Source organism: Notolabrus celidotus, chromosome 2 (genome assembly GCF_009762535.1).
Source record: "Notolabrus celidotus isolate fNotCel1 chromosome 2, fNotCel1.pri, whole genome shotgun sequence".
Lineage (NCBI taxonomy): Eukaryota > Metazoa > Chordata > Actinopteri > Labriformes > Labridae > Notolabrus > Notolabrus celidotus.
In genome coordinates, this window is record NC_048273.1 from 3,234,988 (window position 1) to 3,307,076 (window position 72,089).

At 41.5% G+C, this 72,089-nt stretch overlaps 1 protein-coding gene and 2 long non-coding RNA genes across 3 annotated transcripts in view; 1 reads left to right on the forward strand and 2 right to left on the reverse strand.

Moving 5' to 3' along the window:
• Positions 1-25,057: 25,057 nt before the first annotated feature.
• LOC117825349 lies at positions 25,058-53,306 on the forward strand. The gene is made up of 5 exons (XM_034701158.1): positions 25,058-25,385; positions 28,906-29,232; positions 34,896-35,045; positions 47,661-47,707; positions 50,045-53,306. Exons 1-5 carry the CDS (start codon positions 25,316-25,318, stop codon positions 50,180-50,182), a joined length of 732 nt encoding a protein of 243 aa, XP_034557049.1. The 5' UTR covers positions 25,058-25,315; the 3' UTR covers positions 50,183-53,306.
• A 6,405-nt stretch (positions 53,307-59,711) lies between these two features.
• On the reverse strand, positions 59,712-65,729 carry LOC117805194. Its single transcript, XR_004629365.1, has 6 exons — positions 65,632-65,729; positions 63,412-63,569; positions 63,063-63,217; positions 62,906-62,974; positions 62,722-62,793; positions 59,712-60,258 (listed from the first exon to the last, which is right to left on the reverse strand). It is a non-coding gene; the product is annotated as an uncharacterized LOC117805194 (long non-coding RNA).
• A 2,183-nt stretch (positions 65,730-67,912) lies between these two features.
• The window catches only part of LOC117806930, a 4,871-nt gene continuing 694 nt past the window's right edge, over positions 67,913-72,089 (reverse strand). Inside the window, exons 4-6 of the long non-coding RNA XR_004629838.1 lie at positions 71,945-72,078; positions 71,777-71,816; positions 67,913-68,059 (exon numbers count right to left, since the gene is read on the reverse strand). This is a non-coding gene — a long non-coding RNA (uncharacterized LOC117806930). The remainder of the gene's footprint in view (positions 68,060-71,776; positions 71,817-71,944; positions 72,079-72,089) is intronic.

Below are 72,089 nucleotides of genomic sequence, written 5' to 3' on the forward strand. Positions count from 1 at the left end.
GCATGTGGGCGACAAACTGTAAGGAAAGACATGTTGGCATGGATTAGATAACTGACTCGGCACATGAGTGGACGGCGCACATCGGCGTCTGTAATCAGTCAGCAGCAGAGCTTTGGGCGAGGGCTGCCTCTGATTGGCTTACGTCACCGGCCGATGGTGACAGACATTCAATAGATGACTGCAGGGCGGTGCTGCTGCTGTTAGCATCGTTTGGTACAGGGTGGGTGTGGGCAAAACTTGATGCACAAAAACTGGCTTTAAATCTCTTTAATGAGCTTTTGCACGAGACAGAGTTTACAGCCGGGGGTCAACACCCTACAGAGGGAGTGTCATCATCCTTCACATGTTTGTGGAAAGTCAAATGTCTCCCTTTAGATAATAAATGATGATGATGTAGACTGTTTCAACAGCATTTTATTTCCCAACACTGGTTCTGATACCCTGACTTGAGTCATGATTGATACCAAGTACCTCCTCTCCATCAGCAGAATGTTTAAGAGAGGTAAACAAAACATGCACTTTATTAATCCCCATGCATTCATTCACTCTGCTGGTTCTTATTTTTTGATCATGCTACATGCTACACACATAGTTTGATATACACACTCATGCACAAACATGCTAATGCAGGCAAACAAACCAACGCCTCTCTAGCCACCAGTCCAATTTCCAAACTTGACCCATACCGGAGATTGAATTGGTGACCCTCCAGTTCCCAAGCCAAGTCCCTATGGACTAAGTCAGGGGTTCCTAAACTTCTTTGGCTTGTGTACCCCCTTTTGGAAACAATTTCTGCCAAGTACCCCCTTGTATGGCCGGGAAAGGTTTTCAGGATATAACACGGGTAAATAACATGAATAAATGTATGCATGTGGTTTCACAGTGTCATAATAACATTGAAATGAAAGATGACACAAATTCTAGTAGTGGAATATTTTTCAGAAGTAATTAAAGATTGAGGCAGCTAGTACCTTTGATGGCCCAAGGAGCACACTGATTTATTTCTGTCAAACAAGTTGTCCATTCTTATCCTCCTGGCCGCACTTTATATTTTATGAATGAATATGCTCAATTTGGAAATAGTGCCCTATTTGTTGTTGCATTGAAATAACAATTAAATGCTGTTGATAAAGTTGTTTTTAATCAGATTTATTTTTTTAATTTTTATTTATTAGTTTATTTGACAGGGGCCATGCAAAACAAAAACTGTCAAGCCAGAGTTAGCTATAAGCTAATTTTCATCTGTGGTCCCTGGGCAGGAAGATGTTAACAAACGTACAATACACATGATAAAAAACATACTAGACTACTCAACACAGTCCATCACTAATAACAACACATTTTAAATTACATTTCATTGTCTCTAATTTGATGCATTCAGATGAGCACATGATTGTTTTTCCTTGAGCCATAATTTTAGTTTACTTTTAAAAACACTGAGGCTTGCACAGTCTCTAATGTGAGTTGGGATTGAGTTCCATTTTTGGAATTGTTGTGAAGCAACTTCTTTTTTTCTTACATTTGTCATATACCCCTTGCAGTACTCCCACATACCCCTAGGGGTACGCATACCCCCATTTGAGAATCCCTGGACTAAGCTAGCACTCAGCTAGCACTTACAAACATTAAACTCTCTGCTAAAGCTAACTGTTATTGTTTGGTATTGTTACATCATTTAAAGGTGACATATCATGCAAAATGGACTTTTTAATGGTTCTCTACCTGAAATATGTGTCCCTGTCTACAAACCCCCCGAGAATGAAAAAAATCCATTCTGCCCCTGTTCTGATTTCTCCACCTTTCTGTAAATGTGTGCTGAAACCAGCCGTTTCAGACTTCCGTGTTTTTGTTACGTAACAACAATATCCGGTCTGTCACGGAGTCAGAGCTCGGAGCTTGTTCAGCCCATAGACTGTATAAAATAATACTGAATCCCTCCCCCGTTTTTCATTCCCTGCACACATGTGTGCTAACAAGGAGCTTAGGAGGGAGGCATGCTAGTTGTAGGCTGTCTTAATAAACACAAAGGTCGGTTTTACTCCCCACGTCTGCAGATTTGAAGATATAGTGGATGATTTTTATTTGTCATGGATAAGTGCTAGTGCTAGTTAGCATAGCCACATAGCTACATGTTCGTAGCTGTGTACCAAGACACACGTCTACATACTGATAAATAAAACAACAAGAAACACTAAATCTGTGACCAATCGTTCAGAAAGGTCCTGCTACAGGCGCCTCTCCGTCAGGATCAGATTCAGAGGGTTGAAGTAACGCGATCTCTGAGCAGCCGTGTATATTCAGCCAACATGTAAACATTAGATCAACGTGCTGGAGAGCCGAGGCACATCCACTTCCGGAGGGGGCGTGGTCAGAGGGAAAACAGACTGTTCTGATGAGGAATGAAGAAGAGGACTTTTCAGGCATGCCAAAATCTGATTTCAAAGTGTTTTTTTGAGCATAAACTTTAAAGACATGTTTTGGGGACCTCTTAGACCAATATATGTTGATGAAAAAAGCATGATATGTCCCCTTTAACAACATTTCTTTAATTTACTTGAAACCAGTTGATCTGTTTTTTTGGGAGGAGACTTGTTATGGTATCAGATCACTGGATTACCATACAGGTAGAATCAAAGGCTAACATTAACGTCAACCAGTACTGATATTGGAGCAACTCCAACAGAGACAGTATTGGAGGCAGGTAGTTATACTAGTATTGTGGATGGGACTTGACTAACACCTGAAATCTGGTCATAAATGGCGCTTTGACCTCCCGAGTCTCCTACCTAGACATAATAATATTTGCTATTACCTATAGCCAAGCTAGCATCACATTGTTGACTCTGTTGTTGGTTGTTTTCCTCCTTGGTATTTCGTGTCTACTAAACCCATTTGGGGCATTTTGGGACTACATGGTTACGGTATCAGATCAGTCTACTGACTGGTGTAATCCCTTATATCAAATCTTTTTTGGACCCCATTGAAGGCCTAAAATCCTCAGAACATTGGACTTTGGGTTTCTGTCCAGCTAACACACACAAACAATCCTCAGACGGTTTGTTCCACAGTAAATATGATCCACTGTTTCACTCTCCACGTACTGCTCTGTGTCAGAATCTGCACGCTCAGCCTTCCTCACGATGCTGACCCAGCATCCAAGCTGCTTTTATTATTGATTTCCCCGCTCTGATGTAGGCTCTGCCTTGTGGGCTCGGCACCGCTCACACTATTGTCTCAGCACTGCAGAGGCTTCTCGGAGCGTAACACAAATCGGCTACCAAGGCACTAATGAACGTGTTGTCATAGTAATGCAGGGAGGATGGTTGGAAAAACAAGTCCTTGCACAAAGACTCCACATCCTGTAGAGTCCGATATAATTAAACAACACATGAAACTCATTAGGCTGTGTTTCATCCCCACACGTTTCCTCCTTCAGACCTCTGAACTGAAGCACTCAGAGGGGCTTGATGGGGTGATCAGCCTTCATTTCCATTACCTCTTTGCATTGTGACAACACTTTCCTGAAGTGAGAGTAAGCCGAGGAGAAAACTCAGACTGACTCATCGCTGACATTTATACTGAACGTCTGATTTGGCATCAGGCAACAGCCGGACAGCTTTTACAACAACAACAAGAATCATGGAGATTACATTTGTTTTCTACAGAAGCCATAAAACGACATTATTAAACATGTTTTATTTTCTCTGTTTTCTCAAGATCTCAACTTATTTTTCTCGTTTTCTCAAGATAAGAAAAATAAGTAGAGATCTCAAGAAAACTGAAAATAAAATATGTTTAATAATGTCCTTTTAGGGCTTCTGTACTACAAATAAAAGGAGCATATTTAGTCAGCCCTCCGTCCACAATAACATCACACACATCTGTGATTCTCTCGATTTCTCTTTCTTTCATTAGTTTTTATTTGTTCTATCTTTTTTGTATGTGTGTGTACTTTTCCAAAGAAGAAGCTGTGATTCTCTTGATTTAGCAGCTTGTAACAGTAGTCTTCTCTCAGCCCACCGTGAATGCGTCTCTCCTCCCGGTGTTCCGCTTTTAAAAGTGACCCTGTAAACTGGAGACCTTCAGCTGAACGCGTCAGTGTTTGTGGAGTTTACACAGCTGTTGAAACACAGAGGGAGTTCCTGGGAATGCAAACTACTTTAGTTTTTATTAAGATTTCAAAATATCCTCATCAGATATTTAATGATGGTCTAAAGACGTTTATGAGGGATGCATCCGGCTGAGAGTCTCCAGTTAACAGGGTCGCTGTTTAAACCAAAACACCGTCCGATCTCTGCCACAGCTTTTTGAGTTGAAAAGGATTTTAAAGCCGTGTTGAAACGTCTTTGCTACTCACGCTTATCTCCTCTCACGTGTTGATTCATTCATTGCTTTTTACATGTTTTTAATAGCAGACGTGAAATTTTACCTTTTTCTTCATGTTTTTCTGCTTTTGGAGCACAATTTCAAATTTGAGGAAAATTATTTTTTTCGACAGGCTCCGGGTCAAAATTTTTGTCCAATTTTTTTTGTCAAAATTTTTTTTAGTCAAAATTTTTTTTGTCAAAATTTTTTTTGTCAAAATTTTTTTTAGTCAAAATTTTTTTTGTCAAAATTTTTTTTGTCAACATTTTCTTTTTTCAAAAACTTTTTTTCATGTTTTTTTCAAAAAAAAAAATTTAATTTTTTTTTTCAAAATTTCTTTTTTCAAAATTTTCCAAAAACCATTCAGTCATTGTTTTTTTCCATCTGTGATGAATGGCATTCGTCTTTGCTACTCACGCTTATCTCCTCTCACGTGTTGATTCAGTGAATCCATCTGTGATGAAATATAGCACCATCTAAAACAGCGCCAGCCGAGTCTCTTCATGCTAACAGGCTAACTTTTGTATTGTTCATAATGATACCTGCCTGTCCGTCTGCTTCTATGGTGTCATCTGTGATGAATGGCATTCCTCTTTGTGTTACTGCCCTGTACTGGTCTGGTGGTGTAGTGCATTTACTTTTTTTTTCCTCCATACGTCACTGGCCTGATTTATACAATCTACCCGGGACTTCAGCCCGCGGTCGAATGGGGGCACAGGAACCTTTTAGTTCAGGGGAAAGTAGTTCTGGGGGCTAAAAGACCCCGGAAATGCTCCTTAAGACTCTCAGTGGGCGACTGTAAAAAGACAGGGATGAGTTTTCTTTTTTTTTGTAATAACACATGTATGAGATAAAATCAGCAAAGACTGCTTTGTCCACAGGGGGGCGCAAAAATCCACACAAACAGAAAGTTCCTTACAGGAGCTTTGAGTTATTTTTCTTTTTCACACCTCACGTAAAGCGACTTTGAGTACTTACACAAGCGCTAAATAAGTCTTATTAATTATTGCTATTGATAAAGATCTTAAATCTTGAGGTAGGAATGTTTTTGTACTAAATGATCATCGTGTTGTGCAAAAAGTGTTGTTTCTACACAGCTGTGTGTTTGTTAAATGCAGTCGTGTGCAACGAATGAATGAAAGCCTGAATACAAACATGCCATGCTTTGTTGTTTTGTACTCTCAGTCATGAAATCTATGTCACTGATTGTTGTCAAAGTAAACGCTTGTCTGGTCTGATCGTCCGTCAGCAGCATCCACTAAAGCCCTGAACCCCTCCCTGCATGTGAGCAAAGCCTCCTCTGTATCTCTGCGCGGGAGCAGCTTCAGCGAGAGCCTAAAAATGAAACACAAACAGCACATGCTCTGCTGAGATGATGCACGGAGGAGGCAGATGGATGGATCAGAGAATGTGTGCATGTGTGTGCAGGGAGCTCCTACGCCTTATGGATGGATCAGCATCTAATGGGCAGCAGGTAGCCCCCTTACCCCCCTCCTCCTCCCCATGAGAAAGAAGAGTCTGCAATCAGTGGAGGAAGAGTGGGCGGATGTAAGACTGCAGCCATGTCCTTTAGATGGAAGCAGGATTCACAGGTTGAGGATTAGAGGAGAATAAAATTGATCTTCTGCTTAAAAGTGAAAACCTCTTGGGTTGCTTGGCGCTGCGAGGGGGAAGCGTGTGATTCATGCAGGAAACGAGGAGTGAAGACTGCATGTGAGCTTAAAAAAAAAAAGAAGACAAAGGAGCTGGAAACAACAAAACACCATGAAGACAGAAGTAAACTCACTGATATTAAAAGTGCAAAAAGCTTCCTCATCATTAGATGTTTATTTTGTTTGAATACTTTGAACATGCATAGAATTCTGCACAGAAAGCTGCATGAGGTAATCCTTTCAAATCCAACACACAGACAGGAAACTGGCAGTCATCAGCCTCATGAGTTCTTCTGTATTTAATAAGAACTGCGCACCTTGATGAGACACCTGTAACCTCTCTGCTCTGTGCAGCTCTGACTTCAAAACACAATCAGAAGCTGAAAACTTGAAGCTCTAAACAAGTTTAAAAAGAACAGCCTGGAGCTCATGTCATCACCCTGGGAGCAAACATGAGGGATTATCAGCATCTCTCCATCAGACTCTGCTGGCTGCCTTTCGGTCTCACAGCTTTCAACAACACATGCAAAAAGTCTGTGTTTACACTGGAGGAGCCTCCAACAACAACAACACGTTACAGTTCAACTCTTCCACTCTCTGAACAACTTTAAAGACGACAGCAGCACATGGAGGGAAGTAAACAAACAAAGACTTACTCCAGAGTCAGAGAGGGGATCTTCAGTTTGTCTCTTCGGGACTTCATGCTTGCAGAGCACCAGGCTGGGGCTTCATGTACTCGGTGTCAGATCCGGCTTGCAGACACTCATCGCTGCAGTTGGGGACTAAAAATAACCCGGTTCACAGAGGATCGTTTACCGGCAGCTTCAGAGGAATCTGTGGAGAGCTTCACTTCCTGTTCCTCGATGAAATGATGAAATGATTCTGAACACCAAATACACGCGCAGAGAGGGGTTGATGCGCGCTGCGCTTCCAGTCTGTCTCCAAGGCGCACCAGAGAGCGAGTGGCACACAACGGAGGGAGCGATGGGTCACTGCTAACCTCCATGTGACTGGTGGGGAAGGAGGGAGGGAGGGAGGGAGAGAGAGAGGGAGGAAAGGGGAGAGTCTATTGGAGAAGGAGGGGGGGCTAAATCAATCCGGGTGGTTTGTGACAGTCAGGGGCGTCGCCAGGAATTCTGGGCCCCTGAAAAGATATCTCAGTGAACCCCATCACCACAGACAACCCTACAAAATATAACACTGCTGATATAATACTGCTTTGTTTGCATTAAACAGAAATATATGCTTAAAACTATCCTGGTTAACTGACTCAAATAAGATAAGATGAGATATACTTTATTGGTCACCCATTGGGGGAAATTATTTTTTTTGGGACAGGGAATACAACCATGTACTAACATAGTTATAAATATAATAACAATAATGATAGCAATGACAAGGATAAAATATAATATAATGAAATAATAAAATAAAATAGAATCAAATAGAATAGAGTAAAATAGAATAAAATATAATAGAATATAATAGAATAAGATGTAATAAAATAGAATCAAATAAAATACAATAGAATAGAATAAAATATAATAAAATATAATAAATTATAATAAAATAAAATAAGACAACTATAATAAATGTATACACACTATGTGCACTTCTATCTGATAAATAGATAGGTAAGTTATTGCATGGATACAATTGCACCAGGTTATTTTAAATAAAAATTACACAGTATGAAGAACAGTGAAGAACAGAAATCTAAGCTACATATCAATATATATATATATATATTTTAGCATTTCTCCAAATGTAACTGCACAGTATTGACCTTAGGACTGTCCACCTCTTTAAACAAGATTATTTGAAGCCAAGTGACTTGTTGAATAACAACAAGGGGGCATTATTTGGCATAATCTAACCTCATGAAGTCAAATAAAACTCTAAAAAACTACAGTTTACTATCAATCACATTCAGCCCATAGACTGTATCAAATATGGACGCAGTATCCGTGATGTCACCCGTCTGTTTCTGAAGAGCTGTTTTGAGGCCAATCGTCGGCGGCAGCCATATTGCTGTTGTCGAGCGATCGTGATGTAAAGAGGCGGGCTTTGAGTCTCCTCGCCAACAGCTGCAGTGTACCCGCCTGTCAAGTCAGCTGTGCCTCTCATTGGAAGACTGGTAATCTCAATATGTTCGAAAAAAATTCACCTCCCCGTACAGTGTGTGCTGATCAAGAAATGAGCTATCCAGACTACACTCGTCTTTTGAGCCAGGCTGTAAACATGTTTATTTCTGCTGTAAAGATCGGCTTCTTTGAATTGGTGTGTATGTGGTTTCTGGTACCTCCAGAGCCAGCCTCAAGTGGATCCTTGATGAACTGCAGTTTGTAACACTTCTGCATTGGACTCATATTTTTAGACTGGAGGTTGCCGCTTGATTCAGCCACACCATGCTATGAAAATATGGCAACGACAAGCATTTTTATGCATAGACAGCTCTCTAAATCACACAAATAGCCCATTTTTTATGCGTTTTTAACTTATTAATCATGCATCCACATTGACTGATCAAGGCTCACGGTCTGTTCCGCAGCCGCTGTCCACTCAGGACCTGCCTGCTGCTGACAGACTGCTGTGGTCCAAACGTAAACCGTAGACTCCCCTTTTTTTTTTCCAGTAAGGAATTCTGAATGTTTGTTTATTTATTCAGACCATTTTAGTTTTTCTTATTGCAGTTATAACAAAACAAGGGCCCCCCTCCCCACTTGGGCCCTAGGTAGTCAGTCACACTTTTCCCCCCTCTATGACGCCCCTGGTGACTGTCAACAGAGGTTAGATTGAGAGAGTATGAAGGGAAAGTGAAAATAAAGGAGCTCAGATTTAATCCTACAACATGATCATTCTCATAAATAAGAGGACATTTGACTTATTCGATTCAAAGAGCAGAACACTCCTCAGCTGGGATGTGGTTCTTCCTGTGATGCTCATTTAAAACCACAATAACAAGACTCTGATGCAAAAGTTTGCTGTATTGTTGTTTGATTGTGCGTCACATGATGTATAAACCTCTCTGCTCCTTGGTGCATTGAAACGAAGCGAGGCTGCTGGTGGTGATGAGCCTGGGGAATACCTCCTCTAAACTGTGACAGCTGCCACACAGGAACCGTTTCTCACCATCTGCAGCGCGCTGGGTGTGTGTGCGTGTGTGCATGCGTGTGTATGTGTGTGTATATGCCTTCTGTATGTGTGTGTGTGTGTGTGCGTGTGTGTGTGTGTGCTGCTCTGCCTTTATTCTCTGACTGTGATGTAGGAAGCCATTAATTGCATGGACAGAGTCGATTTCCCCAAGAGGAGGCAGTGTGTGTGCGTGTGTTTGTTTGTGTGTGTAAGTGTGTACACACGTGCAGCCACCGCGCACGCGCATGACTAAATCACATCACTGTAGTTTTTTTTTTTTTTTGCAGCTCCTCGGGTCTGTCAGGGCGCGCACGTGCGGATATGAGGTCTTTACACGTTTTTTTGCAGTGCGCTTCAAAGTAGATTTCCCACAGTCTGTGTGGGAGTGTGTTTATGTGCACGCTCATGTGTGTGCGCGTGTGTGTGTATGCGTGTTAATGGATGTGTGTTTAAAAGCCCATGCTGGATAGTCAATTCTTCTGCACTGATAGAGCAGGTGGGTGTGTGTGTGCTTGTGTGTGTTGTCCAGTAATTGCATACTTGAAAGTCAATTTGTGAGAATCCAATTTATGGTCCGTGTGTGTGTGTGTGTGTGTGTGTGTGTGTGTGTGTGTGTTATCACTTGTTGCAGCTCAGCTTGGTTTCTATGGAATTCCTGCATCTCCAACAGCAACAGGCGACTGCGACGACACCAGTGTCTTCTTTGTTGCTATGGGAGCTGGTGATAGTTTTCCTGCTCGCCAGGACATGAGATGATTCAAACACTGAATCAGCGCTCAACAAAAAAAAGAGATTTAGGGTTCTCTTCCTCCAGCATGGATCATGTGTCCTTTCAAAACACACCAAATAACTTAAAGTACAGACTGTTATGGCCACTAGGGGGCACCACTTATTATTACGACGTCTAGCAGTAACAGAGGAAAGGTAAATGGACTCTTACTTATATGGCGCTTTTCTAGCCTGTCTGACTCCTCAAAGCGCTTTTACACACTACTCATTGCATTCACCCATTCATACTATTTCACTCACTGATGGTACAGGCTGCTATGTAAGGAATCATCAGTGTTAGCTGATCTCATTCGTACACATTCACACACCGCTGAACAACAGAGGGAGCAATTTGGGGTTCAGTGTCTTGCTCAAGGACACTTCGGCATGTGACTGCCAGAGCTGGGATCAAACCGCCAACCTGATAGACGACCGACTCTATGGAGTCCTGAGGAAATGCTACATTCAAATTCATGCTAGTTTTCCGCGGCTACCAACCCTAGCTTTAAAGTACAAACCTTTACGGCCACTAGGTGGCAGCACTTGTTATTACTACATCTAGCAGTAACAGAAGAACATTAATATTTGTCCACAGTTAGGCATTTATCCACCTGGTGTCCTAAAGTCTATTCTCACTGAGCTCTGTTTTTGGTCTCCACCATAGACTGTATAAAATATGGACGTAGTATCCGTGACGTCACCCATCTGTTCCTGAGAGCTGTTTTGAAGCAAATCGACGGCAGCAGCCATATTGGTAATGCGGAACTCAACTAGGCAGAGTGTGACGTAGTGTGAGCCTCTTAGCCAATGGCTGTGTGTTCCCGACCGGGAGTCACGTCAGTCATGTCCTTATTTGGGCAAAACTCCTAATCTTAATATCTTCGTAACCATCACGTTAGAAAAAAATTCACCCCCCGTACAGTGTGTGCCATTAGAGAGATTAGCTTTGTAGGGCCAAGACGTTTTTTGAACCAGGCTGTAAACATGTTTATTAATGCTGCAAAGATCGTCTTTTTCCCATTCATGTCTATGTGGTTTCCGGTGTTTCTGCAGCCAGCCTCAAGCGGATTTTCGATGTATTGCAGTTTATTTCACTTCCGCATTGGCTTCATCGTTTGAGACCAGAGTTTGCCGCTTTGGTCTCCACCAGCTCCCATGAAAATTATCTTTCCCTTATAAGCTAATTGTTCCGATGTGTTCTCATGTGAGCAGGCTGTGCACCACATGGGTCTTATCTGATAACTCATCTTCACAAAACCATGACTTGGCTCATAAGAGTGAACTAAAACAAAAAAAATTGTAAGCCAGAGAGCTTAAAGGATATTTCAGGTCGCCTTTCATCAAATATGTAAAGGAGCTGAGTCCATCATGGTAATGTAAATATTTATGTTCTATTATGTCCATGTCAGTTATTCTTAATTAATTTATTTATTTATTTATTTTGCACAATTTTCATCATGAGTACTTTCTTGTATATTTATATATTTATTTTCTTCTTGATTCCAGCTGTTATTATACTAGCTTTACTTTTATCAATATTACCATTTTCATTCTTATTTTTTTTCATTCCTATCTATAAGATTAGCGTAATAAATGTTCTTGTTTGTAAAACAATCGGCCCCTCTAATGAGAAACTCCTGGAGAAACAGCGCTCAAGCTAGGCTGCAGTTCTCTGCAGACGGGGCCAAGTCCACCTCGTAGTTTAGATATATCTGAGAGACTCCGGCCCGAGCTCTCATCTCGGTTCATGTGTACGCTCTACTGAGACATTTTCCAGCACTTTGCTCTGCCAACAGAAAGCCCATTTGTTGTTGCACTATTTGCAGGCGCGTCACAGACGTGATGAGTGCTCGGGTCAGAGTCTCTCAAAATGAGCTAAACTACGTGGCAGACTTGGCCCAGTCTGCAGAGAACTGTAGCCTAGCTTGCGTACTGTTTCCCACAAGGACACACTCTGACAGTCAGACTTGAAAACAATGAAAACTGGAGTAAAACAGAGAAATATCTGCGTAGATTTAGAGATTTCACAAAGAGTGCTCCAATTAACCAAACACAGGGAACCATGAACGTAGACATGCCTGCAAAACTCAGTCTCCTGCCTTTTAAAGCACCTTAAACACAGGAAGTAAACAAAGCACAGCCTCTGGGGGATTATTGCATTATCTTGAAAATGAATGTATTGATTTTACAAACTGATAATAAGCCGTCTTGCATTTGAACATAAAGAGAGTACAGTCCATGCATGTCTGCAGTCATGTCTGAAAACAGTCATCATCAGTCGCCTCTCGAGCGGTGAAACATGAAATCTGTCTCCTGCATGATGCTCGAAAACAACAAGAAAACGTGACTTTGTTTTGCATCTGAAGAATCCACCTGTTGAAGCTTAATACCAGGAAAGGATCCTGGTGTGTGTGTGTGTGTGTGTGTGTGTGTGTGTGTGTGTGTGTGTGTGTGTAATGTTATCTGGTAGCGGGTGGTGTAAGACGGTGTGGAGGGGGCTTCCCAACCCTGATTGCTCTGCGATTGTTTTTTTTTTTAAAGCAGCAGCATTCAATAGGTGAGTCCAATTCTCAGTTACCATGGCAATATGGGCTTCCCTCCTCCTCCTCTTCCTCATCCTCCTCTTCCCCCTATTCCATCAGTGTGTTAGTGTCCTCCTCTCTCTGCTGTGTGAGATGAAGCTCAGTTAAATGATGTTTGAGCTAACGAGCAGCTCAGTCAGGTTCTATAGAGCTGAGGATGCTTTAGTTCCCCTCAGTGAGCCGGACTGTTTGGTCCTCTTTCATTCACCACTGTTGTAAAAAAATAAATGTATTATAGTGAGCATCTTTGGCCCTGTATTGACCGAATTTCCCTCCCTGGGATAAATGAAGTATGTCTGATTCTTATTCTGATAGCCTCTTTCTTTTAAGGCATTCGTGGATCTACTTGTGCATTTGCAGACTCCAGCTGCTACAACTACTACTATCCATCTCCCCACTATCATCTCTCTCTCTCTTCATCTCCCTCTATCCCTCTCTCCAACACGGTCTCAGCAGATGTTTGTCTAACATGAGTCTGGTCCTGCTGGAGGTTTCTGCCTGTTAAAGGAAGTTTGTCCTTGCCACTGTAACTTGCTAAATGCTGCAAAGTGCTCTGCTCATGGTGGATTAAGATGAGATCAGACTGAGTCCTGACTGTAAGATAAGATCCAGTCCCATCTAACAGACATCCCATCTTCCATCAACCCCTCATGAGACAACTAAAAAGACTTGTTGTACCTAAAGTCTCTAAAAGTAGTATGGGAGGTCGAACCTCCAACCATCAGGCACCTCTCCTTTGGAATCATCTACCAGTCAGGGTCCGGGAGGCAGACACCCTCTCTACTTTTAAGAGTAGGCTTCAAACTTTACTTTTTGATAAAGCTTATAGTTACAGCTGGATCAGGCTTGGACCAGCTCTTAGTTATGCTGCTATAGGCTTAGACTGACACACTGGGATCCTGTCTTTCCCTCTCTCTCCTCTCTCTGCCTGTCTCTTACTTTAACTCTTCCTGTCCCATTAAAGTTACTAACCATAGACCTTTCTGGAGTCCCTGAGCTCCCTTGTCTCGTAGGTTCCTCTGGATCTCTGCTGCTGTGGACGTGCCAGACTCCAGCTGCTACAACTACTACTATCAATCTCCCCACTATCATCTCTCTCTCTCTTCATCTCCCTCTATCCCTCTCTCCTACACAGTCTCAGCAGATGTGTGTCTAACATGAGTCTGGTCCTGCTGGAGGTTTCTGCCTGTTAAAGGAAGTTTGTCCTTGCCACTGTAACTTGCTAAATGCTGCAAAGTGCTCTGCTCATGGTGGATTAAGATGAGATCAGACTGAGTCCTGTCTGTAAGATGGGACTGGATCTGATCCGGTCTTGATGTTGGGTCTTTGTTTATAATAGAACATAGAGTACGGTCTAGACTTGCTCTGTTTGGAGAGAGCCTGAGGATGATGTTTGTCGTGATTTGGAGCTTTATAAATAAAGATTGATTGATTGATTGACCTCATAGTCTTGGGTGTGACTTCAAAAGATAACAACACATGCAGCCTGTAGTAAGGTCACAAAAACACAAAATCTGTTTCTGCATACGGCACAAAAAAAACATTAGTAAAGAGCTGCTCTCTTTCTGAACAGTGTTTCCAGAGTGACTCACACAAGAAGAGAAATAGCACACAGATTGTGGCTCACACACATCTCAAACTCACCCACAGATACAGAAGGCTTCAATAACAAAGGAGAGCTCGGGCAGGCGGGGATGGCTGTGCACCAAAAACCCAGGGAAACATGAGGTGAGGCATTGTTTGCTTCACAAGAGGAGAGGAAGAGAGCTGCAGATGGATGCTGAGAAGTCCTGCACACATTACATGATTACTGTTAAGATGCAAACCTTTCAATCCACAAATCAATCTCCATAAGCCTTTTTTTCAGTGCTATTAAACTGAGGCTTTGAACTCAACCTGAACAAACAGCTCCACAGACTCACACTGAAGTGAAGATGCTTCCCTTGATGACATTAAAACATTTGCAGCCTGCAGCAGAGGCTCGGGAAGCACATAACCTGAGGCCTTGATTTATTCCTTCACTCACTCTGTTACTGAACCGCTGAAGAATGGTCTGTTGTGTATTCACAGAGAGAGCTCCTATGTTTAATTTACTCGCAACTAAATAGATCCTGCAGACGTGAATGCTGCAGTGATGCAATGATGGAGCTCTGCAGGGCGTAGTATTCTAAGAGAGAGGCTGTGCTCCTGTTGCACGTAACGCCGTGCAAGAGATACACAAAGAAAGCAATCTCATTAAAGTGTGATGCAGGAAATGAGAGAGTAACATCACAGGGGAAGGAAGCAGCAATAAGTGAGCATGTGAGCCGGTGTGGGTGTGTGAGTGTGTGTGTGTGTGTGTGTGTCATCACGTGTCTGGGGTTGTTTAACTGACTTGCATTGTACGATCTAGTCCACAAGATGGCATCAGAACAATAATCTTAAAATATGAATCATCAGTTTTTGGTGTCTTGCACAGAAATTGAAGACCTGCTGCTGCAACATTAGTTCTTTAAGGTGATTTTATTCTGCATGTATTTGTCATAAAATGTAACGGCCTTATTTGCTGCAGAAGTGCCCTTTATTAAAGTATAATGCAGCCTTAACAATTCCACTGTGAGGCAGCAGTGCCAACCATTAATCTAACATGCCACCTTGCAGATTCACTCGCAGCAGTCATTGTAGATCTGTGTCAAACCGCCTGCTACATCCTACCTACAAATTTGAAGGTAGTATGTGGTCTGTCTGTTCTGGTGGATCTGATCTGCAGGATCCTGGGTCAGGTGTCACTGGATTTTCTGTTTCAGAAAGTGGAAGTAAACAACGGACAAACTGATAGAGAAACTGCTTCTGTAGCATCACTTATGATTTACCCTATGAGCATGTGTCTGTGTTTCCTGTGCTGTTATGAATTAACCTGCTGCTACTGATGCTTTTTATAATTAACTGTTCACTAACCCTAAACTGAGGAGTCATCTGGAAACAAAGAAAAGGAAGAAAACTCATTACATTTTAAATTTTCAAGGTTTTTATTTCAAGTTTAGCTACTACTTCTGTTGATATTTTTTTACTATAAATGTGTAAAATGTACTATTTTTAGATAACTTGTCATTCAACTTTTTTGTTGCATTTTTTCTGTATTTTTTGTTCACCACAAGTTAACAAATCATATATAAGTAATACTAAACCAACAAGGAGAATAATTTGTTTTTACAAAAAATACATAAAAGATAATAATAATAATAATAATAATAATAATAATAATAATACAAACAAAAAGAAAGGTAAACATAAGAAAACAAGGTAAATAAACAAAAATAAGTAAAAATAAATATTTTTAGATAACTTAAAAAAAAAACATTCTGTAAGACACCTCATGACCCCCCATTTGTGTCCCTTAACCCTCCAGGGGGTCCCGACCTTAGACTGTATAAATATGGATGTAGTATCCGTGACGTCACCCATCTGTTCCTGAGCGCTGTTTTGAAGCCAATCGGCTGTGGCAGCCATATTGGAAATGCTGAACTCAACGGCTGTTTCCGAAACGGCCTGCTACATACTACTTACTAATGTAGTAGGCAGTAGGTATTGCCTACTACATACTGCGTTTGAATTTAGTCTGTAGTATGAGTGTTCTGTTCGATCTGTCATGCAGCATGCTGAGCCAGACGTCGCTGGATTTCCGGTTTCGGAAAGCGGAAATAAACAACGGCGAAGCCGATAAATAAAAAGCTTATTTAGCATCCATTTATGATTGAAAAAGTTAGGAAGTGGTTTATATGTAATTTGATAACTTTCACAGCACCCAAAAACGGATTTCCTCTGGTCAAAAAAGAAGGAAAAAGAAAAAGCAGAGCGCTGTGCATTATGGGAAACAGTACGCGAGGCAGACTGGTCCGATGCATGCTGAGATATTTTCCTGAATCAGTAGACATCCGGGGAATTTGGCTTACTGCAGATTTTGCTCTTGTTCACATACTACATACTACATACTGAATGTTGGACATATCAGTACGTACTGCTAGTATAGTAGGCGATTTCGGAAACAGCCAACTAGTCAAAGTGTGATGTAAAGAGGCGGAGTTTGAGCCTCCTAGCCAACAGCTATGTGTTCCCGCCTGTCAGTTAAGTCAGTCATGTCCGGGGCGCTGGTGGTCTACCGGTCTAAGCGCCCCACATACAGAAGCTACAGTCCTCGTCGCATGGGTTACCGGTTCGATTCCCGACCGGTTGACCATTTCCTGCATGTCTTCCCCCGCTCCTTACTCCCCATGTTTCCTGTCTCTCTTCAAATAAAGGCAAAAAAGCCCAAAAATATAACTTAAAAAAAAAAAAAAGTCAGTCATGTCCTTATTTGGGCAACAAGTCGTAATCTTAATACCTTCTAATCCGTCGCGTTAGAATAAAATTCACCCTCGTACAGTGTGTGCCGAAAGAGAAATTAGCTACGTAGACTGAAGCTGTTTTTTGAACCAGACTGTTTATTTCTGCTGTAAACATCGTCCTCTTTGAATGGGTGTGTATGTGGTTTCTGTTGTTTCTGCAGGCAGCCTCTAGTGGATTCTTTGCTGGTTTGATTGGAATGGCTCCTCAAATCCCTCAAATAAGAGTCTGGTGACGCTGTGTGGACAAGGAGTAAATCATATCACTCCAAACAGAAGAAGATGAATGATGTAGGGTGTGTGACAGAAATGCATGCTACTAAATGTACATGTTATACCAGGGGTTCCCAAAGTGTGGGTTGGGACCAAGCGGCAACATTCAGTCTCAAAATATGAAGCCCATGCGGAAGTGTTAGAAACTGCAATTCATCGAGCGTCCACTAGAGGCTGGCTGCAGAAACACCGGAAACCACATACACATCCGTTCAAAGAGCCGATCTTTACAGCAGAAATAAACATGTTTACAGCCTGGTGCTACGTAGCTAATTTCTCTATCGGCACACACTGTACCGGGGGTGAACTTTTTCTTACGCAATGGTTCAGAAGATATTAAGATTACGAGTTTTTGCCCAAATAAGGACATGACTGACTTGACTGACAGGCGGGAACACATAGCTGTTCAAGATCCACAGCTCATGACCATAGGTGAGGGTTGGAGCGTAGGCCGACTACTAGTAAATTGAAAGCTTTGCCTTCTTGCTCAGCTCCCTCTTCACCACGACAGTCTGGGACTGCTGAGGCTGCACAAATCCACCTGTTGATCTCACGCTCCATTTGACCCCCACTCAAGACCCAGAGATACTTAAACTCCCCCACTCTCTGTAAATGTGACAGACCGTTGAACATCTCCTCAACTCCAACACAGTAGGTGGCGCTAATGCAGCTTAAAACTGAGAAGCAGAGCGTTAGCGCTTTGCATTATGGGAAATAGTGCGTGAGGGAGACTGGTCCGCTGCAGACTGAGACATTTTCACTTATGATATCTGGGTAGTTTTTAGCATACTGCAGATTTCCTCTTGTTCACACACTACATACTGACTTTTTTTCCCAAATCAGTCGTACTGCTCGTACTGTAGGTGGTTTCAGAAACAGCCAGTGTCTCCATGCCACCCCCTACAGAAGTCTGTGCCCCAGTTTGGTCACCCTAAGTCTGCCTCTGAGATTGAGTCACTACTCTACTACAGTGTCACAAGTTTCCACAAGAGAAGCTGCATCTGAAAACACAGTGAGCACTTTACAGACAGGAGGTTGATTATGTCGTCCCAGTTTTTTGGGCCCCTTTTATCTGAGTCAGCAGCTCAAAAACTGAGCTCAAGAGCTGCAAGATGACAACAGACTCCACCAACCACCGAAACCAACATCCCACCGAAGGAATCCCCTCGAGAGGTTACTCAGTGTTTTGACTTAAAGTCATCAAATTCGACTTCAAAGCCCCCAACATCCCCTCTGTGGTTAAAGTGTTGCTTCAGCAGCGGTCTGTGTGTGGGCATGTGTGGATGGGCTCTTCTTATGTAGCATTAACATAGCAATAAAAATACTACTGGCGGTGTAAACAGTGACATGATTACTTTTTCTTTCTTTTTTTTAAATTTAACAATGTATTTCTACAATATCTCCTCTTTTAGGGTGTGTTTTTATTTATTTGAGTTTGGTGAAATGTCTTAATGGTCCACATGTATTTCTATAAGTGCTTATGCAGAGACAGCAGTGTGAGAAACAGACACAAATTAAAGAAAGTATATTAACTTTGATCTACCCTTTCTGTATGCTGATATCCCAGTTACAATTTAAAAAAATATGTGGAAAAATTAGGGAAACATGTGAATTTGGGGGAAATAAAAACTTAATTATAACTTCAAAGTGAGGTCAAATAAAAAAGATGGATAATGCATGAGAATTAATCTACAACTTTAAAAAGATGCACATGTCTTGTTTTCGTAAGATCAATTAGAAGACAGAAAATATTTACATCTGCATACATTTATTTATTTATTTATTTATTTATTGCACAAATTAAAAGAACAAAGCAAACATTGCATGTTCAATAACACGAGATATAACAGATACAATTCAATAATAAAATTAGCCACTAACATGTTATGTGCAGGAGGAGCCAAAAACACCCTAACAGGCTTGAAAAATAATCAACACAAATAACTGAAAGCAGCTGAGAACAGTTTGTAATCTGCACCTGTCTCAGAAACCTCTGCAGAGAGAAGTGAAACTATTACATGTCTAAATATAGGAGGGGACTTATGAGGTTTTTTCTTAGAAATTCAGGGGAAATAACGATTGACTGTCTGTGAAATACACTGAACAAAAATATAAACACTTTTGTTTTTGCTCCCAGATCTAAGACTTCTTCTATCTGATCTGAGAGGCGCTGATAGAGATATTGAGACTTTTATATGTAAACTAAAAACGTATTTATTCAGTCTGGCTTTTATGTAGGGTTTAACACCACGTACAAATCCCTCAATAACCTGGCCCCCCCATACCTCACTGACCTTCTCCAGTACTACCACCCCTCCCGCCGTCTCCGATCCTCTGACTCCAACCTCCTCACTCCCATCACTAAATCCAAGCACCGTACCTTGGGGGACCGGGCCTTTGCCATAGCCGCCCCCACCCTCTGGAACTCTCTCCCCCCACACATCCGTGCTTCTGACTCACTCCTTTCATTTAAGAAACAGTTAAAAACGTACCTTTTCAAACAGGCATTCCCCTCACATTAATTTTTCCACCTCTTCCCTTGTCGTCTGTTTGTCTTGTATGTCTTTATTTGTATTTATTTATTTATTTGTAAAGCGTCTTTGAGTTATTTAAAAGCGCTATATAAAACTTAGGTATTATTATTATTAACAATTTTATTACCTACCTTTTACTGTAATATTGATTTAAATGTTGCTTTATTATTTTAGTAATTTTTTATCTTATTCTACTTTTATGTATTTATTCATTCATTTATTTAATTTTATTTATCTGCTCAGTTTTATTGATATTATTAGCCTTAGTTTTATTTTTCAACTCTTATCCTTACCTTTTAAATCTATTTATTTGAACTATTTTTATTCTTAATTTTGATGCTTTAACTTATTTTAATTACACTTATTTTATTTTGGTGTGCATTAATCTCTATTTTATTTTATGTTGTTCTTATTTTTAATTTGTATTCTTATTATTTTTATTATTATCATTATTATTATCTTCCCCTAATATGTCTTGCCATTGTTTCATTTCTGCTTCTTTCTTGTTTTCAATCACTGTAAAGCACTTTGGGTTGCATTTCATTTGTATGAAAGGTGCTTTATGAATAAAGCTTGATTGATTGATTGATTGATTGATTCTATGTACACAAATTTCTCTCAAATATATAGTTCACTAATGTGTCTAAATCTGTGTTAGTGCCCAGATAATCCATCCACCTCACAGGTGTGGCATATCAAGATGCTGATTAGACAGCATGATTATTGCACAGGTGTGCCTTAGGCTGGCCACAATAAAAGGACACTCTAAAATGTGCAGTTTTACTGTATTGGTGGGGTCCTGAGGGGGGGGGGGGGGGGGGGGTCAGAAAGCCAGTCAGTATCTGGTGTGACCCCCATTTGCCTCACGCAGTGCAACACCAATATCAAAATCACCAATGACCTCCTCCTTGCTGCTGACTCTGGTTCACTTTCCATTCTCCTTCTGCTTGATCTGAGTGCGGCCTTCGACACTATTTCACACACCATTCTGCTGAACCGACTCTCCTCCACAGGCATCACTAATACACCCCTCAACTGGTTTCATTCATACCTTTCAGGCCGCACTCAGTTCATTCAACTTAAATCATTCACCTCCCATCCAGTCCCCGTCACCACAGGTGTGCCCCAGGGCTCTGTCCTGGGGCCCCTGCTGTTCATCATCTACCTCCTCCCCCTTGGTCACATCTTCCGTAAACATCATATTCACTTCCACTGCTACGTGGATGACACCCAGCTCTACCTCTCCACTAAACCTGACTCCTCACTTCCACCTTCTTCCCTAACTGATTGTCTCCTTGAAATAAAATCTTGGTTCACCTCAAACTTCCTCAAATTAAACAGCAATAAAACTGAACTTCTTCTAATTGGCACAAAATCTACATTAAACAAACTCCATAACTTCTCTATTCCCATCGACAACTCACCCCTCTTCCCCTCAGGTTAAGAGTCTGGGTGTCATCCTGGACAGCAACCTCTCCTTCACCTCCCATATCAACCACATCACCCGCTCCGCCTACTTTCACTTCCGCAATATTAACCGTCTCCGTCCTTCACTCACTCCCCACTCCACCGCCATTCTTGTTCACAGCCTCGTCACCTCCCGTTTGGACTATTGCAACTCCCTTCTGTTTGGCCTCCCCCCACAAAACCCTACATAAACTTCAACTGGTTCAAAATTCAGCCGCCCGTATCATCACACGCACCGCCTCCATCCACCACATCACACCCATCCTGCAACAGCTCCACTGGCTCCCCATCACACACCGGATCAACTACAAAATACTTCTCCTCACCTTCAAATCCAAACACAACCTCGCCCCTCCATATCTCTCTGACCTCCTCCATACTGCCACACCCGTCCGTACCCTCAGATCCTCCTCCTCCATCCACCTCACTGTCCCCCCTGCTCGCCTTGTTACCATGCTCTGGAACTCTCTCCCACCTGACCTCTGTAACACTGACTCACTCCCACATTTTAAATCCAAACTCAAAACTCATCTGTTTAAACTGGCTTACTCCATCTGACCACAACTCCTTTGTCCATTCACTTCAAACTTTTTAAACTGTGTTTTATTTCCTGTTTGTTATTTAAACTCTGTTTGTTTTTAATGTTGTAAGGTGACCTTGAGTGCCAAGAAAGGCGCCTATAAATAAAATGCTTTATTATTATTATTATTATTATTATTATTATTAACACATCTCCTTTGCTTAGGCTGTTTTCGAAAGGGCCTGCTACATACTGCGTTTGAATTTAGTATGTAGTCTGACTGCTCTGTTGGATCTGGTCTGCAGGATGCTGGATCAGGCATCCAGTTTTCGGAAAGCGGAAGGAAACAACGGCGAAGCCGATAGAGAAACTGCTTCTTTAGCGTAACTTAGGATTTAAAAAGAAGTGGTTTTATATGGAATTTAATAATTCTCACAGCTCATAAAAACGGAGTTCCCCCCATCAAAAGGAAGAGAAAATAAAAGGGGGAAGTTAGCGCTGTGCATTATGGGAAACAGTACGTGAGGCAGACTGGTCCGATGCATACTGAGAAATGTTCCCGAATCATTACGACATCCGGGGAGTTTTGGCATACTGCAGATTTTGCTCTTGTTTACATGCTACATACAGTCTACATACTACAATCAGTACGTACTGCTAGTATAGTAGGTGGTTTTGAAAACAGCCATAGAGTTGATCAGGTTGTTGAGTGTAGCCTGTGGAGTGTTGACCCACTCCTCTTAAATGTGCCAAGTTGCAGGATATTGGCAGGAACTGGAACACGCTGTCGTATACGCCGATCCAGAGCATCCTAAACATGCTCAATGAATGACAACATGTCCGGTGAGCATGCTGGCCATGCAAGAACTGGGATGTTTTCAGCGTCCTGTGTGTAGATCTTTGAACATGGGGCCGTGCATTATCCTGCTGCAACATGAGGTGATGGTCGTGGATGTGTGGCACAACAACAGGCCTCAGTATCTCGTCACGGTATCTCTGTGCATTCAAAATGCCATCAATAAAATGCACCTGTGTTCTTTGTCCATATCATACGCCTGCCCATCCCATAACCCCACCGCCACCATGGGCCACTCCATTCACAACGTTGGCATCAGGAAACCGCTCACCCACGCGACGCCATACACGCTGTCTGCCATCTGCCCTGTGCAGTGAAAACCGTGATTCACGTGTGAAGAGAACACCTCTCCAACGTGCCAGACGCCATCGAATGTCAGCATTTGCCCACTAAAGTCGGTTACGACGATCAACTGCAATCAGGTGGAGACCCCGATGAGGACGACGAGCATGCAGACGAGCTTCTCTGAGACGGTTTCTGACAGTTTGTGCAGAAATTCTTTGGTGATGCAAACCAATTGTTGCAGCAGAACATGCTGGATGTGGAGGTCGTGGGCTGGTGTGGTTACACGTGGTCTGTGGTCGTGAGGCCGGTCGGATGACTGTCAATTTCTCTGAAATGTCTTTGGAGACGGCTTGTGGTAGAGAAATGAACATTCAGTTCAGCAACATCTGTGGCATTGTGCTGTGTGATAAAAACTACACATATTAGAGTGTCAAGCCTAAAGGCCAAATTCCACCACATCTGTCTCCGATCCGTAACGGCACGGGATCTGATAGGTTTCTATTCTAGTCAATGTGTTAACTTCCACTGGATCCACTCCGCTGCCTTCCGGCTGCATCTCTGATCCGGCAGGTCTTAATATTTGTTCCTATTGGTCATCATGCTTCTCCTATTTCTTCTATCACTTTTGGAGTCCCTCAGGAGTCAGTACTCGGACCATTTTTTGATCTATTGCTGTGTCGGCCCTACGCAGCAGTGGCTGACGCGTACATGAGCTCTACGTATCCGTGTGTCCGTGTGGAAAGTCTGGTTGCCTATTTCAGGCTCCGCTACGTTTTCTGTTTGCTTTTTCCAAGGCCAAATTCCACCATATCCGTCTCCGGTCCGTCTCGGATTACAGCACCTGATCTGATAGGTTTCCATTCTAGTCAATGTGTTAACTTCCACTGGATCCACTCCGTTGCGTTACGGCTGCGTCTCTGATCCAGCAGGTCTGAGTCCTCCGGATCAGATACACAAGACTTCTATTTTTGCCGGATGCCGGAGCACGACGCATCAATCTCAACAGAGCAGATGGAGCGGGACAGGAAGTCAGGTTTCACCATAACAAAATGAAAACATCCGGTTAATTTTCAGAATAAAACACTCTGTGTTATCACCAGATCGTATTTCACTTAACTACAACAACAAACCAAAGTCATGATGAGCGGAGCCAGGCCTGGAGTCAACAGGTCAGAGGTTTTCAGAGGACCAGAAAGACAACATGGATGAGGAGAGGAGGAGGAGGAGAATCCTTGATTCCTCAAAAAACCTTGGTCACATGACTCCAGGTGTCAGGCAGTCCTGCTCTGTGCCGTGTTCCAGACACAGGCTGTTTCCGAAACGGCCTGCTACATACTACTTACTAATGTAGTAGGCAGTAGGTATTGCCTACTACATACTGCATTTGAATTTAGTATGTAGTATGACTGTTCTGTTCGATCTGTCATGCAGCATGCTGAGCCAGACGTCACTGGATTTCCGGTTTCAGAAAGCGGAAGTAAACAACGGCGAAGCCGATAAATAAAAAGCTTATTTAGCATCCATTTATGATTTAAAAAGTTAGGAAGTGGTTTATATGTAATTTGATAACTTTCACAGCACCCAAAAACGAATTTCCCCCCGTCAAAAAATAAGGAAAAAGAAAAAGCAGAACGAGCGCTGTGCATTATGGGAAACAGTACGAGAAGCAGACTGGTCCGATGCACACTGAGATATTTTCCCGAATCAGTAGACATCCGGGGAATTTTGGCTTACTGCAGAATTTGCTCTCGTTCACATACTACTTACTACATACTGAATTTTGGACAAATCAGTACGTACTGCTAGTATAGTAGGCGATTTCGGAAACAGACACAGATCTGGTGGAAGTCCCGTGTGAGGCACACCTGTGCAATAATCATGCTGTCTAATCAGCAGTTTGATATGCCCCACCTGTGAGGTGGATGGATTATCTGGGCGAAGGAGAAGTGCTCAGATTTAGAGAGAAATAGTCCTTTAGTGTAAGTAGAAAAAGTCTTAGATCTTTGAGTCAAACTCATGAAAAATGGGAGCAAAAACAAAAGAGTTGTGTTTATATTTTTGTTCAGTATTTCCAAATGTTCATAAAACAATCTTTAAACTCTTGATGAAGACTTTGATTTAAGGCGAACTCTTCACATTCACATGAATGAAAAAGAACCAGATGCTCATTCGAAGGCCAGGATGCTAGATTTCCCCTAAACTGTTTCCTCGTCCTTGTTTTGAGTTCCTCATAAGAGTGACTGTCTTGAGTTCCTCCCTGCACCACATGCCCATGAGCCACACTGAAGTCTTCCGTTGCAGGAGGTGCTTGTGTTGCTGTGGGTAGATAAATCATTTTTTCTGCACAGGTTCTGTATGAGTTCCTGCCTACAGTTTCCTCCTACCAGGCGCACAAAATGCTGCTTCAGTAGAAACATCAGAGCAGAGGAATAACGACGTGGAGACCTAAACATCAGTGAGCTCACACACAGTCGAGGGCCGTCTCACAGGGCCTGAATTCAACAGAACTCTTCCACCATGGTCGGGATCATCATTATAAAGTCTCTTGGAGCAGTTTTGATCGTCGCAGCTCACATGGTGTTCATCGGTAAGCCTTCTGTTTGTGTCGATTGATGTTTTACACACTGAGGCCTGAGGTTTTGTGGCTTCAAGTTTTTTTGATTTCCTCGACCTATTTCTTGTAATTCTCCTTTTTCCTGTTGTTATGCTGCCAGTGATGTCTCTGTTTCCCCAACAAAATAACATAACACAATAATACTGCACCACATGGAGGAGCTCCACACAGTCATGGTGTCGAGCCACTTCTTTTTTCAATCATTGAGTTTGTGGATGATGTGTTGTCGGCCCGGCTCGGTTGGGTTCTGTTTTGCCCGATGTTGCTTCAGTTGAAATCCAATGAAACAACACGTTCTGATTTTAGAGCTTTAAATACAGAGCAACAAAAAGACCACAAGAGTTAAAATACTCTTTTTAACAGGGCTACTTTACTTACTGAAAAAAACAACTTTGTTTTTATTGTCAGCTGTTCGTATATCATATCTCTGTCGGCTAGAGCCTGGGGCTTAAATCTATCGCCTGCTCAAAATACAAATAACTTTAATATTGATTTTAAATCTTTCTCTTATCTGGAATGTTGTTAGAGATAGTTAATCACTCCAAATTATATTAATTATGATTAATTAAGATATACAAAAACAGCTACTAACACTAAGCTAACGTTAGCTACAACCCCAGTTCTAGAAAGTTTGGACACTGTCTAAAATATTTATTTAAATAGAGTTTTTGATGGTTTTCAAATGATTTAAACTTGATATTTAATTACTTTCTAATTTAATGCCAGGAAAACATAAAAAAAAAAAATTAGGACAAGGATAACCAAACACTGTAAAAGTTATAAAATGCAAAGAAAAGAGAAAAAGGACAAGTGGAGAAATACGAATTAGGATCATTTGCAACTGATTAATAAAATAATAATAATAGTATCATTATTATTATTATTCTGATAATTATTATAATTATTATAATTATTATTATTACTGTTATTATTAGTATTGCTGTTATAATAATAATAATAATAATAATAATAATAATAATAATAATAATAATAATAATCGTAATTCTTATTGTTATTTTTTGTATGATTATTTTTATTAGTATTACAATCATTATTATTATTATTATTATTATTATTATTATTATTGCCACTGTTATTATTAGTATTGCTGTTATTATAATACTAATACTAATACTAATACTAATACTAATACTACTACTACTAATAATAATACATGTCATTTATAGGTGTAAAATGAGACAGGTAAAATCAATAAGACATGATAGAGTGTAAATAATAAATGAAATGAACAGAATAAGATACAGTGCAGTGAAGAGGTGTAGTCAGAGGTTAAAGATGTGTTTTGAGACAAGATTTGAAAATGTAGAGAGAGTAATGTTACGTATGTCTGGTGGGAGGGAGATCCAGACCGGCTGAAGGCTCCAGATCCCATGGTGGTCAAGCAGGCGGGTTGTGTAGTGAGGTGAACCTGAGACTGTAGCTGGGTGTGTAAATGTGAGAGATATGGAGTAGCAGGGTTATGGATGCCCTTAAAGGTGAGGAGCTGGATCTTGAAATCGATGCGGTTGTTGATCGGTATCCAGTGAAGCTCCTGAAAGACAGAAGGGATGTGAGTAATGCTGGGAGGCCTGGTGATGATGCGAGCGATAGAGTTCTGGAACCAGGGTGTGATCGAGAATCCAAACCACATTCTGCACGTGTTATTTTCAGTCTATGGTTACAACAGCATGGCTCTGTAGTAAAAGGGTCCAGGTGCTAAACTGGCCTGCCTGCAGTCCCAACTTCAGAGACTGGTCTCTTGGGTTTTCAAACTTTTCTTCAGTAATGTTAAATGAAGATAGGTGGCCATCTTTCTTTCCATTTTTGTAATATCATCCTTCTTGCTAAGAGAGTACAAAAAGCTATCATGTTGGTCTGTTGTTCAGTCAAACCCATCAATGATCCCCACAGTCACTCCAAACAGGGCTAGAAAATTCAAAATATATTTATCATAAATATTAACATTTTTAGATTCAACATATATCAGCTTTGCACTTTTTTCAATTAAACATAAAAGATAAGAGCTATAATGTGATCATTTAAGTTCAGTGATCCTTGTATGGTGTATGATTGATGCCTTGATTGCAGAAGAGAAAAGACAACCAGCACACAAGGGGTTAATGTTGATTCTGTAGCACTAACATGACATCTTATTAAATTTAATGTCAAGCTATAATGTCTAATAATTAGTCACCTCCAAATTAAACAATGGTCATAAGATAGTTATAGGTTAGCGGTGTTGTTATAATAACAGAATAATAAGCAGGAGGTCAGAGAGCAGTACCCAGAGGAAAAGAAATGTAGAGAGGAGATCTCAAAAGTGTTTCATTTATATCTCCTAGACAACAATGAGATCTGTTTGAAAGCTAAATGAGACGATAGCTTATGTCTCCTGTTTCTCATTCTTGCCTTCAGAAAAAAGTTGCAAAAAGTCTCAGCTTGGTCTCCCTTTCAGTTCAAAAGGAGATCTGGTCTAAATCTGAAATGATTCTCAGGTATTTCTCAAGTGTTGTGACTCCTTTAGAGCTCAGGTGGAGAAATCAGGGAGCTCTCTCAATTGTCTCAATCTAACCTCATCCATTTGTTTTAGTCAGACTCAGTTTTTGTGTCTCAAGTTGAGCTCAGATGGAGCAAAGAAAGAGCCTGAGCTCATCTTTTCAGGAACATTTATAGTGCCCTGCAAAATTAACATTTCAATTTAATTGTCCACAAACTTACAATTCTCATTAAAACATTTGAACCACTTCAAGATCAGATATTTAGATGTCAAATGATCTCCTCTTTGACTTCACAGTATGGTCCTTCCTTTACAAGTCTGTTTGGAACAAAACAACTTCACAAAGATTTAGTGGATTTGAGAGAAACTGCTAAAGATAGAGATTTCATCCCAGGTATGACAGACCATTTATTTAAAATATGGGCCGCAAAAGGGCCGACCAGATTTATCCAGATTATTATAATTAAAGGGGTGGATTCTTTTGGGCGCTGGTGGCCTAGTGGTCTAAGCGCCCCACATACAGAGGCTACAGTCCTCGTTGCAGGGGTCGCCGGTTTGATTCCCGGACGGTCGACCATTTCCTGCATGTCTTCCCCCGCTCACTACTCCCCACATTTCCTGTCTCTCTTCAGCTGTCCTGTCAAATAAAGTCAAAAAGGTCAAAAATACATTTTAAAAAAGAGAAGAAAATAGCCATTAATGAGATCTCTCATTTAAGTCTCAATTAAGACTCATGTCATGGTCTCAACTATTTCTCCTGGTGAATTTTAGGAGAAACTAATGAGAACAATTTGAAACTTGAATGAGGCTGAAGTGAGAATCTCAATTTTGTCTCCAGAGACTTAGAAGAGAAAGCCTTGAGCAGTAAAATGTTCCTCTGGGTAATGACTCAGCACTTTCTTATAATAAACTTGTTCTGTATTTATTAGGTTTGACATCTTCAGGATTGAGTGATCACTCCCTCATCTCTCTAACCCTTTGCTTTGTCTCATACAGCGTGCAGCACAGAGCAGTTCACCGGGACCGTCGGGACCAACATCACTCTCCAGTTCCCATTCAATATGAACGTCACAGACAGCAGCCACTTTGCAGTTTATGTCGGCCCTAAAGACAAGAAAAAGATTGCTGAGTACAAAAAGAAGCTTCTCCCTGCAAGCATTTTTGTAACTTATCCTAAAAATCATTCTGTATTTTGCAACCTTACGAATCTGACATCAAATGACAGCGGACACTACTGGGCCACTTTGTTCGTGGCTTCAGGAGGACCCAAAGAAAGTAAGAGTGTGCATCTGATCGTACGAGAGGAGAACAGAAGTGCAACAGGTAGGTCATATGTGATTGTTAGCAATCAATCTTTATGTATAAAGCGCCAAATCACAACAAATGTTCTCCTCAGACTCTTTCCAAACAGAGCAGGTCTAGACCGGACTCTATATTCTATTATTAACAAAGACCCAACGTCAAGACCGGATCAGATCCAGTCCCATCTTCCAGACAGGACTCAGTCTGATCTCATCTTAATCCACCATGAGCAGAGCACTTTGCAGCATTTAGCAAGTTACAGTGGTAAGGACAAACTTCCTTTAACAGGCAGAAACCTCCAGCAGGACCAGACTCATGTTAGACACACATCTGCTGAGACCGTGTTGGAGAGAGGGATAGAGGGAGATGAAGAGAGAGAGAGAGAGATGATAGTGGGGAGACGGATAGTAGTAGTTGTAGCAGTTGGAGTCTGGCACGTCCACAGCAGCAGAGATCCAGAGGAACCTACGAGACAAGGGAGCTCAGGGACTCCAGAAAGGTCTAAGAAAAGAGAGAAGAGAGGGAGACCAGAAGAAAGAAAAAGAGGAGAATAAATGGTGAAGGAATGTTAGAAGGAAAGGACGGGATATGAAAAGAAGACATAAAGGATGAAGAAACATGGAAAGAAAGAAAGAAAGAAAGAAAGAAAGAAAGTAAAAAGGAATGGAAGGAAAAGGGACTGAAATAAAGATAGAAATAAAGAAAGAAGGAAGGAATGAGAGGAAAGAAGAACAGAAAAGAAAGAATGAAAGACAGACCCAAAAAAGGAATCTACGGCAGAGATCAATTAATGGGTTATTAATGGGTCTCAGTGTGTCAGTCTAAGCCTATAGCAGTATAACTAAGAGCTGGTCCAAGCCTGATCCAGCTCTAACTATAAGCTTTATCAAAAAGGAAAGTTTGAAGCCTACTCTTAAAAGTGGAGAGGGTGTCTGCCTCCTGGGCCCTGACTGGTAGATGATTCCAAAGGAGAAGTGCCTGATGGTTGGAGGCTTGACCTCCCATACTACTTTAAGAGACTTTAGGTACGATGAGCAGGCCTGCTTGTTGAGAGCCTAGTGTTCTAGAGGGGTAATAGGGCACTGGGGTCTGGCACGTCCACAGCAGCAGATCCAGAGGAACCTATGAGACAAGGGAGCTCAGGGACTCCAGAAAGGTCTATGGTTAGTAACTTTAATGAGACAGGAAGAGTTAAAGTAAGAGACAGGCAGAGAGGAGAGAGAGGGAAAGACAGGATCCCAGTGTGTCAGTCTAAGCCTATAGCAGCATAACTAAGAGCTGGTCCAAGCCTGATCCAGCTCTAACTATAAGCCTCAAAGCAGTTGAAGAGTCCAGGTCCTGACTTATCAACCATTGAAAACATTTTGAGCATCATGAAATAAAACTTTGACAAAGGACAACCTGGATTGTTGAGTGGTGGTAAAAGAAGAGGTGAAGAGCTCCTGTCCCAACTATTTAAACACGTGTTGCATCAAACGCAAACTGTGCACATCAATCATTTATAAAGGCATTAATCAATTATTTATTCATTTATTATCTATTCATTTAATTTTAAAAATGTGGGTTTTATTATTTTGATCATTTATTTTCTTTGACAATTTGATGAACTTCTTCAGAAACATGAAAAGCCAGGATTAAGGCGTCCCCGGTTCAGGTAAGATCTTGGTTGACATCCTGGAATTCATTAGAAACACATCGTATGACAGGAACAAGAAGCACAGGGAGGGAAGTGGTGGAGACGGTTGAAACTGAACTTTTAAAAAGTGTAATATCTGATGGACAGGTATTCTTCTAGTTATGTTGGGGTATTTTAGACTTTCACTCTCCAGCAGCTCCTCCTCATCTTACATCCTCATACATTTTGTTTTCAGTTGCACGAGGTGTTCTCTTCACTTACAGGTAGATTTTGGAGCTGGCTTACAGACGGTACCTCAGGCAGGGGTTTGCAAAACGAAAAGAAAGCTGTGTTTAAACCTTTAAACCTCATTTTGCTTCTTTGTTGTTATCTAGTGACTAATGTTGCAACATGAGTCTGGTCCTGCTGGAGGTTTCTGCCTGTTAAAGGAAGTTTGTCCTTGCCACTGTAACTTGCTAAATGCTGCAAAGTGCTCTGCTCATGGTGGATTAAGATGAGATCAGACTGAGTCCTGTCTGGAAGATGGGACTGGATCTTAGACCTGCTCTGTTTGGAAAGAGTCTTCAGATTACATTTGGTGTGATTTGGCGCTTTATAAATAAAGATTGATTGATTGTGTGTGCTGATGTTACGCAGGTTTGATGACTCTGTTTTCACCTTTCTGGTTTTTGTGTTTTAGCACTCTAAAATGTGACGCTCGTCACTTGGCACAAAACACAGATTAAGCTTCGTATGTGACGATTAACCGAGATGACGGCTCTTGATAAAAAGTCTGCAGGTCAACAGAATTGAACATCGTTCCTGACAGTGACCGCATGACTTCAACCAGTTTCCACTGAAGTGTAATCAACAGCAGAATCTAATATCTGTAAACACCTCAAAATAAAAACCCCACTGATAAGGGCTTGGTTGCCCAAGACTGGAAAGATGACTAAACTCAGCAGGCGACAGACAAATGTCAAGAGAAGATGTCAATTAGTTTTTAATACATTTCCGTTACCATCCAACCGATCTACATTTACACTCATACAGAGAACCTACGAGCATGGCTGAAACCACAGTTTCCTTGTGATTTATGAAATCAGTTTTTGTCACCATTTCATTACATTTACATCTTCAAATGAAAGTCAGATAGTAGTTAAAGAGGGACTGACACACTGTTAGTTTTTGTCTTTGTGATCGCTGCACGACCTCAAAGATGCCCTCGACAGTTTTTAGCTTAAGTGCTCATTAAAGGAGTGATGGTTTCTTGATCTGACCCTGTCGTCCCATCGGCCACAGCACTGCTAAATAGAATGCCACTGTAATGTGTCCGGTGTGTTTATTTTTTTAATTTATTTTTACTTGAGAGCAACAACCAAACAAAGCCATCAAGTATAGACCACAGCACACAAAAACAAAACAAACAAACAAACAAGAGACTAGAAAAGAAAAAAAAAACAAAAAGGTTAGAAAAGAAGTGTTGGACTATAAATGACGATCACCAAACAAAACACACACACAAAAACTAAATTAAAAAAATAAACAAAAAACAAAAAACAAACAAAACAAGAGAATAGACTGTTCTGGTGGGGATTGTCAAGAAAGAGAAAAGAGAATAACACAATAGAAAGAGAAGATAAAGACTAGAAGAGAAAAAATGCTTGCTTTTGAGAAGGAGAAGAGAGGTTTTAGAGGGGGGATTATGAATGTGTGTGTGCAGTTATATGAGTGTTGATGTTTATGTGCATGTTGTAGTTTGATGGGTATTACAGGGTATTTATAAGTGGACTCTAGCAAGCTTGTAGTGTGCCACTGCAGATGATGAGAGGGCATGGTTGAGGGAGGAGCTGTAGGTACCAGCAGACTGGTATTGGCCAGGCCCGGCTCCGCAAAGGCAGCCCCCAGACCCTTGGGAGGGGACTTGCGAATTGCAGAGCCAGGCCAGTTTCAGGTGCATACATTTTGGGGGGGCCACCAGACCCAAGGGAGGAAGCCCCCCCTCATGTGATGCACACAATGATGATACAGTGATTGAGGATGATGAAACAGCTGTTATGTAAGACAGGTAGGGGTGGCAGAGGAGGTCCCAGTTTTATGCGGTGATCAGCGAGTTTATGTTTGTGTATGTATGTGTGCTTGTGTGTTTGTGTGTCTTGTGCATTTGTGTATTTCTGTTTTAATGATGGAGGTGATGGGGTGCGGTTATGTCCTAAAGATGAAGAGAGGGGATGGAAAGCAGATAGGAGAGCATGAAAGACGAAATCAGAGAAGTAATAGAATAAACAAAACAAAACAAAACAAAACAAAAAAAAAGAGGGATGTTGTAGTTGAAGGAGTTAAACTTAATGAAGATTAAATAACTAAAGTTACTAACTTATTGATGAGGGCAGATAAACTAATAATGCAGACAAGCAGATAAAATAAAATAACAAACAAAGGAGAGAGAAAAAAATATATATATATCATTATTGGTAAAAAAGAGAGATGTGTGTTCATATGTGTCCGGTGTGTATATATGTGTTCGGTGTGTTTTATATGTGTCCGGTGTGTATATGTGTGTTCGGTGTGTATATGTGTGTTCGGTGTGTTTTATATGTGTCCAGTGTGTTCATATGTGTCCGGTGTGTATATGTGTGTTCGGTGTGTTCATATGTGTCCGGTGTGTATATATGTGTTCGGTGTGTTTATATGTGTCCGGTGTGTTTATATGTGTTCGGTGTGTTCATATGTGTCCGGTGTATTTATATGTGTCCGGTGTGTATATATGTGTTCGGTGTGTTTTATATGTGTGCGGTGTGTATATGTGTGTTCGGTGTGTTTTATATGTGTCCGGTGTGTATATATGTGTTCGGTGTGTATATATGTGTTCGGTGTGTTTTATATGTGTCCAGTGTGTATATATGTGTCCGGTGTGTATATATGTGTTCGGTGTGTTCATATGTGTCCGGTGTGTTTATATGTGTTCGGTGTGTTTATATGTGTTCGGTGTGTATATTTGTGGGATGTGGTGCACCATTGTTGTGAGGCTGGGTGGATGTTTATGTCTATCTATCTATCTATCTATCTATCTATCTATCTATCTATCTATCTATCTATCTATCTATCTATCTATCTATCTATCTATCTATCTATCTATCTATCTATCTATCTATCTATCTATCTTTAGTTTCTGTTAGATAAACCTCATTTCAATATATCTGTTACAGCTGAGTTGATGTGTATTATACATTTATAGAAATAAGAGACGGCCAAATTCCACCAGATCTGTCTCTGATCCGTCACAGCACCAGATCTGATAGCTTTCTATTCTAGTCAATGTGTTAACTTCCACTGGATCCACTCCTTTTTATGTCCCGGCTGCGTCTCTGATCCGGCAGGTCAGAGTCCTCCAGATCAGATACACTAGACTTCTATTTCTGCTGGATGCTGGAGCACGACGCATCAATCTCAGCAGAGCAGATGGAGCGGGACAGGAAGTCAGGTTTCACCAAAACAAAATGAAAACATCCGGTTCATTTTTCAGCCGCTGCCGGAATGCAACGGAGCGGATCCAGTGGCCGTTATTCATTAGTGTTGGTTCGAGTTGTTTCTTTAAAGTCTTTCTATGTTTGTCAGAGCATCTCTGCCTTTAATTGTCCTGCTGTTGTTGATTGGTGCAGCTGATTGGAGTAAATTGGCATCTGAGCATGTGCGGTGAATTGAAGGCTTAGATCAGAGCAGGACGAGGAGCTACAGATTTTGTGACCACAGATTTGCTTAATTTCGGAGTAGTTTTCTATTATTTTAGGGAAGTGGAAGTATCGCTCTTTAGTAAACAAGTTCATGAATAAATTATATTCACTATATATATATATACACATGCAAGTGAGCCTGTTTTGAAAGCAGGAGTCAGAAACATCACAGAAGAGTCAAAGAAGAGCTTTGCTTAAAGTTTCCGCTCCATTTCCTTCAGATTAGTGCAAACAGACTCAGACATCGCCACAACATCATTTTATGTAAAACATTTCTGATAAGGGGAATTAATCCACAGAAACATGGGTCATAGTTTCCTGTTTGACTCCTACAGGTCCTCCGGTGCAGGATGACATCCTGATACCTAAAAACAGGGGAAGTTCCAGCTCCTCTCACGTCATCACCTCCATCCTCGTGGTTTCACCTGTCGTGCTGATGGCTGTAATACTTACCTGGCTGATTTGGTGTCTCGTGAGAACCAAAGGTAAACAAAAAAACCTTCTTATTAATATTTGCATACCTGCTATAACTGATGCAGGGTTTATAAATACTGTGTTTGTTATCTGGATCTGACTGAAAATAATGCTGGAACATCTAAAACGGGAGTTATTCATATTTACATGCAGCTCTGACAGTTCAATTATTAAAATGATCTATATATAAGAATGGGTTTCTTTCTCTTTGTGTTTGCTTTTTATTATATTGATTTATTTTTATTTTATGAGCTTATGTGTTCATAAATATGCTCATGTATGTACCAGTCAAAAGTTTGGACACACCTTCTCATTCAAGGGTTTGTATTTATTTTAATTATTGTAAACACTGTAGATTAATACTGAAGACATCTAAACTATGAAAGAACATATATGGAATTATTTAATTTTTTAAAAAGTGTTAAACAAAGCAGAATATGTTTTATATTTTAGATTCTGTGAAGTAGCGCCCTTTTTCCTTCATGACAGCTTTGCACACTCTTGGTATTCTCTCAGTCCGCTTCATGAAGTGGTCTCCTGGAATGGTTTCTAATGAACATGAGCCTTGTCAAGAGTTCATTTGTAGAATGACTTGCCTTCTTAATGTGTTTGAGACCATCAGTTGTGTTGTTCAGAGGTAGGGTTAGTACACAATGGATAGCTCTATTTAACTACTGTTGTAATCCAGATTATGGTAAAAGCAGATTATTTCATAGTTTTGATGTCTTCAGTATTAATCTACAATGTTGGAAATAATTAGAATAAATAAAAAACATTGAATGAGAAGGTGTGTCCAAACTTTTGACTGGTTGTGTTTGTTCAAACTGTTTCTTGCTGCATATAATCTGTTAATTTTATTTTATTGTGTTTATTTTGGGATTATTCTTATTTTTTTACTTTCCCCTTTTTTAAATTATTATTACTATTATTTATTTATTTATTTTTTTGTCTGTTTTATTTTTTATTTTATATTGTCATTATTTTTATTTATTTATTTGTCATTATTTTGTGTCTTTATTTGAGTTAAAAATGTTAAAAAGTCTAAAAATGTATCTGAGGGGCTCCATTGGCCTAACGGTTTAGGCGTGTGCCTAGCGGTAGCAGCTTCGACTCTTGCTGCATGTCTTCCCCTGCTCTCTACTCTCCACATTTCCTGTCTCTCTTCAGCTGTCCTATCAAATAAATAATTATAATAATACTTTATTTATACTGCACTGTACAACACAAATAACAAAGTGCTTTACAGTGGGTAATAAAAACAAGAGGAAGTGCAAAGCAAAATGAAACGATTAAGAAAAAAATTAAATAAAAGGCAAGGAGCTTTATTTGAATAGTGTATTTCAGACACGAGGGCAACTCAATGAGCTTTACATTAAAACATTAAAAGCATTGGAGACATTCAGACAGGCATAAAAGAACATAATTAAAATGACAAATATGATGAAACAGAAAAGAAAAGGAAAATTAGAAATATATTAAAAATTACATTAAAATTTTAATTTAAAGTGAGTTAAAATAATCTAAGATAGGAAGGCAGAGGTAAATAAAAAGGTCTTCATCTTTGATTTAAAAGAGGTGAGAGTTGGAGCAGACCTGCAGCTTTCAGGGAGTGTGTTCCAGATATGTGGAGCATAATGACTAAACGCTGCTTCACCATGTTTCATTCTGACTCTCTGGACTGAAAGCAGACCAGGACCTGATGACCTCAGAGGTCGAGGTGGTTCATAAAGTAGTAGCAGATCAGCCTAAACCCATTCAGGTCTTTATAAACCATCAGCAGGATTTTAAAGTCTATTCTCTGACAGACAGGAAGCCAGTGTAGGGATCTAAAAAAAGCTTAAAAACATACAAACTTATAAAACAGACCCTTAAAATCAGAGCTAAAATTAAATCAAATCACACAATAAAAGCTTTCCTGTAAAAATGTGTCTTAAGTAATGACATAAAACACGGGACTGACTCTGCAGGTCTGATCTCCTCTGGCTGGCTGTTCCAGAGTGTCGGAGCTCTGACTGAAAACGCCCTGTCCCCTTTGGTTTTCAGCCGGGTCCGTAGAACCAGTGGCGGGTCCAGGGAGGGGCCTGAACCTGGACCCCCCTGTGCCCCCCACCTCTACACCAAACAAATATTATACAATAAAAAAAGCTTCAGTATCGCGGCAATGTTACAGGTGAAACACATGCATGTGGCACTTGGTTCCAGTCCCTTAGAGCTCTAAGGGACTCATGTTGAGTGTAAACATCCAAACAGCTGCTGTCAGTCTGCATGTTGATCTAGTACACAGTAGAATATATGTCTAGTATGAAGGGATGCACTGATGTTTTGCCAGTTTGCTCTCAGCCGGTCCTCGCCCTTCTCAGTCTCTTTTGTCAGAGTTGAATGTGTCCCTCTGACAACACCCTTGGCCCCAGCCTGGACCCCCCAGTAAAATTGGTCTAGAACCGCCACTGCTTGGAACAGATAGCAGAGCACTGCCAGAGGATCTCAGACTGAGACTAGGTTTGTAGGGGGATAAAAGCTCAGAGATATATAGAGAAGGGCAAGTCCATGTAGTGCTTTGAAAGTCAATAAAAGAATCTTAAAATCAATCCTGAAATGAAAAGGCAGCGAGTGTAGATGAGCTGAAATGGGGGTGATGTGGGCACATGTTTTAGTTTCTGTTAAAACACGAGCTGCTGCGTTTTGAACTGTTTGAAGACGGTGGATTGATGTCTGACTAAGACATGAGTACAGGGAATTACAGTAATCAAGACGAGAGGATATAAAAGCATGAATAAGTCTCTGGAGATCTTTGATATAAATAAAGACAAAAATGCCCAAAAATATAACTTAAAACAGAAAAAGTAACCGAATACACCGTGACACTCCTATCCAGTCTTGAATGTAAGTTGTTGTTGACTTAAGTCAGACCAGTGGAAAGATGTGTGTGTAGGGTTATAGTACGTGGCACCGTCTGTCTGTTTCAAGTAGAAAAATAGAAAGTGAAAAAAATGTTGATATTCTGTGGAAAAAGTTGCAATTGTGTGGTTAAACGCTAAAAATGCAAACCAGGTTGCAGTTTCACATCCTCTTCAAACGTGATGATTCACTGCTTTTTAAAGGAAGTCCTCCAACACTGCATGCAAATGTAAGTGTGCTGATTATCAAAGAGGGGTGGGCGGAAAATAGTCAGTTGCATTATTTGTTCACGATTAAACCGATGTGCCGCTACGTCGAACTCGGGTGACAGGTTTTGAAATTTAAATATTTGACAGCCCCCGTGACCTCAGACACCAAACACAGCGGGTGATTTCCCACATGAGCACGCGAGCACAAGCTTCAGCTGACGGTGCGTTCCTGTACCGTGTCAAGTTAACCTGGTTCTTCCGACCAATAACCCTAATACTTCAGCTCCTCCGTCTTCTACCCGTAGTGATGCCTGATAAGAGGGACCACAAGTCATGCCTCATCAGAATTACAGTAAAGCAAAACCAGAGTCAATGTCCTCCTGTGTGATCGGTAAACAGCATGTCATTGTTGCTGTCACAATCAATTAGAGCACTTCAGGCACAAGAACATGAATGTCAATCAATCAATCAATCTTTATTCATAAAGCATCAAATCACAACAAACGTTCTCCTCAGACTCTCTCCAAACAGAGCAGGTCTAGACCGTACTCTGTGTTCTATTATCAACAGAGACCCAACATCAAGACCGGATCAGATCCAGTCCCATCTTACAGACAGGACTCAGTCTGATCTCATCTTAATCCACCATGAGCAGAGCACTTTGCAGCATTTAGCAAGTTACAGTGGCAAGGACAAACTTCCTTTAACAGGCAGAAACCTCCAGCAGGACCAGACTCATGTTAGACACACATCTGCTGAGACCGTGTTGGAGAGAGGGATAGAGGGAGATGAAGAGAGAGAGAGAGATGATAGTGGAGAGATGGATAGAAGCTGGAGTCTGGTGCGTCCACAGCAGCACAGATCCAGAGGAACCTACGAGACAAGGGAGCTCAGGGACTCCAGAAAGGTCTATGGTTAGTAACTTTAATGGGACAGGAAGAGTTAAAGTGAGAGACAGGCAGAGAGAGGAGAGAGAGGGAAAGACAGGATCTCAGTGTGTCAGTCTAAGCCTATAGCAGCATAACTAAGAGCTGGTCCAAGCCTGATCCAGCTCTAACTATAAGCTTTATCAAAAAGGAAAGCATGTGTCGTGTTTGGATCAGTTGATTTTCTAAAAATTTGCAAATTCTGTGGTAGAGGTGACCCGGTCTGCAGCGGTTTATAGCCTGGCCCCCGTTCTAAGCTGACCAGGATTCACTGTGGGAAACATTGTAGTGAAGCGTACCTCATACAGTCACATTTAAGAGAAACATAAACGATCCCTTTAAGCACTGGCAGGCAAAAATGAGCTTAGCTTAGCATAGAGACCACAAACTTTGCTGGCCACATTTTTAAAAAAGCATCTTGTTTGTTTAATTTGTCCTGAAGTATCTGATAGTTAATAAGTAACTGACGTAAAACGAGTCAAGGAGAAACCTATGTTCTCCCAGACTTTCAAGGAAATTAGATTGAGACCCCCTTCCAATTTAGCGACATGCATGGATAAGTTTTGTAACCCTTAGGCTAGCAGAGCCCAGGAGGGTAAAATAGATAACTAGAGATCAAGATAAGTTTGGGCTTTGCAGTAGGCTATGTCATTGGTTGGCAGACCTATAAAAGGTGCTGGTCAACAGCATTCTGGGAGTCAGCAGATTTGCAGAGCTGTTCTCCCAAGCATTCCGGGTGCTTGTTTGATACTGGTATTGTTTTCTTGTAATAAAAGTATTACTATGTGTGAGAGATCCAACAAGGACCATTTAGTTGACAATGTTAATAAGGGACTCTATAAGTATTTGTTGGTTTTAATAAGTCTTTCTTGAATTTGTTATAGTTATAGATGTCATTTTGTGTTCCGAAACTGAGAAAGTTAATGTCTTTTCCTGAACTGCAGTATTAATTTCGCAGCTGATGTTTACATGTGATTACATGCGCTGTATTATTTACACCACTAGGTGGTGCCTGTGAGTCAGGAACGGAGCATATACACAGACGTGTTAGTGAGAAGAAGAGTTTTTATGGAACGTTGTAACTGAAAGATGCTGTTAGCATGAAGCTGCAGTGTTCTGTGAGCAGCCGGAGAATATGTCGAAAAGAGTTCTGTTAAGGTAAATAAAGTTGAGACAAGTGAAACGTCCGTCCAGCGTCCGACTGTATTCTTGGCTGCAACATATTTTGGCGAGCTAGCCAGGAGTGAAGTCCTACGAGCCGCCGTGTTTGCGCGGGAGAAAGGAGCTTTACTCCGGAGACGAACCGAGAAAAAGCAAAGAACCACGATGGATTTGGAGATTCTCCTTGATCGGACCTCTACTGCTTTATGTCAGCTGAGCTGGGACCGTATTCTGGAGGTCTGTAAATACCTGAAATGCATTGACAAGGAAGATGAGAGTGTAAACAAAAGTAGAAGAGCACTCATAAAAACTGTTGAAAACTACTTGGACGAGCTTGAACAGAGTGTAGAACAAGACGAAGCAATGGACACTGTTAAAGAACTTTTGATATTCGTGGAAGACAAGATGGCGGAGGCCAGCGAGGGAAGAGAGCGGGAATCTCGCTACATGACGGAGATGAAGGGAAAATACCTGGAGCTCCAACAGTCCCGCAAAGCCCTTGATGAGGAAATAAAAACCATCGGTGAAAAGTTGAACATACCAGAAAGTCCTCGAGTCAGTCCAGTCCAGAACCTGACTCCTGTTAAAGTACCAGAAGTGACAATTCGCCGGGAGTTTAGGATTTGTGGCCAGATCGGTGAAGGAGGACAACGTGATAAGTTGTCTTTCACCAACCTCATGCACCAGATAGAGAGTGGGCTCCGCAAGGGTCATGGTGAGTCAGAAGTCATTGAGGCTGTGATACGGGCTATTAGCCCAGGGTTGAAGCTTCGTGACATGCTAGAAATAAAGACTGATCTGACGTTGTCTCAGCTTACAACAATATTAAAGGGACATTACAAAGAAGATGACACGTCAGACCTGTACCAAAAACTGATCAGCATTTCCCAAGAGCCTAAAGAGTCAGCACAAGATTTTCTGTTCAGAGCTATTGAACTCAAAGACAGACTGCTTTTTGCATCCAAGGGGAGAGGGTCTGAGGAACATTACAGTGCAGACCTAGTCAAAAAGAAGTTCCTGAGGTCAGTTGGGACAGGACTGCTTAATGACAATATTAAATATCAGATTAAACCCCTACTGGATGACCCAGGTGTGACGGATGAAACCCTGATTGAAAAGATAACTGAAGCAGCTAACCTAGAGACGGAGAGGCTCAATAAGTTGAAAAGACACGGCACAAAGGTTACCAGAGTGAATGAGCTGCAGACAGCGAGCAACGCTTGGAATAGTTCGCATGGTTCCTCCTCACCTCAAAACACCAAGCCTGAGAGAGGCTCATCAGAACTTTCCAAGGAAAAGACCAAAGTGTCTCACCCTCCGCCTGAGCCTGAAGTTCACTCTCTGGTAAGAGAACTTCAAACAGAGGTTGCTGAAATGAAACGATTGATGCTTGCCTCAATGAGTGCTGGTAAGCCACATCACTCCAAGCGTACAACAGAGTCCAAAGACATTCATAGGAGGGGCTGCAGGACCTGTCAGGACAAAGGAGAGGGAGAGAGCTGCAGCCACTGCTTCAAGTGTGGTCAGCATGGCCACATCTCCAGAGGATGCAGAGGGTTACGGCAGGTGCAGGAAAACTCCAGAGGGTTGCTGCCGAGGGACCAGCAGTGATCCAGCCACAACCATCAGAGTCCCGCCACTGCCACAACTGCCTACAGGAGGAGGGCACAGGCAAACAGCTCAAGACATGTGCAGGGTGTTCAGCCACAGTGTATTGCTCCAAAACATGTCAGAAGTGTCAATGGCAGGAACACAAACCTCTTTGTAGAGCAGTTAGGCTAGTTGAGCAACACTTAGCTGAGACAGACACACAAAATAACAAGCTACCAGAAACCTGCCAAGTTGATTACCTCTCTGCAAAACAAGGTAAAAAGCTTATAAAACTAATAGGTAAACGCAAGATGGTCAAGTGTACCTTTGATAATGTGCCAGTGATAGCATTGTGGGATACAGGTGCTCAAGCAACAGTTATAAATGACAGATGGCGAGCAGAACACCTACCCAACAGTTCAATCAGAACATTAGATGAACTCTTAGGGCCAGAACCACTGAACGGCCTTGCAGCCAATCAGACTGAAATACCTTTCATAGGATGGATACCTGTAGAGTTTAAACTAAGTGGGTCAGAAGCCACCAGTACTAACCTGCTAGTGCCAGTACTGGTTTCTAGTGATCCAAATGTGGCATCAGACCCTATTATTGGCTTCAATGTAATAGAGGAAGTGATCAATGAACAACTCAAACAACAGAGAGGTGTGGCAGCAAGTGACTGTGCTACAGAAATCATCAGTGGCGCTTTTGACATTGACTCTGGTGCTGCAAAAACTTTTGTCCAGTTAATACACACTCACCAAGACACCAGTGAGGGAACCAGAGTAAGAACAGGCAAGAGTAGAGTTGTTTTGCACCCAGGGGAGGTCACCACAGTTAAGTGTCGCACACACACACAGACTGAGAAAGACACTGTAATGTTGTTTTGCCCCAACATGAACACAAGCTTACCTGAGGGACTACACATCCAAGAAGTACTGTTTACTATGAAGAGAGGTAATTCAGCCACCGTCCCTATTTCTGTGATTAACACTTCAAGACACAGCATCACACTGGGCCCACGTGTTAGCCTGGGACACATAGAGAATGTGAAAGCTGTGTACCCAGCTGCTGTACAACCCATGTCACAAGGAGGGCCAGAAAGGGCTGCGCCAAGAGACACAAACTGTCCAGGTACAGAATGCCCTGACACTGACTGTGGTGAAGCATGGGACCCACCTGTAGCATTAGACCACTTAACTAGTGACCAACAGACTTTGGTGAGAGAGATGCTCAGGAAGGAGTGCAGAGCTTTTTCTCGAGACGAGAATGATGTAGGCTGCATACCGTCACTCCGTCTGCACATCACCCTGAAAGACCAGACACCTGTCCAAAAGACTTACATCAGTGTTCCCAAGCCACTACATCAGGAGGTAAAGGAATATCTTCAAGACTTAATTAACAGGGGCTGGATTGCAAAATCAAGATCACCTTACTCATCACCCATTGTGTGTGTGAGGAAGAAATCAGGTGAATTGAGACTGTGTGTAGACTACCGGGAGCTGAATCGGAAGTCTGTGCCGGATAGACACCCCATTCCGAGAATTCAAGACATGTTGGACAGTCTCAGTGGGAGCTCTCTGTTTTCGGTGTTAGACCAAGGTAAGGCATATCACCAAGGCTTTGTAGATGAGGACAGTCAGCCTCTCACCGCCTTCATTACCCCCTGGGGCCTTTACCAATGGGTGAGGATCCCCTTTGGTTTGAGTTCAGCACCTGCTGAATTCCAAAGAAGTATGGAAGAGTGTTTGTGGGGTTTACGTGATGATATTTGCCTGCCTTACCTTGATGATAACCTAGTGCATAGTAAGTCCTTTATAGACCATGTAGAACATGTAAGAACAGTTTTGCATCGTTATCAGCAACATGGAGTCAAACTCACACCAAAGAAGTGTGAATTGTTTAAGTCTAAAGTCAGATTCTTGGGCAGGATAGTGTCTAAAGAGGGTCATGGTATGGATCCAGCAGAGGTGGCCCCTGTACAAGCTCTGAAAGAAAGACACCCTAGCACAGTGGGAGAAGTCAGGCAGATCTTAGGCTTTCTGTCTTACTACAGACCATACATTAAAGACTTTTCAAGGATAGCAAAGCCCTTGTATGAACTGCTAGTAGCCCCACCAACTGCTGCATGTTTCTCTCAGAAAGACTTTAAAGTGTCGAAAAAGGGGAAAACAAAGAATGGAAAGCAGGGACAGCGTCCTTCAGCAGCACCAGTTTCCTGGACTGACAGCCATCACCAGATCCTGAGTGACCTAGTGGACAGACTCTCCAGCCCTCCAGTTCTAGGCTACCCAGACCTGAATGAGCCGTTCATCCTGCACACAGATGCCTCGCAGGCAGGACTCGGAGCGGTGTTGTACCAGCGGAGAAACAGCGGACTGAAGGTGATAGCCTATGGATCCAGAACTTTGACCCCTCCAGAAAAAAACTATCACCTGCACTCTGGTAAGCTAGAGTTTCTGGCACTTAAGTGGGCCATCTGTGAGCGCTTCAGAGACTACCTGTTTCATGCCCCATCTTTCGTAGTCTATACAGATAATAATCCACTCACCTATATACTTACAACAGCAAAGTTGAATGCAGTAGGACAGAGATGGGTAGCTGAGTTAGCAGATTTTAATTTCACAATAAAATACAGGCCAGGTAAAGCAAACGCTGATGCAGATGGGTTGTCAAGAATGCCAGTTAATTTTGAGAGCTACATGAGTCAGTGTACGCAGTCAATCTGTCAAGACACTGTTAAGGCAACAGAACAGGGCATTAGTATGCAACAAGAACCAAGTCCGCTCTTGAGTTCAGTTTCATTTAGTGCTCTGCAGAGGCAGGTAGAAGCAGAACATCTGTTAAACACAGTTCAGCCATTAGCCAGAGATGAAATAAAAACAGCTCAACAGCTAGATCCTGTGATAGGCAAAATCTATGAGTACAAAATGAGAAGCAAAAGACCAACTGCACGAGAACTACAGGATGAGAGCCCCGAGGTGAAAACTCTTGCCAGGGAGTGGGACAAGCTCCAGATCAGGACAGATGGGACAATGCACAGAAAGACTCAAACAAAATGTCAGCTTGTGCTACCCGAAGTGTACCGTCCTCTTGTTCTCAAGGAACTGCACCAGGACATGGGCCACTTGGGCACAGAAAGGACATTAAATCTGATCAGGGACCGCTTCTTTTGGCCCAAAATGCAAAGGGACACAGAGCACTTTGTGACAAATGTATGTGAGTGTCTCAAGAAAAGAAAACCAAACAGACAGACACGGGCACCTATGTTGAGTATTGAGACCACTCACCCATTCCAGCTGGTTTCAGTGGACTTCTTGCATTTGGAGGAATGTAGAGGAGGTTATGAATACATCCTTGTAGTAATGGACCATTACACTCGCTTTGCCCAAGCATATGCCACAACCAACAAATCAGCTAAAACAGTGGCAGAAAAATTGTTCAATGATTTCTGTCTCAAGTTTGGTTTTCCAGAGAAACTACACCATGATCTTGGAAGAGAATTTGAAAACAAGCTGTTGTTCCACCTGAAAAAGCTTGCTGGTGTCAAGGGGTCTCATACCAGTCCATATCATCCCCAGGGAAATGGACAAACAGAGAGGTTTAACAGAACACTTCTCTCGATGTTAAGAACTCTCACCGAAGAACAGAAAAGTGACTGGAAAAATCACCTCCCTAAGGTCATACATGCCTATAACTGCACTGCTAACGAAGCTACAGGCTTCTCTCCATTCTTTCTTCTTTTCGGCAGGCCTCCCAGGTTGCCAGTCGATCTGCTGTTTGGTATAGACAGTCAGGACTGTTCAGGCTCCTATCAGGACTATGTGGAGAAGTGGAGAGAGAGAATGGCTACGGCGTATGACATTGCCTGCAGAAATGCTTCCAAGTCAGCTGAGAGAGGAAAAAAACAGTATGACAAGAGAGTGTACGGTCCCACACTGCAAGTAGGCAGCCGTGTCCTGGTGAAAAACGTAGCAGAAAGGGGGGGACCAGGTAAAATCCGCTCCTACTGGGAAGACAACATTTATGTCATCAAGAGTCAAAAAGGTGAGAACAGTCCAGTGTTTGAGGTGGAACCAGAAAATGGCAGAGGCAGGACAAGAATACTGCACAGAAACATGCTGTTACCATGTGACTTTCTTCCTGTGGCTGCTCCTGAAACTGAGATTCCTACCTCAGCTCAAACAAAGAAAAGACAAATGAAACAACAAACATCTCGAACACAGTATATACACCAAACAGATGTTGAAGAGGAATCAGATGAAGATTTCCCTCCAGGGATCCTCACATGGCCTTCAGAAGAACCCTCATTCTCACCTGCACTCAGTCCAGCAGCTCAGGAGTTTTGTCCTCAGGGTGAAATGACTGCTCCAGAACTGTGTGAGTTTGCTCAAACTCCTGAGGAGGGACAGGAGGATGTGGTCTACACAGCAGCATCAGATGAGAGTATAGGTGATGTGGCTACAACAGACACTGAGAGTTCGGTAGATGAGGTTGAGGAGACAGAACAAGGGAAACGGTATCCATGGAGACAAAAGAGGCAACCCCAGACTCTGACTTATGACAGACTTGGCCAGCCAAGTTTTACAGAGAGAACTGTTTCTACCAAAGAGATAGCTGTCGGTGGTTATTGGCGGCCCTGGTAAAAAAAAAAAAAAAAAAAAAATTTAAAAAAGAAAGGAAAGAAAGAGACCCACCAAATTGAATTATACTTAGTGCCTTGTTAAGTTTTGGTAATAAGAAACACAGACTGTCTCCTGAATTTGTGTTTATGTTGAGGTTGATGGAGTCTAAGAATTGTTAACTGTTATGTAACATAAAAACGGAAAACAAAAGGAGTGGACCCATCTAGGTGTGTGGATTCATGGGCTTTGTAATGTGCGTTATGGCACAAGTTTTGGGCACAAATACTGATAAAATCAGGTATATTCATGTCTGCAGTGCACGGTAGTCTGAGTATCTCATAAAGGTAAAGCTAACATGCCCAATCGATTAAACAATGCTCCATGTAATTCTGTGTAAGGCAAACAGGTATAATTAAATGTCGGGACGACATTTTTGGAAGTGGGGGAGAGTGTGAGAGATCCAACAAGGACCATTTAGTTGACAATGTTAATAAGGGACTCTATAAGTATTTGTTGGTTTTAATAAGTCTTTCTTGAATTTGTTATAGTTATAGATGTCATTTTGTGTTCCGAAACTGAGAAAGTTAATGTCTTTTCCTGAACTGCAGTATTAATTTCGCAGCTGATGTTTACATGTGATTACATGCGCTGTATTATTTACACCACTAGGTGGTGCCTGTGAGTCAGGAACGGAGCATATACACAGACGTGTTAGTGAGAAGAAGAGTTTTTATGGAACGTTGTAACTGAAAGATGCTGTTAGCATGAAGCTGCAGTGTTCTGTGAGCAGCCGGAGAATATGTCGAAAAGAGTTCTGTTAAGGTAAATAAAGTTGAGACAAGTGAAACGTCCGTCCAGCGTCCGACTGTATTCTTGGCTGCAACATATTTTGGCGAGCTAGCCAGTGTCACGAAGATTCCTTCTGCATCCACACATCACGGGCGGTCAAGATACAACAGTCCAAAAGCAGAAATTTAAAGCCCACATTTTCATCTTAGACGTACTGCAGTGTGAGCGAAGGTACTTGGATGGATTATTTTAAGTGTCTTGAAACTAAAACCAGAACAGTTTGAAAATGTGAAACTCTGAATGCTTTTCTTTGAAATGAAAAACTGTATAGTTTGATGCCTCAGCTCCCCATGTTCACATATAGCAGGAAATAATCATTTTTAACCCTTCGTTGACTCATCAGTGCGCCTGTTCTCTTTCCTATACAGACAAACAAGAAGCATCTCCACATCAAAACTCCAATCCTACGATTCAAGTAAGACCACTCTTATCTGTCCTTTTTTTTTTTTTTTTTTTGAAACAAAGTTTATTTATGAATTTTTCAATACAATAATATTAATTCACAGTGACGACATATACTGATTAATAGAATCCCCCACCAACCCCACCCATGGTAACATTAAGAGGGAATACAACTTAATATCAAAACATTACAATGGAAGGAAATAAAAACAAATGAATAAATAATAATAATAAAATAAATAATATGAAATACAATAAATAAATTGAAATAAATACAAAAGCTAAGAAAGTGAAATGTCTCTTCTTAGTCTCTGGAGACAAAATTGAGATTCTCACTTCAGCTTTATTCAAGTTTCAAATTGTTCTCATTAGTTTCTCCTAAAATTCACCAGGAGAAATAGTTGAGACCATGACATGAGTCTTATTTGAGACTTAAATGAGAGATCTCATTAATGGCTCATTTTCTTCTCTTTTTTTAAATGATATTTTTGACCTTTTTGCCTTTTTTTGACTGGACAGCTAAAGAGAGACAGGAAATGTGGGGAGTAGTGAGCGGGGGAAGACATGCAGGAAATGGTCAACCGGCCGGGAGTTGAACCGGCGACCCCTGCGACGAGGACTGTGTCCTCTGTATGTGGGGCGCTTAGACCGCTAGGCCACCAGTGCCCAAAAGAATCCACCCCTTTAATTATAATAATCTGGCTAAATCTGCTCAGTCTTTTTGCGGCCCATACTTTAAATAAATGGTCTGTCATACCTGTCGTATGAAATCTCTATCTTTTGTAATTTCTCTCAAATCCACTAAATCTTTGTGAAGTTGTTTTGTTCCAAACAGACTTGTAAACTAAGGACCATATTGTGAAGTCAAAGAAGAGATCATTTCACGTCTAAATATCTGATCTTGAAGTGTTTCAAATGTTTTAATGAGAATTGTAAGTTTGTGGACAATTCAAGCGGCAACCTCCGGTCTAAAAATATGAGTCAATGCGGAAGTGTTAAAAGCTGCAGTTCATGGAGGATCAGCTTGAGGCTGGCTCCGGAAGTACCGGAAGTCACATACACATGAATGGGGAAAAGACGATCTTTGCAGCATTAATAAACATGTTTACAGCCTGGTACAAAAGATGAGTGTAGTCTGAATAGCTAATTTCTCGACGTCCTCTCACTGTGAGGGGGGTGAATTTTTTTCTAATTCGTCAATTTCGAAGATATTGAGATTACTAGTCTTCCAATGAGAGGCACAGCTGCCTGTGGGAACACTGCAGCTGTTGGCTAGGAGGCTCAAAGCCCGCCTCTTTACGTCACACTGGCTCGACAGAAGCAATATGGCTGCCGCAGCCGATTGGTCTCAAAACAGCTCTTCAGAAACAGATGGGTGACGTCACGGATACTACGTCCATATTTTATACAGTCTATGGGACAATTACATTGAAATCTTAATTTCTGCAGGGCACTGTAAATGTTCATGGAAAGATGAGCTCAGGCTCTTTCTTTGCTCCATCTGAGCTCAACTTGAGACACAAAAACTGAGTCTGACAAAAACAAATGGATGAGGTTAGATTGAGAGAGCTCCCTGATTTCTCCACCTGAGCTCTAAAGGAGTCACAACACTTGAGAAATACCTGAGAATCATTTCAGATTCTGACCAGATCTCCTTTTGAACTGAAAGGGAGACTAAGCTGAGACTTTTTTTCTGGAGGCAAGAATGAGAAACAGGAGACATAAGCTATAGTCTCATTTTGCTTTCAAACAGATCTCATTGTTGTCTAGGAGACAGAAATGAAACACTTTTGAGATCTCCTCTCTAAATGTATTTTCCTATGGGATGGGTTAAAACAGTACACCATTATCTAGGGCATACATGAGCACTGAAACACACAAAAGAGGGGAGCAGCAGCATGAGCCAAAGGGGCATCTCAAGGGTCCTTCCATTTTCATATGCCTCTTATTGCTTACATTGACATGAAAGGTTACTCATCCACAAAATTATCAGAGCTTAGAACATCAACATGACTCAGAGAGGGCTGCCATATCAGTAAAAACTTGTTAGCCGATCCCCTGACAGTATACCTTATCTTCTCCAGCTTTACTAAATGTAACATGTCTCTAATCCACTGTTTAAATGTTGGAGGGTTACAGTCTTTTCATCTAATCAGAATGTGTCTTCTGGCTACAAGTGTGGCAAAAGAAAGAAAACTCTGTGTGTCTTTGTTCAAAATTAAGTGTTGTGTTGCCTCACCAAATCACTCTTATCTTTCCTGATCCGTAAAGACATAAATCGTGAAGTTCACGAAACATAAAACATCCTGAATTTATCATTTTTCCAACCTCACTTTGATTGTCTTTGCAGGAAACAATTGACGTGTCCAGCCAAGTGCCTGCATCCTCACTGGTCTACAGCGTCCTGGACTTTCCCAAGAGAGAGTCGGCGGTCGTGGAGGTGCAATCCAGTGACACAGAGTACGCTGCTGTCAGTTATCTCAGATAACAGAGAGCGGTGTGATACAGCCGAGCGCTGAAACACAGATCCAATAAAAATCGAATTGTATATCTAACGTTGTAGAATAATATCATCTCACCGATCTGCATTGGATGTAAGAATGTATACGTCCCTTTAATGGACGGTTTGAGCTTGAATTAGAAAGGTGCTGCAGAATTTATGTTTGTTGTTTTGGTTCTTCAAATGCTTTACGGTCATTTGGCCACCAAGTCCTCTGAGATTTGTTCTTTGGTTAATTTGCACAAATATCACATAAAGACCAAAACCGACATGTTGCTCCGTTATGATCATCAGGCTCTGTATTTCTTTCCCATTAATCATATAATCAACATCCTTCTGCTGTAAATACTCAAGCATAACTAGCAGTGTTGAAGTCCAGTCACCAAACCTCCAGAGAAGAATCCACGAGGGAGGGCGGCTGTTTTAATCCAAACTAATGACAGTCTGAACCTGGACTGACCCGGTTCCAGAGCGGCTCCAACTCTTTGCTGGTCTAGAACCACGAACTGCTTACGTCAGGTGCGAGGGGCGGGGTTGCCGTGATCAAAAGAGGGTATGTGCGGGACCTTTTGGAGCTATTTCCATCATTTCATGCAAATCATTATTTTACTTTAGTTACTTTCGTTGCGAACATTGCCGTTAGCATGCTAACACTACCATTAGCATCAGTCTCAAGTGACGTTAGCATCTCTTACTTCCCTCGGTTCATCCTGCACAGATGTCTGTTACAGTTTGAGCTCGTCTCTTTCTTTTCCTTGAAGGTTCGTTCACACATCCAACATTACTGTGAAATCTTTGAAAGCAACATGAGTGGCTGATAGCGTCTCTTCAGAGAGCACTTTCCAAAATCTGCATTACAAAGTGTTTTACAATGCATCAAAAGGACAAGTGCAAACCAGACTGAGTTGGAGAGAGGGATAGAGGGAGATGAAGAGAGAGAGAGAGATGATAGTGGGGAGATGGATAGTAGTAGTTGTAGCAGCTGGAGTCTGGCACGTCCACAGCAGCAGAGATCCAGAGGAACCTACGAGACAAGGGAGCTCAGGGACTCCAGAAAGGTCTAAGAAAAGAGAGAAGAGAGGGAGACCAGAAGAAAGAAAAAGAGATTAGAATAAATGGTAAAGGAAAGACAGAAGGAATGGACGGAGTAAGACAAGTAAACATAAAGGATAAAGATATATGGAAAGAAAGAAAGGAAAAGGGACTGAAAGAAAGAAACAATGAAAGAGAAAGAAAGAAGGAAGGAATAAAAGAAAAGGGAATGAAAGCAAGAAAGAAGGAAGGATTGACAGGAAAGAAGAACAGAAAAGAAAGAATGAATGACAGACCCGAAAAAAGGAATCTACGGCAGAGATCCAGAGGAATCTACGAGACAAGGGAGCTCAGGGACTCCAGAAAGGTCTATGGTTAGTAACTTTAATGGGACAGGAAGAGTTAAAGTGAGAGACAGGCAGAGAGAGGAGAGAGAGGGAAAGACAGGATCCCAGTGTGTCAGTCTAAGCCTATAGCAGCATAACTAAGAGCTGGTCCAGGTGAACGTATGACACAAGGGAGCTCAGGACTCCAGAAAGGTCTATGGTCAGGACAGGAAGAGTTAAAGTACTTAACGGGGGATGAGACAGGATCTCAGTGTGTCAGTCTAAGCCGATAGCAGCATAACTAAGACCTGGTCCAAGCCTGATCCAGCTCTAACTATAAGCTTTATCAAAAAGGAAAGTTTGAAGCCTACTCTTAAAAGTAGAGAGGGTGTCTGCCTCCCGGACCTTGGATGGTAGATGATTCCAAAGGAGAAGTGCCTGATGGTTGGAGGCTTGACCTCCTATACTACTTTTAGAGGCTTTAGGTAGGATGAGCAGGCCTGCATGTTGGGAGCGTAGTGTTCTAGAGGGGTTATAGGGCATTATGAGCTTGTAAGATGCCGAGGTGTCCGACCATTAAGAGCTTTAAATTCTATTCTAGATTTTATGGGGAGAATAACACGTGCCAGCCAATTAAATAATAAATACATATAAAGAATCTAACATAAACATTAAAACAGTCTATACAGTCCTCTTCTCTATCTTTGGAGTCCTTATGCAGTCAATGCTCGAGTCCAAGTCCAAGTTGAGTCAGGAGTCTTGAAAATGAGACTGGAGTACTAGAACAGATGTGTGTAAATGTTGGGAGTAGAAGTGGTCTTGGTCTTTTCATGGGAATAAAACAAAGATCTAGAATAATAAACATCACTCACATTAAATGTAAGAGTTTAAACACCCTGGATGATGACAAATGGTGGATATAATCTTCTGTGTTTATCTTGATCTTATTCATGAAACACAAACCGTTAGAAGTTTCCAGATTCAAACCGTCTTCATTTATTGCTTCAACGTTCCTCTCAAGATTAAATCTGAATCTTGTTTTTTTTTTTTATATATATATACATCTCTGACTCGTTACTATTTTTAAACGCAGTGAGGAGGCGTGATGTCTTTGAGTTTCACATTCAGTCATTTCATCCTTTCTGTAAGCGTGTTCATGTTCGGGCTGTCTTTGAGGTGAAAGTGTCAAGAAAAGGCTCTCGTGTTTAAAGCAAACAGGTTCTGTTTACGCTCGGGTCAAAGTGTGATTTTCCATTTACTGTTTGGTGACAGTTTGACTCACACCATCTACACACACAGCAGTTATCTCACACTATCTCTCTGACTTTTCCCCACACGGACTCAGAAATTCTGTTATTCGAAGGTGCCTTTTTATCATTTTTATACATTTTATGGAAAAGTTTTGATTTGTGTTCTCCATCCTGCACACTGATGTTGTTCATTTGTGTTTTCCTCTCATGTAGAATTAAAGTCAACTGTCTCTGCTCACCTCTGCCAGACGATCTGCTTCAGTTCTCACGTTGTTTGTTTTTCAGGAAGGAAATTAGCCAATGAAATGATGTACATGTTTCAAACAAACCGACCTCAATGTCGAGAAACAAACACACTCAAGATTCGTATCTACTCTAAACATCTCGTTTGTTTCTTGCAAATTCACGGTATGAAAACCACGAGGGCACCAAGAGCTGTTCTTACTTAAAATGCATGAATGTATGAATGTTTAAGTGCAGCAATAAATGTATATTTCAGTTTGAGAACAGTGGCATTTCTTTCTGATCACAGAACATATGAGCATGCTTTATAAAGCAAGATCTAAAGAGGGTCACTACAGAACAGGCAGGTCTACGTCTAAAAGTGACAGGTGGTTATTTTCTGTCATGTCTGCTGCTCTCCATGCGAGCTGGCTGAGAGAAACTTCAATCTGTTTCAGTAGAAATATGTGTTTTTATTTGTCTAACCCTTCTCCAACACGTGACGTGTCTGCTCCGTATCAAAGGTGCACGGGTGAAAACAAACATTAGTGACCCGTTGCACGTTGAAGCTACGTGTCCTTCTGCGTGTTTGCAGCTGCTGCATTTATCTCCAGCAAATTTGCACTTTGTACAATAGAGGTGGGTGTTTTGCGGTGCAGAGGTTTCTCATAAACAAGCATCACTTTCTGTTAGCTTGCTGTATGCTGCTGAATCTGCTAACATCAGGCATGGACACTTCACCTTGTATGTTTGCTCCTCAATCAATCTTTATTTATAAAGCACCAAATAACAACAAATGTTCTCCTCAGACTCTTTCCAAACAGAGCAGGTCTAGACCGTACTCTATGTTCTATTATTAACAAAGACCCAACATCAAGACAGGATAAGATCCTGTCCCATCTTACAGACATCACATCTTCCATCGACCCCTCATGTGAGAGAAAACTAAAAAGACTTCAGAGCAGGGAGTGACACAATAAAATAATATCTAGAACAGAATTTAAAATTATTCTTCTGACCAACAAAGCTCTTAATAGTCAGACACCTTCGTTTCTTAAAGAGCTCATAGTGCCCTATTACCCCTCTAGAACACTACGCTGCAAACATGCAGGCCTGCTCATCGTACCTAAAGCCTCTAAAAGTAGTATAGGAGGTCAAGCCTCCAACCATCAGGCACTTCTCCTTTGGAATCATCTACCATCCAAGGTCCGGGAGGCAGACACCCTCTCTACTTTTAAGAGTAGGCTTCAAACTTTCCTTTTTGATAAAGCTTATAGTTAGAGCTGGATCAGGCTTGGACCAGCTCTTAGTTATACTGCTATAGGCTTAGACTGACACACTGAGATCTTGTTTCACCCCCCTTGAAGTACTTTAACTCTTCCTGTCCCATTAAAGTTACTAACCATAGACCTTTCTGGAGTCCCTGAGCTCCCTTGTCTCGTAGGTTCCTCTGGATCTCTGCTGCTGTGGACGTGCCAGACTCCAGCTGCTACAACTACTACTATCCGTCTTCCCACTATCATCTCTCTCTCTCTCTTCATCTCCCTCTATCCCTCTCTCCAACACGGTCTCAGCAGATGTGTGTCGAACATGAGTCTGGTCCTGCTGGAGGTTTCTGCCTGTTAAAGGAAGTTTGTCCTTGCCACTGTAACTTGCTAAATGCTGCAAAGTAATCTGCTCATGGTGGATTAAGATGAGATCAGACTGAGTCCTGTCTATAAGATGGGACTGGATCTTATCCGGTCTTGATGTTGGGTCTTTGTTAATAATAGAACATAGAGTACGGTCTAGACCTGCTCTGTTTGGAAAGAGTCTGAAGATAACCTGATTGCCTCTTACGACCAGGTGGGACAAGCGCAGGATTTGAAACAGAAACAGAACTAAAAGGTGATAACAAAGCGGTTATGGCGATACCCTGACCACCAAGATCAAGCCGAGTGAGCCTTTATCATTTTGTGGGAAAGTATTCCCCGAGTTCTTTCCTCTTGAACCATTTATCTGATAGGAGCTGAGAATTGAAAACACATGAGTCAGTGTAAAGCCACCACAAAAAAAAGCAACCTCTAAATGTCCTTTTTTTATATAGTTATCTAAAAGGAAGCTGAGCTAAGTATTTCACTGAAGTCTCATGCTCAACTGAAAGCTGACACTGCCCCCTGGTGGCAGCAGGTCACAGTTCAGGTTTGTCACCTTGATTCTAAATTATTAAGTGAGGCAGATAGACCTCTTTAACTTGTGTATGGATGATCTTTCTGAACAGCTTTTAAGACTAGATGTTTGTTGGGGGATATACTTGTTAATCATCTGATATATATTCATGATTTAGTCCTCCTGTCGCCTTATGGGGAACTTTAATCCACCTTTTTCAAGAGGATTTTGTAGCACTGGCAGATTCACCCTTGGTGGTTTGTTGCATTTCACTGATTAACGATAAAGGTGAATTAGTCCATCTATGTCAGTAATGGTATATTATTAAGGGACTTCATTAGGAATTTTTAGTCCCAGGTGGGTAATATGATTAGAAATATAATGGCAGGAGACTGACCAGACCGTCTACAATCCGTCACAGCACCGGATCTGATAGGTTTCTATTCTAGTCAATGTGTTAACTTCCACTGGATCCGCTCCGTTGCGTTCCGGCTGCGTCTCTGATCCGGCAGGTCGGAGTCCTCCGGATCAGATACACAAGACTTCTATTTGTGCCGGATACCGGAGCACGACGCATCAATCTCAACAGAGCAGATGGAGCGGGACAGGAAGTCAGGTTTCACCAAAACAAAATGAAAACATCCGGTTAATTTTCAGAATAAAACACTCTGTGTCCGTTAACACCCACCGGTTGCGTTTTCAGAACGCAGCATGGAGCAGGACCACCGGACAGCTGGAGTCATGTGACCGAGGTTTCCCTGCTGTAATCACTGAATCAAGGATTCTCCTCCTCCTCCTCTCCTCATCCATGTTGTCTTTCTGGTCCTCTGAAAACCTCTGACCTGTTGACTCCAGGCCTGGCTCCGCTCATCATGACTTTGGTTTGTTGTAGTAGTTTAGTGAAATATGATAATAATAATAATAATAATAATAATGCATTTTATTTATAGGCGCCTTTCTTGGCACTCAAGGTCACCTTACAACATTAAAAACAAACAGAGTTTAAATAACAAACAGGAAATAAAACACAATTTAAAAAGTTTGAAATGAATGGACAGAGGAGTTGTGATCAGATGGAGTGATCCAGTTTAAACAGATGAGTTTTGAGTTTGGATTTAAAATGTGGGAGTGAGTCAGTATTACGGAGGTCAGGTGGGAGAGAGTTCCAGAGCGGCTGAAGGCTCTGCTCCCCATGGTAACAAGGCGAGCAGGGGGGACAGTGAGGTGGATGGAGGAGGAGGATCTGAGGGTGCGGACGGGTGTGGCAGTATGGAGGAGGTCAGAGAGATCTGGAGGGGCGAGGTTGTGTATGGATTTGAAGGTGAGGAGAAGTATTTTGTAGTTGATCCGGTCTGTAATGGGGAGCCAGTGGAGCTGTTGCAGGGTGGGTGTGATGTGGTGCATGGCGGCGGTGCGTGTGATGATACGGGCGGCTGAGTTTTGAGTAATTGCTGTCACGATTTGGTGATAACAGCCGGAACAGAACGGAGCGGATCCAGTGGAAGTTAACACATTGACGGTGCTGTGACGGATCAGAGACGGATCTGGTGGAATTTGGCCGTGAAGGTTAAAGTGCATTAAAGGTGCATTCGGAAATTTTATCCGAAAGCCGAATATCCCTAACTTTTAGTGAGTAGTGTATCATCTGCATACAGAGGTAGGGTAAAGACTCGGCCCATAATATGTGTTTTTAAAAATAACTACATTCAGAGAATTCTTGTTAAGATCCAACCAACATACACACACACACACACACACACACACACCAAAAAAAAGAAACCCTCCTCAGCAAAGTCATCTATTGCGCCATCTGGTGGACAATCTGTGTTAGAACATCTGACAGACAATACCTCTGCAGTATAACAGGACATCTATGAAGGAACAGAGGAGTAACACACTGTCCTTCTGATTCATACACATGTCCATCAAATCTCAAAGAGAACAAACACAGTCGTATTTCTGATCAATATTTGGATCATTTCAGTTAATAAATGTTTAAACAACAAACTGAGAATAATTTTGAGATGTAACTCTGCACTGTCCCGGGTCTGTTCGTCAGGGACTCCAGAAAGGTCTGTGGTTAATAACTTTAATGATACAGGAAGAGTTAAAGTAAGAGACAGGCAGAGAGAGGAGAGGTGCTGCAGACCACTTCAGGCACAAGAACATGCATGGGGAAACAATCAATCGATCTTTATTCATAAAGCACCAAATCCAAACAAACGTCATCCTCAGACTCTCTCCAAACAGAGCAGGTCTAGACCGTACTCTATGTTCTATTATTAACAAAGACCCAACATCCAGACCGGATCAGATCCAGTCCCATCTTACAGACAGGACTCAGTCTGATCTCATCTTAATCCACCATGAGCAGAGCACTTTGCAGCATTTAGGACAAGCTTCCTTTAACAGGCAGAGACCTCCAGCAGGACCAGACTCATGTTAGACACACATCTGCTGACCCAGACGAGCTTTAAAAGTGGTCGGTAAAATCTCAAAATCAATTCTCAGGAAGCCAGCGGAGAGGAGCGTGGACAGGAGGGATGGGATGTCTTCATTGAGAGAAGAAAAGGGGCTTGACCTGAAGTTTATTTTGGGGATTTCATGCCTTCATGGACGAGGGAAATGTGGGTGGAGCAGGAAACTGGGGTGAGAGAGAGGGATATCAAGTCAGATTGAAAACCGGACCGCCTGCTTCAGAGAGTCTGGCCTCACTATTTAACCACTGAGACAAAGTTTTGCAAAGAAATTTCCAGTTCTTTTTTTCTTCTTCTTATTTCAAACAAATACCACTTAAGTATTTGTCGTCTTCAAAAGCCCTGTGCAAGTGAAGCGTCTTTCTCTACAGAGTCTGCTTCGCTGTAGGCCAGGGTGGGACAAAAAACTGAGTCTGCAGGAAATTTATAAAGGGTGTGTGTGTGTGTGATAACTGCGAAGCACAGCGGCAAACCTACCAAGAAGAGAACATGTAACAGGAAGTGGTCTCATAAAACACTGACCTTAAAAAACACAGTAGCAGGGTATAAAGGTAGATTACTCATAGCCACAGAGACTCCTGTGGTGTTTTGATCTACATTGTTCTCACTGATGCTTTGACTAAACTGATGACACATTGCACTCTTCATTTCCCAGCAAAAATGAGTGTTCTCTCTTCTTCTGGTTTTTGTAAAGTTCAGTTGTGTAACATCACTGTTTCATTTTCTGTGACCACAACCAGGTTTAATCATCCATCCTGAGCACAGGCTGCAGCACATCAGAGAGACAGCATGAGGGGCGAAGACAATACCACACACCACTGTCACCTGTGTTAGTCCATGAGCACATCACAGAGAGCTCATGTAGTTCTTATAGGTTATCTAAAGCTTATAGTTAGAGCTGGATCAGGCTTGGACCAGGTCTTAGTTATGCTGCTATAGGCTTAGACTGACACACTGGGATCCTGTCTTTCCCTCTCTCTCCTCTCTCTGCCTGTCTCTTACTTTAACTCTTCCTGTCCCATTAAAGTTACTAACCATAGACCTTTCTGGAGTCCCTGAGCTCCCTTGTCTCGTAGGTTTCTGTCTTCTTTTCCTTTCTTTCTTTCTTCTTTCTTTCTTCTTTTTCCTTTCTTTCTTCTTTCTTTCTTTCCTTTCTTTCTTTCTTTCTTTCTTTCTTCTCTTCTTCTTCTTTCTTTCTTTTTCTTTCTTTCTTTCCTTCCTTCTTTCTTCTTTCATTCCTTCTTTCTTTCTTTCTTTCCTTCTTCCTTCCTTCTTTCTTTCTTTCTTTCTTTCTTTCCTTCCTCTCTTTCTTCATTCTTTTTCTTTCTTCCTTCTTCTTTTATTCTTCTTCTTTCTTTCTTTCTTTCTTCTTTTCTTTCCTTCTTTCTTCTTCTTTCTTCTTTCTTTCTTTTCCTTCTTTCTTCTTTCTTTCTTCTTTCCTTTCTTCTTTCCTTTCTTTTTCCTTCTTTCATTTCTTTCTTCTCTTTCATTATCTCCTTCTTTCATTCCTTCTTTCTTCATTCCTTCCTTTCTTTCTTCCTTCTTTCTTTTCATTCCTCCTTCTTTTCTTTCTTCTTTCTTCTTTCTTCTTTCATTCCTTCTCTTTCTTCTTCTTTTTCTTTCATTCCTTCTTCTTTCTTTCTTTCTTTCTTCGTTCTTTCTTTCCTTTCTTTTTTTCATTCGTTCGTTGTTCTTCATTTCTTTCTTTTCTTTCTTTTCTTTTTTCTTTCCTCTTCTTTCTTTCTTTCTTCTTTCTTTCATCATACTTTATGCTTCATCTGTTTCTTTCTTTCTCGCTTCTTCTTTTCTTCTTCAATGTTTCTTCATCCTTTATATCTCCTTTCTTATCCTTTCCTTTCCTTTTGTCATTCCTTCACCATTTCTTCTCCTCTTTTTCTTTCTTCTGGTCTCCCTCTCTTCTCTCTTTTCTTAGACCTTTCTGGAGTCCCTGAGCTCCCTTGTCTCGTAGGTTCCTCTGGATCTCTGCTGCTGTGGACGTGCCAGACTCCAGCTGCTACAACTACTACTATCCGTCTCTCCACTATCATCTCTCTCTCTCTTCACCTCCCTCTATCCCTCTCTCCAACACGGTAGGTCTCAGCAGATGTGTGTCTAACATGAGTCTGGTCCTGCTGGAGGTTTCTGCCTGTTAAATCCCTTGGAATCATCCACCAATCAGGGTCCAGGAGGCAGACACCCTCTCTACTTTTAAGAGTAGGCTTCAAACTTTCCTTTTTCATAAAGCTTATAGTCAAGAGAAATGTCAACCCTGATCACGTTTGTGCAAATTTGTGTCTTTCATGTCCACTTCAGGGTGAGTCTGTCTTCAAATCAAAGACCAAACCGTTCCTGTAAATCAGCATCGCAAACTCATTCTCTAACTTGTCCAGATCTGCGGTTTCTCCTTCCCTGGAGCTTCTCAGCGCCTCATCTGTACAGTCAGAATCCTCGTCACTGATTTCTCCTGACGTCCTAGAATCTCTCCGTTCATTCTCCTCTTCAATGCCGTCTGCAGTCCCCTCCTCCGTCTCCTCGGGGACAGACTTCCCCTCTGGGTGCAGCTTGAGAATCGTCAGCTCGCTCACCTCCTCCTTTCTCTCCAACATTTCCTGTTTTGGAAAATGACACAATGACGGTTTAAATCCAAACTTCAACGCCATCCAAACAAACGGCAAACAGCCCTGTGCTATGATGTTTTTGTTTCGCTGTCTTCTTTGGTTGTCAAATGAAAGAAAGGTAATATCACAGAACTGACTCCACGTTATCACATTAGCTAAATGCTAATGTGAAGCTAACCCTGTTGGCTTCATTTTACCATAGACTGGATAATAAATGGACGTAGTATCTGTGACGTCACCCATCTGTTTCTGAAGCGCTGTTTTGAAGCTGATCGTCAGCGGGTGCCATATTGGAAATTCTGAACTCAACCTAACTTCTGTTCAGCTAGTAAAGAGGCGGGCTTCGAGCCTTCCCGCCTGCCAATCAAGTCAGCTGTGCCTCTAATTATGCAAATATCTTAATATCTTCTGAACTGCTGAGTTATGAATTTATTTCTGCTGTTAGATCAGCTTTTGAACGGGTGTGTATGTGGTTTCCTGTCCTTCTCGAACCAGCCTCAAGTGGACACTCGAGGAACTGCAGTTTTCAACACTTCAAGGCTGATTTACACTTCTGCGTCACCCCTACGCAGCAGGGGCTGACGTGGACCTGAGCACCACATACTTGTGCGTCAATGTGTCACGCAACAATTCTCCTCCGAAACTCTAGAGGGCAGTGTGGTCTCTCTGATAGCCTGTCGCCTGCTTCCGGCCCCGCTACGATCTCTGCTTCCTTTTCCACAAAGATTCAGAGCGTGTTCTGTTAATCTACAGCTGATACATGTTGCTGTTTATCATACAGACATGATTACATGAAGACTAGAGAGGAGGAGATGAAATACACGGGGATCCTGGAAGTGCTGTAAATGTTGGAAATACAATGCAGCCGAACGGACCAATCACAGGGCTTGAAGTCCGTCGATTCTACGGGTAGCTACATTTTGGAGGAGGTGCACGTCAGCTACGTGCGCAGGCCTCTGCGTAGGTACGGGAGCTACGCGGACCACCAGTGTACGCTACGCCATGAGTCGACGCAGAAGTATAAATTACTTTAAAGGGACATATCACGCTTTTTCATCAATATATTAGTCTAAGAGGTCCCCAAACATGTCTTTAAAGTTTATGCTCAAAAAAAACACTTTGAAATCAGATTTTGGTCTGCCTGAAAAACCCTCCTTCAGTCCTCCTCAGAACAGTCTGTTTTCTCTCTGACCACGCCCCTCAGGAAGTGGGTGTGGCCTCGGCTGTCCAGCACGTTGATCTAATGTTTACATGTTGCTGCTCACAGACCCGCGTTACTTCAACCCTCTGAATGATCCAGAATCTGATCCTGACGGAGAGGCGCCTGCAGCAGGACCTTTCTGAACCATTGGTCACAGATTTAGTTTTCTTGTTGTTTTATTTGTCAGTATGTCGAGTGTGTCTTGGTACACAGCTACCAACATGTAGCTATGTGGCTATGCTAACTAGCGCTAGCACTTTTCCATGAAAACTAAAAATCATCACTAGATCTTCAACTCTGCAGACGGGGGAGTAAAAACGACCTTGGTTTATTAAGAAGCCTACAACTAGCATGCCTCCCTCCTAAGCTCCTTGTTAGCACACACGTGTGCAGGGAATGAAAACGGAGGAGGGGTTGAGTTGTATTTTATACAGTCTATGGGCTGAACAAGCTCCTCCGTTGGGAATACAGTGAATAAAAAGAGATCGGGCCTCTTCACACTGACTGTCTTGTGTTTTTGGCAAATAACCTGTCAGGCCTAAGACCCTACATTGACAGTGGACTAAAAGAGCCCAACAATCAGTGACCCTGGGATAAAATGCAGTTTTTTCCACTTTTTTTTATACAAGTGCCAAGAATGTAAGTGGACTACTTTTTCGTTTTTAACTTTAACTTCAATTAATGTTAATAATATTGCTTCAATCACTGAATGAAGCCTGCTATATTAGGGACAAGAGTCGGGACCTTTAATTGCTCGCCACAAGTCTTGTTCAGCACTCCACTCAGCACATTGCACACAGAGAGGGATGGGGGGGCGCGAGCGAGCGAGAGGTCTCCGGTCTTAAAAGTGTTACAGTAGGTCATTTACTTGTTTTGTAATGTGTAGGTATGTTTTAGCCATGTTAAATCTGAAATTTAAAATATATATACAAGTATTTATGTCTCCTTGTATTAGTTTGTCCACCTGTTATTGACATAATGGGCAAATATAGATATTCGAATGGTTCGAACCTATAGGGTTTTTTTTTTAGAGCGAATATTTTGAATGTCATTTTTGGAGCAATTTTGACAGCCCTACTGTACAGTTGTGTGCTGATAGAAATGAGCTATTCAGACTAAATCCTCTTGAACCAGGCTGTAAACATGTTTATTTTGCTGTTAAGATTGCCTTCTTGGAATGTGTGTGTATGTGGTTTTCCTGTACTTTTGGAACCCGCCTCAAGTGGACACTCAAGGAAGTGCAGTTTTCTCACCTGATTCTCTCTTGGATAAGAGGTGAGATCGATAACAGGAGTCGGTACAGGAGGGAAGAGCTTCATTTGACTCTGGGTAAAGCAGCAGAGAGAACCGTGGTGCAGCAGAGGTTATCTTCTTATTAAACTGCAATGTATGGGATTACTGCAAAACTGCAGATATTAAAAGTAGAGAATGACCTACCTCTTCAAAACAATGGTGCACGATGTTGTCAACAAAAAGAACAAAACAGCAAACTGAGACTCCACCACACTGATGCAAGAAAAAACAGAAACATGTCAGCGCTTAGATATGAGGAAACACTGAGCTGTGTTTGACTGAGCAGCCTTTACTTTAATACCATTAAAAGGCTTCTCTGGCTGTGTGCTCATTTGGACTGTGGCTTTAGGTCCCTCGCCCCCTTTTGTCACCTCAGCCAGGGTGATGCTGTATTTTGTGGCAGGGGTCAAGTCCTCCAGGCGGTACTCTGTCAGTGTGGCGAGATGTTGTTGCACTCTGGTGAAGTGAGTAGAAACATAGCAGAGTTATGCATGCAGCAGAGTTTACGGTTTTCACTTCTCCCGCAGGAAAGAGTCGTTCAGAGCGGTTATATGTTACACAATTGTGATGAAAAGTGTTGCGCATTGAAGGGAATATGTTTCTCTTGGGGTCAGTTTCATTTGTGAAGACAGGCAGAAATGGGTTCACACTTTTGGAGTCTTGCTGGAGGGCTGAATGTCTCGCTGCAGAGGCTGTAGTGTGTGAGGAAACCTCGCCGGTCGGCATAGGGTATGGGTTGCCAGGACAGGTTTATGGAGCTGTGAGTTTCATCAGAAGCACTGAAACTCTTGAGGTTCTGTGAGAGGAGCTGGAGGAGAAGATGAATAAATGTAAAGTCAATCAACAACAGAGCAGTTTCTTTTGGAAGCTGTATTTCAGTGGATTTTGGTACCTGTTGAAGAATGTAGGGATCTAGAAAAGATAAATACATCCATTATTATATCTAATTTGGGTGGGGGCTTGGGCCAAACCAAGCTGTCACTGGGCAAGAGGGGGATTAGCTTCCCTGCCTCAAGTAAGTCTAATGTCACACATGATGCTCAAGAGATAAAGAAAGTTACCACTGGTTAGAAAATTAGCAATTAGGGCCTAGACTGGTTTAAGCATGCACCCTATGTAGGGCTGTAGTCCCGTGGCGGCGGTTGCAGGTTTGACTCCAAGCCTCGCCATTAGCTGCATGTCCTCCCCCCACTCTCTGCTCCCTGCATTTCATGTCTCTCTTCAGGTCCTATACATTAAGGCGAAAATGCCCAAAATACACTTAAAATAAATATATAATATATATCTATATATATATCTATAATATATATATATATATATATTAAGGCTTTGTGATGGATGTCTGTTTTAAAGCCCTTGATTGGCCACAGAGACTAGAAAACGACTCTACAAGTACCATCCCACCAACTCGGAGAGTGTACTCTCAGCACAGCAGGGCCCCTGACATGGCGTATACAGTAGCTTTATACACACAGTCTACAGTTGACACAATGCAAAACATGCTGATGTTTAACAGCTGATATATTGTGTTACTTACTGGTCCCAGTCAACCAGTCACGGCGCGCTCTACGTGTGCTTTTAAAGGGAACTGAGGACCTTTTTAATCTGGCTTTATATGGGCGTCATTTTATTTTTAGCCTTGGACGCAATACTTAACATTTTACTGTTACTACCATTGTTTTTAGCATCATTTTTATTTTTATTTTCATTATCTCTTATTTTATGAAATTTTATTTTGTTTAATTTTTCTATTGATTTTATCATAATTATTTTTTTAATAATAATATGTATTAATACAATTATTATTATTATTATTATTATTATTATTATAATAATATAATAATATAATACTAATAATAATATAATAATAATAATAATAATCATAGTCTAAAATAAAATGAGTGGGTCATAAATCCCAGAAAGGCAAGATCAAGAAATACAAACACATTTTTAAGACAAATTCCTTTAAAGGCACTATGAGGAGTTTTTCACCAGCTGAGAAAACAGACTGAAACCAACACTGATGCCTCTTTATGACTTCAAAAGCAAACAAAACCAGAAACAACAACACTGATACCTTCTCTGTTGTCATTTTTAATGCCTTAAACACTCAGAGGGGGATAGATGTCAGACCACATGATTGACATTTGGCTTTTAGAAACACCCTTTTCAGCTGTTTTCATGGCAAATAATCACATTGAGTGATAAATCTGGCTGTAAAGACAACAGGGTGAGGTTTTTGTTGAAAACTCTACTTTTGCATGTACAGAACAAGAGATAAGAGGCTATCACTTTGTGCACAATGGGGCACCAAAATTGATATCAAAAGTTCCTCACAGCAGCTTTAAATAACAATTTTTTTAATATATTTTTTATATTTTTGGACTTTTCGCCTTTATTGACAGGACAGCTGAAGAGAGACAGGAAATGTTGGAAGTAGAGAGAGGGGGAAGACATGCAGTGAATGGTTGAATGCCGGGGAGTCGAACGGCGACCTCTGCGACGAGGACTCTATACGTGGGGACTTAGACCCGCTAGGCCACCAGGACCCCTTAAAATAATTCTAAATAATAAATATCTGTAAATATATTTTTTTGAATGGTTAAACTTCAAGTAAAAAAAATGAAATTCAGGTACAATCGGGAAAGGCTCTGCAGTAAAAGTATGTTTTAATATTTGAAGTATTGACATTATTATCCTTCTTCTTGTGTATGTGTTTACCATCTCGGCTGCCTGCTTAAATGTATGAAAGGTGAATCAATAATCTATATATGTGATGTTCTTTGAGGTTTATCTGGTCGGTACATCGCTATCCAAGAGCTGCAATACCAGCTCGCCATGGCCTGCCTCTGTATTTGAAAGCCACTTACCACCCTCCTCTTTATAATAGAGGCACGTTTTAACCGTGCGTGGTCTCCCTTTCTCACAGTTTGTGTTCAAGTACAGGTAACGCACAAGTCCTTCAGGTCTGCAATGTAAATTTAGGAAGAGAGTTCAAACTGCAGGGTAGCCTTTAACAAGAGTTTATAACAGGGACATGAAGAGAAGAGCAGAACGCTGGAGGCCAACAGGTATGCAATGTGATTTTGTTGTAATAAAAGTAATAATGTGAAGAACGTACTCTTTTCTATTTCTTTCCTGATTTTGTTTCCCTGCCTTGCCGTTAAAATGATGGCACTGTCTGGAGTCTGACCCGTCATCTTGACCTCGTAAGTTCAAGGCAAGCTGTCCTTTCCAGTTTCCTTTTGTTCTGCAGTGACGTTACGTCACACGCTGTCAGGAGGAAAGGAAAAACAGGCCTTAAAATGGATTCAAAGTAAACGTTATTGGACACACTAACTCCCTCACTTGACCTACCTTCTACATCTGCAGCCGATCTGACGGCAGGTAGATGTATGACAGCTGGAGGGGAATCCCCTGCTGCGTTTTCTGGCTACCACAGAGATGTTGACAGCCGAGTAGGAGACATAAACAGTGTGCTGGTTGTTTGAATGTGATTGGTCTCTTTCAAACAGGGCCACCCATGAGCAGACTGCGTATCAAACACGCTGTAATTCACTTCTTGGCATCGGCTGGAGGGCAAGAAGAGAGATCAGGCAGCAACTTAACAGGTACGACAGTTATATGTTTAAACATCAGTTCCCAGAGGAACATTTTACTGCTCAAGGCTTTCTCTTCTAAGTCTCTGGAGACAAAATTGAGATTTCTCACTTCAGCCTCATTCAAGTTTCAAATTGTTCTCATTAGTTTCTCCTAAAATTCACTAGGAGAATAGTTGCAGACCATGACATGAGTCTTATTTGAGACTTAAATGAGAGATCTCATTAATGGCTCATTTTCTTCCTCTTTTTTTAAAATGTATTTTTGGCCTTTTTTGACAGGACAGCTGAAGAGAGACAGGAAATGTGGGGCGTAGTGAGCGTGGGGAACCATGCAGGAGCATGGTCGACGGCCAGGAATCGAATCGGCAACCCCTGTGACGAAGGACTGTAGCCTCTGTATGTGGGGCGCTTAGACCGCTAGTCCCACCAGCACCCAAAAAGAATCCGCCCCTTTAATTGTAATAATTGGATAAATCTGGTCAGCCCTTTTGCGGCCCGTATTTTAAATAAATGGTCTGTCATACCTGGAGATATGAAATCTCTATCTTTTGTAATTTCTCTCAAATCCACTAAATCTTGTGAAGTGTTTTGTTCCAACAGAACTTGTAAAGGAAGGATCCATACTGTGAAGTCAAAGAAGAGATCATTTTCACATCTACATATCTGATCTTGAAGTGGTTCAAATGTTTAATGAGAATTGTAAGTTGTGGACAATACATATGAACTCTTAATTTTGCAGGGGCACTATAAATGTTCCTGAAAAGATGAGCTCAGGCTCTTCTTTGCTCCATCTGAGCTCAACTGAGACACAAAAACTGAGTCTGACAAAAACAAATGGATGAGGTTAGATGAGAGAGCTCCCTGATTTCTCCACTGAGCTCAAAAGGAGTCACAACACTTGAGAAAATACCTGAGAATCATTTCAGATTCTGACCAGATCTCCTTTTGAACTGAAAGGGAGACTAAGCTGAGACTTTTTACAACTTTTTCTGGAGGCAAGAATGAGAAACAGGAGACATAAGCTATAGTCTCTTTTGCTTTCAAACAGATCTCATTGTTGTCTAGGAGACAGAAATGAAACTTTTGAGATCTCTCCTCTACATTTCTTTTCCTCTTTCTTATCTAAATCACATGATTTCTTTCACCAGCTTACCTTCCAATACAAAGTCACATTTGCCATTCAGAAGTTGTGTTTTCACGTGACTTCGGGTTTTTCTCAAGTTCTAAAGGTAATACAGCACAATAATGAGATAGATTTCAGTCATTTTGAGCTTCTTTGTCTCACATTTATAAGAATATACAATCTTTTTAAAATTTTTCAATCTGATATGTTTTAGAACAGCTGAATCATCCAGATTAGATTACTTCAAAAGCACATATGACTGAGAGTAGAGTCAGTAACATGTTGATGTCCAGTACACTGGTTGGTGTCTAGCAGGACTCTAACATGGACATTCTGCAGCTTAACAGCGATTCAATGTGTTATGTGATGTGTTATAACCTTGCACCGATTGATTTGAATCAGAATAACAGAAGTTGTGTCAGAAGGTCAAACCAAGTCAACATGACGTTTTCACTCAACCTGCAGGAACTCGCACAACTGAAGACCAGGGGCTCCACAGTGGGGTTAAGGGCCTGGGTGGACTGCTGTCTGATGTGAACCTTGTACGATGAGTTCCTCAACAAACCATCTGGACTATTCAGAAAAAAAGAAAACACCTTCACTCACAAATGGACAAATTGGATCGATTGGTTTAATCGTATAAAATGTAAAATTCTACAGGATTGATTGATTATTAGCATCAAGACTCTTAGCATTAGCATAATAGATACACTACCGTTCAAAAGTTTGGGGTCACTTAGAAATGTCCTTATTTTTGAAAGAAAAGCACAGTTTTTTTTTCAATAAGGATAACATTAAATTAATCAGAAATACACTCTATACATTGTTAATGCGATAAATGACTATTCTAGCGTCTGGTTTTTAATGGAATATCTACATAGGTGTATAGAGGCTCATTTCCAGCAACCATCACTCCAGTGTTCTAATGGTACATTGTGTTTAGTAATCACGTTAGAAAGCTAATGGATGATTAGAAACATCTTGAAAACCTTGTACAATCATGTTAGCACAGCTGAAAACGGTTTTGCTGGTTAAAGAAGCTGTAAAACTGGCCTTCCCAGAGGAAAATTTTTACTGCTCAAGGCTTTCTCTTCTAAGTCTCGGGAGACAAAATTGAGATTCTCATTTCAGCCTCATTCAAGTTTCAAATTGTTCTCATTCGTTTCTCCTAAAATTCACAAGGAGAAATAGTTGAGACCATGACATGAGTCTTATTTGAGACTTAAATGAGAGATCTCATTAATGGTTAATTTTCTTCTCTTTTTTGAAATATATTTTTGGCCTTTTTGCCTTTATTTGACAGGACAGCTGAAGAGAGACAGGAAATGTGGGGAGTAGAGAGCGGGGGAAGACATGCAGGAAATGGTCGACTGGCGGGAATCGAACCAGCGACCCCTGCGACAAGGACTGTACCCTCTGTATGTGGGGCGCTTAGACCACTAGGCCACCAGCGCCCAACAGAATCCTCCCTTTAATTGTAACAATCTGGCTAAATCTGGTCAGCCATTTTGCGGTCCATATTTTAAATAAATGGTCTGTCATACCTGTTGTATGAAATCTCTATCTTTAGCAGTTTCTCTCAAATCCACTAAATCTTTTGAAGTTGTTTGTTCCAAACAGACTTGTAAAGGAAGGACCAGACTGTGAAGTCAAAGAAGAGATCATTTGACATCTAAATATCTGATCTTGAAGTGGTTCAAATGTTTTAATGAGAATTGTAAGTTGTAGACAATTACATTGAAATCTTAATTTTGCAGGGCACTATAAATGTTCATGAAAAGATGAGCTCAGGCTCTTTCTTTGCTCCATCTGAGCTCAACTTGAGACACAAAAACTGAGTCTGACAAAAACAAATGGATGAGGTTAGATTGAGACAGTTGAGAGAGCTCCCTGATTTCTCCACCTGAGCTCAAAAGGAGTCACACACCTGAGAAATACCTGAGAATCATTTCAGATTTTGATGGGATCTCCTTTTGAACTGAAAGGGAGACTAAGCTGAGATTTTACAACTTTTTTCTGGAGGCAAGAATGAGAAACAGGAGACAGCTATAGTCTCATTTTGCTTTCAAACAGATCTCATTGTTGTCTAGGAGACAGAAATGAAACACTTTTGAGATCTCCTCTCTAAATTTCTTTTCCTATGGGTTTCTGAGCTAGTTGAGTCTGGCATCACATTTGTGGGTTCGATTATACTCTCAGAATGGCCAGAAAAAGAGAACTTTCATATGAAACTCCACAGTCTATTCTTGTTCTTAGAAATGAAGGATATTCCATGCGAGAAAATGCCAAGAACTGAAAATGTCCTACAACGTTGTGTACTACTCCCTTCAGAGAACAGCACAAACAGGCTCTAACCAGAGTAGAAAGAGAAGTGGGAGACCCCGGTGCACAACTGAACAAGAAGATAAGTACAGTAGAGTCTCTAGTTGAGAAATAGACACCACAGGTCCTGAACTGGCAGCTTCATTAAATGGTACCCGCAAAACGCCAATGTCAACGTCTACAGTGAAGAGGTGACTGGGATGCTGGCCTTCTAGGCAGAGTGGCAAAGAAAAAGCCATATCTGAGACTGGCCAATAAAAGGAAAAGATTAATATGGCAAAAGAACACAGACATTGGACAGAGGAAGATTGAAAAAAAGTGTTATGGACAGACGAATCAAAGTTTGAGGTGTTTGGATCACACAGAAGAAGATTAGTGAGACGCAGAACAAGTGAAAAGATGCTGGAAGAGTGCCTGACGCCATCTGTTAAGCATGGGGAGGTCATGTGATGGTCTGGGGATGCTTTGGTGCAGGTAAAGTGGGAGATTTGTACAAGATAAAAGGGATTTTGAATAATGAAGGCTATCACTCAATTTCGCAACGCCATGCCATACCCTGTGGACAGCTCTTGATTGGAGCCAATTTCCTCCTACAACAGGACAATGACCCAAAGCACACCTCCAGATTATGCAAGAACTATTTAGGGAAGAAGCAGGCAGCTGGTATTCTGTCTGTAATGGAGTGGACGCACAGTCACCAGATCTCAACCCCATTGAGCTGTTGTGGGAGAATGAAAAGAATCCATTCTCCCTGTTCTGATTTCTCCACCTTTCTGTAAATGTGTCTGAAACCAGCCGTTTCAGACTTCCGTGTTTTGTTACGTAACAACAATATCCGGTCTGTAAAGGAAGTCAGAGCTCGGAGCTTGTTCAGCACATAGACTGTAAAATACAACTCAACCCCTCCTCCGTTTTTCATTCCCTGCACACATGTGTGCTAACAAGGAGCTTAGGAGGGAGGCATGCTAGTTGTAGGCTGTCTTAAAACACAAAGGTCGCTTTGACTCCCCAGTTTGCAGATTTGAAGATCTTTGAAGTGCTAGCGCTAGTTAGCATAGCTACATAGCTACATGTGTGTAGCTGTAGCTGTGTACCAAGACACACGTCTACATACTGAAAATAAAACAACAAGAAACACTAAATCTGTGGCCAATCCTTCAGAAAAGGTCCTGCTGCCTTTCTGGTAGAGGTCGGTTTTGACTCCCCACGTCTGCAGATTTGAAGATCTAGTGGATGATTTTTATTTTCATGGATAAGTGCTAGCGCTAGTTAGCATAGCTACATAGCTACATGTGGTTGCTGTGTACCAAGACACACGTCGACATACTGATAAATAAAACAAGAAACACTAATCTGTGACCAATGGTTCAGAAAGGTCCTGCTACAGGCGCCTCTCCGTCAGGATCAGATTCTGGATCAGATTCAGAGGGTTGAAGTAACGCGGGTCTGTGAGCAGCCGTGTATATTCAGCCAACATGTAAACATTAGATCAACGTGCTGGAGAGCCGAGGGCACATCCACTTCCTGAGGGGCGTGGTCAGAGAGAAAACAGACTGTTCTGAGGGGGCTGAAGAAGAGGGTTTTTCAGGCAGACCAAAATCTGATTTCAAAGTGTTTTTTTGAGCATAAACTTTAAAGACATGTTTTGGGGACCTCTTAGACCAATATAGTTGATGAAAAAAGCGTGATATGTCCCCTTTAAACCACTCAGGGGTAGGTGTCAGACCACATGATTGACATTTGTCTTTAGAAACCTCCTTTTTCGGCTGTGTTCGTAGCAAATAATCACATTGAGTGACACATCTGGCTGTTAAAAGACAGCAAGGTGTGTTTTTTGTTGAAAACTCTACTTTTGCATGTACAGAACAAGAGATAAGAGATATCACTTTGTCCACAATGGGGCACCAAAATTGATAAATCAAAGATCCTCACAGCAGCTTTAAATTGCAAATATGTAACACTACTCACACATAGAAGTCGTCCCCTTGGTTGTTGTTGTATTTGATCTCTGTGAAAGCAAGAAAAGATTAAGGACATCCTTTTGTGAAATGCAGAAAAAAAACCCACGTGATATGGACTTGTACTTATATAGCGCTTTATATATGTTATATATATAAATTGGATTTGTTGTCTTACACTCTGCCAGGAGGAGCCTTCATCTTGACGGAACCGGACCTCAGCTAAAGCCGGATGGTTCTCCTCTCTCCAGTTTAAGTGAAGGTTGTTTTTTACCCAGGACATGGAAATGTCGCGTGGAGCTTCATACTTGACTGTGCAGGAG

Excerpts from the sequence above, each read along its gene's own strand:
- LOC117825349 (XM_034701158.1), top strand. The coding sequence starts at position 25,316 with ATGGTCGGGATCATCATTATAAAGTCTCTTGGAGCAGTTTTGATCGTC. Across the intron at positions 29,233-34,895 it reads GGAGAACAGAAGTGCAACAG|GTCCTCCGGTGCAGGATGAC; the intron begins GTAGGTCATATG and ends TGACTCCTACAG. Across the intron at positions 35,046-47,660 it reads GTGTCTCGTGAGAACCAAAG|ACAAACAAGAAGCATCTCCA; the intron begins GTAAACAAAAAA and ends TTTCCTATACAG.